This window comes from Pipistrellus kuhlii, unplaced genomic scaffold, assembly GCF_014108245.1.
Source record: "Pipistrellus kuhlii isolate mPipKuh1 unplaced genomic scaffold, mPipKuh1.p scaffold_m20_p_15, whole genome shotgun sequence".
Lineage (NCBI taxonomy): Eukaryota > Metazoa > Chordata > Mammalia > Chiroptera > Vespertilionidae > Pipistrellus > Pipistrellus kuhlii.
Window position 1 is genome coordinate 42222346 of NW_023425460.1, and position 69731 is coordinate 42292076.

A 69731-nucleotide genomic window follows, 5' to 3' on the forward strand; every position below is an offset into this window, starting at 1 on the left:
CAAAATAAAACCACACGCCTGCCTCACCTGTCTCCCCACCAGCCAGAAGAGACAGCAGCTCCCCCCTCAAGAGCCATGAAAAGAAAGATGAGACCTTTTGCAGAGGCAGTGAGGGTGGGATGCCGGGCAGGAGGAACAATGACAAATGTCCGCAGCCAGCCTCCATATGTCCACCGCCTTGTCTTCCTCTGTGGTAACAAGTCCTGACCTTTGCCCATCACCCCCGTAGGTTGTATTCTGTCCTATTGATTTGGAGGTGTCTTTACCCTGCAAGCTGGCTTCCCCAGGCCCCTCTGCCATTAGGACAGCCCAGTTTGAGGGGTGTAGCAAGACCACTCTTCCTGTCTGCTTCTGCCCAACCAAGTACAGGCTCCCCACGCAGGCGTGGCTTCCATCGGGGTCGCTGCCAGCCACACAGTACGTCTGTGCGGCGTAAAATGAGGGGCCTCTTTGCCAAGAAATGTTATTTCTCTCTGTTGGAAAAGTGTTCCAATGCCCTGATTTTTATTAGAATGGACACGTTACTGCAACCCAGAGAAATGGAATAAATATACAAATCCCATGATGTCCAAGATGTGATTGGCACTTCTCTGGAGGGGGCGCCCTAACATGCTGCACAGCCCGGCCAACTGGATGGGGAGACCCTGGGCCTCGATTTTGGGCCCGTCTGCGCCCTCTGGCTGAAGCCCGGGTTGGGTAACGAGGCTCCTGTCCTGGCCCCTCTACCCGCATCTTGCTGCTTGACCTTGGACTTGTCATCTAGCTGCTTTGTCCTCCCCCGAAATCAGGCTTAAAGGAGACGTTGCTGGTGGGCACCTCTGAGGAGGAGGAGGTGTCTCCGGAGCTGTCAAAATTATGTGGAACCAGCCGAAACCGGTTTGGCTCAGCAGTAGAGCGTCGGTCTGAGGACTGAAAGGTCCCAGGTTCGATTCTGGTCAAGGGCATGTACATTGGTTGCGGGCACATTCCCGGTAGGGGGTGTGCAAGAGGCAGCTGGTCAATGTTTCTCTCTCATAGATATTTCTAGCTCCCTATCCCTCTCCCTTCTTCTCTGTAAAATATCAATAAAATATATTAAAAAAAAAAAAAAAAGTATGTGGAACCAGCGTGCCGCTGACACGGTCCAGTGGCACTCGCGACATTTCCTTTACAGGCCGGTGGTCCTGTGCGTCTCCCACAGCCACCGGGAGAGCCAGGCCCGGCCGTGGCTGCCCTGGGAGGTGGTGCCCCAAGGGGACACCCAGGATTTCTTGGCATCGGTGGTGGTGAACTTGCTCCACACAGTCTCAGGGAGGCTTTTGTGCCCAACCAGGTCTGTACACCAGGCAGTCAGCGGACACTAGGAAGCTGTCTCCCTCCTCCTCCCCCCGTGGTCCATGTTGGCCTGATCTGCGGGGTTTCTGCCATGGCCTTGGTGTTGGGTCTGATGTAACGTGGCCTCAGTGGTAAGAGCCGTGGCAGTCCCTCTAGCACCAGCGCCCCTGACAAGAGTGAGGAGGTAGAGTCTGGGGACCCCAGGGCTCCAGGGTTGGCGGAGATCGTGCTGTGGGGCCCTGAGCATCTTGGCATTTCTGAGAGTCTCGTGGGATGGCGCAGTGGCTCCCAACCAGGTCTCCGGGGCTGCCCGACATGTCGAGTTCTTGTGGTGATCTGGAGTCACATCCGTTGGACGTGGTGACGCCGATTCTCTCAATTCTCACGAGGTCAGTAGCTGCCCGCATGGCAGGCCTGCGGCTAGAACTGGCCTTTTAAAAACAGGAAAGCAAATGAGAACAGAGGAAACGCATTTGCTTGGTAGACAGGTGACCTTGCAATGTCCAACCACAGGGAGGGGCGAAGCGATTGGAAGGTCTCAGAGGGAGGAAAGCCCTTTGGATAAAAGCCTTCGCACAGCACCTCTGAGCCACACCGTGTGCTGGGGTGAAGGGGTGGCGAAGTGGGGAGGGCGTTGCACCAGGGAGAAGGCCCCTGCCCCCAGGGAGCTGAGGTGCTTCCTGTGGGGACAGACGGAAGCCTGGAGACAAAGGTAACCTCCTCGGGCGACTCATACATGGTAGCTGACCATTTAGACATCAAGAATAGGGGGCTGGCTGAAACCAGTTTGGCTCAGTGGATAGAGCATCGGCCTGCAGACTGAAAGATCCTGGGTTTGATTTCGGTCAAGGGCATGTATCATATCTTGGTTGTGGGCACATCCCCAGTGGGGGGGGGGTGCAAGAGGCAGCTGATCAATATTTCTCTCACATCAATGTTTCTAACTCTCTATCCCTCTCTCTTCCTCTCTGTAAAAAATTAATAAAATATATTAAAAAAAAAAAAAAAAAAAAAAAAAAGAATAGGGCCCAGTGGATGGAGTGTTGGCTTGAAGACTGAAAGGCCCCGGGTTCGATTTTGGTCAAGGACACATGCCCAGGTTGAGGGCTCAGTCCCCAGTAGGGGACATACAGAAGGCAGCCGATCAATGATTCTCTCTCGTCATCGATGTTCCTCTCTCCCTCTTCCTCTCCCTTCCTCTCTGAAATAAATAAAAGTATATTTTAAAGAATAATAGGGGATTGGTTTAATACATTTTAATACATCCACAGTTTGGACCATTTTGTAGCCAATAGACGCAGGGTTTTTGAAGACTATCAAATGTCACGGTTCATTCAGTAAACATTAGGGGAGCAGCCACTCTGGGCCAGGCTCTGTCCTGGGCTCTGGAAACAGCAGGGAGCAGCAGAGGTGAACTGTCCTGGGACTCCCATCCTGTTTGGGAGACAGTTAAGAAGTGGGAAAATAAGCCAATAGGAAAAGGTCAGATGGAGACAACAAACGGGGCATGTTGGAGGTGCCTGGGAGAGGGGAGGGGCTGCTGTGGCCAGCAGGGTCATGGAGGGCCCCTCGGAGGAGGTGACCCAGAACAAAGACCTAACCAAGAGGTGATCAGTAGGTGAAGATGAGGAAGCTTTTTGGAAATGTAGGACCAGCCAACCTCTCCTCAGTGCTACAAACGGGGAAACTGAGGCGATGTGGCATGTTTGGATGTCGGTGGCAGAGCTAGACTAGAACCCAGGACCTGGTCCCCTGGCCAGTGCTTTCCCCCTGCGTTTTGCACTCGGCCCAGTGTCCTTTCTGAGAGTTTTTGTGGACCTAGGCCAGTGGTCGGCAAACTCATGAGTCAACAGAGCCAAATATTAATAGTACAACGATCAAAATTTCTTTGGAGAGCCACATTTTTTAAACTTAAACTTCTTCTAATGCCACTTCTTCAAATTAGACTCGCCCAGGCCGTGGTATTTTGTGGAAGAGCCACACTCGAGGGGCCAAAGAGCCGCATGTGGCTCGAGAGCTGCAGTTTGCCGACCACAGACCTAGGCCATAAAGAAGATGCATCTCTCCAGAAGCAGGCCTCCTGGATGTCTGGAAGTCCTACTATGTGCACAGTACCAGGCCCAGAGCCCCCGAGTGTAACAGACTGAGCTGCGGGCTAGCCACACCCACGCAGAAAAATGAAAGCAGCAACAGGAGAGAGAGGGTCTGGATGGAGACACAGGGCCCTGAGATGTCGCATGGAGGGATGAAGGGATCCCAGGGGAGCTGTCACTGCCCTCTTTCTTTTTTTTCTTTTTTTAATATATATTTTATTGAGTTTTTACAGAGAGGAGAGAGGGATAGAGAGCTAGAAACATCGATGAGAGAGAAACATCCATCAGCTGCCTCTTGCACACCCGCTACCAGGGTTGTGCCTGCAACCAAGGTACATGCCCTTGACTGGAATCGAACCTGGGACCTTTCAGTTCGTAGGCTGACTCTCTATCCACTGAGCCAAACCGGTTTCGGCTGCCCTCTTTCATTGACGGGGCTCCTCTGCCCTGGCTCCTGGCATGGGAACCCCGGACGGGGACAGGGAGGAGATCTCCTGTCTCGCACCCAGACTGGGGGTGGCCCAGACCTTCAAAGCAGCCCGGCCCACAGATATGATATGAGACCAGCCTCACCCCTGCTCATTTCTGTTCCTTGTTGCTCCCCTCCCTCCCCCACCCGCTGCCTTTGATCTCAGTCCCACTGAGCTTGGCCTGGTTTGAGGTCTCCTGCTGTGACGCCCCAGGCTGGGTCTCTGGCTCACAGGGACTCTCTCTCACTCTGTATCACAGCCTGGATCTGGCCTCCTGCCTGCTGGGCTTCGGGCTGGGGCAGCGGGATCCCTCAGGGGAGGGAACAAAGGCAGAAGGTAACTTTGGGCCAGATCGTGGGGGAGGGTTTTGCATGCCGAGGGCGGTGAGGCAGATGCACATGGATGGGTGCTGAGCGCCGGCTCGTCCCTGGGTGCCTGGGATCGGAGTGGCATGCGAGACCTGGGAGGGGTGGCTGTGGGTGGCGGTCAGGGATCCAGGCTCTGACCTTGCACTCTAAGCCGTGTTCCCCTGGGTGACCATGGCCATGTTCCTTAGCCACTGAGTGCCTTGGTTTGCTCCTCTGTAAAATAGAGTTAAGAGATTAGCCCCCCGGCAGGGGATGAGGACTCGAGGGAATGCACGTGGAAGCGCCTGACACTGCACACTCTCTGACCGAGGCTGGCAGCGATGCCAAAGGTTCAGCTGACACTGCGAGGAACCAGCCAGCCCTCTGGATGCACAGCCACCACCACCCTGGGAGCCTCTTTCCTGCCTTCTGCGTGGAGCCGTCTGCAAGGATGCTTGCCTGCACCCTGGTTCCCCTTTCTCCTCCGGCTCCTGGCCCATCCAGGTTGGGTCTGAGGGACTGCCATGGAGTCTTCCTTTTTCCTGTGCCCAGCCTCTGTCTGCCTCGCATCTCTAGCTCAGGGCTATCCAGTGGATCTTCCAAGTGCTCCACGGCTCCCCACAATGGCAGAGGAAATAGCAACCTCCTCGGCTCTTCGTGTAAGACCTTTGGTGATCTGACCTTTTCTTCCGTTTTTCAGCTGTGGGTGGATCCAGGACGTTTAAGCCTGAGTTTGAATCTGGGCTCCACAGCATGTGAGCTGGGAAACCTTGGGACATGCCGATAGCCTCCATGCACCTTGGTTTTGTTACCTATAACATGGGAATACTTTTATTTATTTCCTTATCGGCTTCGCAAGGGCGTTTGGAGATTGGAGGAGCAGCATGTGTATACTGTTTGTTCCTAGAGATGGACTCGGTGTGTTCGGACCGCACGGCGGTTTGCTTTCTCGGGGCCTTTGTTCTCGTCACTCCCTCCCCTGGAACACCGTGTCGCCCTCATTGTCTCAATGGGCACATCATTCCGAGCCCAGGGCCAGTGCCACACCCTCTGTGAACCACCTCATTGCCCGGCCTGCCAGGGTCCCTCCCTCACGCTTCCTCTAGCATGCTACTCACACCGCTCTCAAACACCTGTCACTTAGCACTTGTCCTGTGCCTGTCCCATCCCCTTAACTGTGAGCTCCCGGAGGGCTGGACTGTACCGGGATCAGCTCTGTCATAGCACCTCTAACCCCCCACACAGTAGGTGCTTGATGAGTTCTCATTAAGAGGATAGGAGACTTGGCCGAAACCGGTTTGGCTCAGTGGATAGAGCATCAACCTGCTGACTGAAAGGTCCCAGGTTTGATTCTGGTCAAGGGCATGTACCTGGGTTGCGGGCACATCCCCAGTGGGGGGTGTGCAGGAGGCAGCTGATCGATGATTCTCTCTCATCGATGTTTCTATCCCTCTCTCTTCCTCTCTATAAAAAAAAAACCCCACAATAAAATATTGTATATTTTTTAAAAAAGAGGATAGGAAATTTGGATGGATGGATAGGTGGATGGATGTGGATGGATGGATGGATGGAGCTGGGTAGATGGATGGATGGATGGGTGGATGGATGAATGGATGTGGGTGGATGGATGGGTGGATGGATGGATGGGTGGATGGGTGGGTGGATGGGTGGATGGATGATGGGTATTATAGATGGATGGATATGGGTGGTTGGATGTGAGTAGATGGATGGATGGATGGATGGATGTGGGTGGATGGATGGATGTGGGTGGATGGATGGGTGGATGGATGGATGTGGATGGATGGATGGATGGATGCATGGATGGATGTGGGTGGATGGATGGGTGGATGGATGTGGGTGGAGTGATGGTGCACTGAAGCCAAGAGGTGGGCCTGATTCCCACCAGGGGGATCTTTGCCAATGGCTGGGTGACTTGCCTTTTCCCACACTTGACCCAAGTTTTCACAAACACGATGAACCCAGAGTGCCTAGATAGGAAGGGGGAGTCTTCCAAGAGCTTTCCTGGGAGGGGGTGGGGAGGGGCGGGGCTACCTGGGAGCTGGGGAAGTGACTCCTGGGACCTGAGTGTGCCCCGCCCACAGGAGCACCTGATTTATTATCCTGACGGAAACACTCACGCAGTGGAACAAAGGGCCCCGGGGACATTTGTGACCCAGCTGCTCCCTCTGCATCGCCAGCCAAGGCTCTGCACTCCATTCTCAGGCCCCCCCCTCCCCAAACCCGCCCCCCACTGCTCTGTTCTGGGGCCACACATTCCTCAGACGCGGCTGAATCCTAAGTATTTTAATGCCTGATATCCATCTCCGCATGGAGTTTTGTTTTATCGCGAGGCCACGGGGGAGGGTTTTTTTTTTTGGATATCTCTTTGAAACAGATGTCAGCAAAAGCTCCCAGCGCAGATCAAGGGCAGGTTAAGGCCTTTGAGATGGGCCTGGATGTCCCTTTAACATCGTCCCGTCTAATACCCAAACATACCTCGAGCGGGGCCCTGTTTTTACAAGAGGCTCCGGACCATATGTCGGGGAACTAATTAAGCATACAAATCAAGCCCGGGGATCAGGTGGAGCTCTGTTTCAACATCTTAACCTTTTATGATTATCTTAATTTAGGGAAAATTCAAAACACATTCAGACGTCGTAGGAAAGGAACTGCCTAGGAATTCACCGGCCGGGTCCCTCGCTTGATGTCGGGATCCCTGCTCTGGAAGGCCAGCCCGGATTCGGGGGGAGTCCTCTGTGCTCACAGCTTCCCAGGAAATGGGGGCGTTCATTGGCCTGGGACTTGCAGGAGGGGCCACACCTGACTCCCCCTCTCCCCCCTACCACCCACCAGCAGCTTCTCCAGGCCCGAGACCCGCCAGGCCCCTCGCCGCAGCCAGATGTCTCCTGCTCGCCAGAGGCCGGGAGAGCAAAGAGTGGACTCTGAACCTGGGAGTCTTATCTTCCCCGTTTAATGGAGTCAATGAAGTATGAAATGAGTTGGTGTGAAATACCCTGACAGCCTGGGTTGTTTCTGGGGGACGCCTTGGGGGGAGTTCAGGGCATGGGCTGGGAGGGAGGCTGCACAGACCTGGCCCCATGCTGGTGGCAGGTGGTGGAGAGAAGGAGAGCTGGCAGGCTGCCCTCCTCCTCGGTTCCTGGTGGATTCTGGTGGCGGAGGGTGGGTGTGTGGTCACTGGGGCTCTGTCTTCTCACCGACCTCGGGGGACAGAGGTGCTTGATCTATAAAGAATGTTTAAAGGACGTGTCCTGCCCGGCCCAACTGTGTGGCTCAGTTGATTGAGTGTTGGCCCATGAGAGTCCCAGGTTGGAGTCCCAGTCAGGGCACTGAGGGGCGTGCAGGAGGCAGCTGATCAATGGTTCTCTCTCATCATTGATGTTTCTCTCACTCTCACTCTCTCTTCCTCTCTGAAATAAAAAAAAAACATAAATATACATATTAAGTATGTGTACTTACCAAATCTGATTGACATATAACAAGGTCTTACGGTCTTTTAGCAGTTCATCTAATACATCTTTATTGAATACTTAGACGCATCTGGGCACCGGGGTCTCAGTGAGTGAGTGAGTCTTTACCGGGATATGAAACTGCCGCTAACACAGGGGCCCAGTTAGTGTACCTCAAAAACACTTTTTCTTAATGATCTTAGAAATGTTAACCTGTTAGAATAGGGTTCCCAGATAAAATACAGGATGCCTCATTAAGTTTTAAAGTCCAGATAAACAATAAATACGTGTGTACCCTGAGTATGATCCAAAGAATGCAGGAAACATACTTACACTAAATATTTGTTGTCTATCTGAAATTCAACTGTAGCAGGGCAGCCTGTATTTTTACTTGACCAGTCTTTCAGCCCTACTTTAGCCAAGAGACGGGAGGGTCCTGTCTCAGTCTTGGGCATTAAATACTAATTTTGGAGGAAGGCAACCCGGCACCATCTCTTACCAGGCCTCTCTGCCAATGTTCTTTCCCTGGAATCTCACCACAGCCCCATACGTAGGTTCTGCTACCACCCGCACTTTGCTAGGAGTCCATGGAGGCTCAGAGAGGTTAAGTGACTTGCCCCAGGTCGCCCAGCCCGGGCTCTTTTCATGGCAGCCCAATGCCACGCTGATGGTGATCTCTGCAGAGCTCGTCTATCTCTAGCTTGCCCTGACTTCCCTCACTGTCTTCCCCTTCTTCCCCACGAATGTTCGAGGAGAGATTCCCTCCAGTCAGACCCGTGTCACCGCCGTAATGAAAACCACCACTCAGGCCCACGAAGGACGGGGCCTGCCGAACCCTAATGAGAATGGTTCCGATTATGCAAAAAGCAACCTCATGGTTATTCTAATGTTACAAGTAAATATAAAACATTTAGAAATACTTGGCTTGGACTGTTTTTTTCAAGTACAGATGTCTGACTCCCTGCCAGTTTATTATTAAAAATGCTACGGTGGTTTGGGTACAAAGATTGCTGTAAAAATAAAAGCCGATGCACTCCGAGCTCTCTCTCATTTTGACTTTGCAGGAAAAGTCGGCAACCAGGAGGCTGGAGCAGATGGTGGCTGATGGCGGCTCTCAAGCGGGTACCCTAGGATTCAGAGCTCAGTCACTACCCTGCACCCCAAACCTGCAGGTGCTTCCCACTGCACCTCAAATCCCACATCAGCCCCCCTTTCTCTTGCTTACTGGCTTCTTCAAGCGTCCACAGGGGTGCCCTTGCTGCCTTGCCCCCAGCCCCCCAGTAGGCCTCCCCATCTGGTTGGCTCCATCTCAGCCTCATCTGCCAGGCCCTCTCTGACCAGCTTCCCTGATGTGACTGTCCACCCCCTGCCGCTGGCCACTCTCTTTCACGTCACTTGGCTTCCTTCCTTTCTAAGTCTCTGAAATGATCTTGTTAACCTTCTTTCCCAGCCAAAGGTAAACCGCACAAGGAGAGGGATCCTGTGTGCTTTGTTTCCATACGTTGCACACACAGTGAAGTTAAACACAGACAAAGTAGCTGCTCAATAAACGTTTGGTGAGAAACAAACGGACTCACCAAAGCTCCTGAAGGCTTACATTGCTGGGTCCATGGGCCAGAAGGAAAGCGGCAGCTTCTTCTGCACATTTTAATCAGCTCACGGGAGACCCTGGAACATGGGGCGTCCTCTGTGAGCAATGGTTTGGCGGCCAGCAGGAACTGCCAGGGCCGTGCAACTGCCAACCTGAGCCGTGGGAACCGCTGTCACTTGCGATAGCGCTTGCCCATGCGTGGAGGAGGAGGGTCACGGAGTTAAAAGACGGAGGGGGCCCAGACGCGCCCACACAAGTATGGTCACCCCAATAATCCTGCTGGTACAAGCGAATGTGTTGATGTGGCCAGAACAACTTCGGGGGCGTGGGGCAGGGAGCACTCCTGGAGGCTTAGTCCTTTGATCGGCCTTCAAGGCTTTTCACACACGGGTTCCATCTTCCGAGATGTCCTCTCAGCCTCCTTTTAGGCAGCCTGCATCCAAGGGTCCTGGAGTATGTCTCACACCTGCCCCTCGACTCTCTCTGTGCCTTCACCTACCGAGAATGCCCTTTCCCAGTCTGTGCAGATCCAAAGCCTACTCATTATTCAGGGCCGGGTTCAAAGATCATCATCTTTTTAAAAAATTATATATACATATTTTCATTGATGTCAGAGAGGAAGGGAGAGGGAAATAGAAAGATCCATGATGAGAATCATTGATTGGCTGCCTCCTGCACGCCCCCTATTGGGGATTGAGCCTGCAACCCGGGCAAGTGCCCTTGACTGGAATCGAATCTGGGACCTTTCAGTTCGCAGGCTGACGCTCTATCCACTGAGCCAAACTGGCTAGGGCACTCATCGTCTTCTTCACCTTTGATCACATCTAACTCTCCCTGGCAGTGACACCTCCCTCCCTGACCTCCCTGGGTGTTTTTTCTTTCCCTTTATATCAAGCCCAACTTCACACTCCTAAGGGCAGGAGCTGGGTCTTACTTTCTGCCCGCTATGGGCTGGCCCAGTTATTTTTGTGATAAATGAGTTAACGGCATGTCTTGGGCACACACAGCCTCCAGAGGTTAGCTGGGGGCCGTACCGGGGCCGTGCCAGGACGCTAGGAGTGATCAGAGACCATGACCATATTGTCCCTGTTCCCAGGAGGGACAGGGATAGGGATGTGACTGATGGAGTGTCTACAGGACCCCACGTGTCCAGCCAAAAGGTCCAGAAAACAGGCTCCACTTTCTCTTTTCCATTCAGATGTTTTCCTTTCGGGTGGCCAAAGCCTGAGACAGCTGAATCTCTGGGCGCTCGACGGGCCTCCCCATTCCCAACTTTCCTGGCTGCTTCCTTCCAAAACTGTCCAGATGAAAAGTCCCTGAAGAGACTCCAGTGCTTAACGCCGAACACATGAGCCCGAGAGCAGAGATCTGGGTGGAAGCAAACAGCCAGCTGTTGCCAGGTAGATGTTGTCTGTTACACACATGCACACCCAGCTAGCTCGGGCGGGCTGGGAGCAGAGCCTGCTTTCACACGGGTCCGCCTTCACCTCTCAAAGACGGTGACAGGTTTCGGAGAATCTCCCTCCTACCAAGCCAGCGATCCTCCCTTTCTGCAGGATCCAGGAGAACTGGAAGTGTCTGGGAGCAATGTGGCTTTCAAAGGGAGCCCAGTGCACGCGTTTGATCTACACGGGGTGCTGTGCACGCATGTGCAATCCTCCTGAATCACCGGGCTGCACCGAAACACGCCCCTCACGTACGGAGCTGGGATTTACGACGTTGCTTTGGGACACACACACACACACACACACACACTCACACGTGCGCGGCTTTTGAGTTTTCTGCACACACAACACATGGAGAGGTGAAGCTGGGAGTCCTGTGATCTCCCTGAGGCTCACACCCAAGTGTGGCCTTGGCAGCGTCGGAGGCCATTGTCATATTTTCAACAAGCGATCACTGTTCTCGGGCGGACTATAAAAACGTTTCCCTGAGCTCATGGTGAATTGCAACAGGAGGAAACACTCCATCACGGGGAAGTGACACTAATGTATTCTATTAGATTTTCTTATCATGTTAAAGAGCGTATTAAAAGGAAATGTTTGGAGAAGGGATGCCATAACGTGGTATGATGGATTGGGAATTCCTAATTTGGAAAAAATGCGCTAGGACGACATGATTGATGGGAGTGACCTACTTTATTTTATAGGAAAGTATGAGTTGCCTCGGGCGCATTGGTACACATATTTGGAAAAAGTTGTTTTTTTTCCACATTAAGTTTTTATTAACATTTTCAAAAGAGCAGAAACACCATAGAAGGATATAAGCTGCGACTTGTCAATGCAGATGTGTTTGCAGTCATTTGCTGCTTAGAAAAATGTCCTCCCTGCTTGGAAGGGCTCCTGACAGGGAGAAATATAACACCCTTTTCACTGATAAAAAAATGACAAGGCAGAGCCTGTTTTTTGTTTGTTTGTTTTTTAAAAAAATATATATTTTATTGATTTTTTACAGAGAGGAAGGGAGAGGGATAGAGAGCTAGAAACATCGATGAGAGAGAAACATTGACCAGCTGCCTCCTGCCCACCCCCTACTGGGGATGTGCCCCACAACCGGTGTACATGCCCTTGACTGGAATCGAACCTGGGACCCTTCAGTCTGCAGACCAATGCTCTATCTACTGAGCCAAACCGGTTTCGGCTGTTTGTTTGTTTTTAAAGCACAAGTAGATCTTTTGCAACTTGGAAGTATCCCTCTCTAAGAATGGTTCTCATTTCATAGAGGCCCCCTCTGCCACCGTTAGGCCACAGAGAGCACACGATGGAGGCCGAGTTGACCATTTTATTTCTTCGTTAAACACTACGGCCCAAAAGCTGAAGATCTGGAAGTCGGGAACTCTTGGGGTGCATCCCAGGAAGTGGAAGAAATCGTGGAACCTCTGGCAGAGGGCTGAGCAAATATCCTGTTACCATGAAAATGATGTGGCCAGTGCGTTGAAAAACTGAAGAAATGCCCATGATGATGTTAACTGGAGAAAGTAGAATGTGAAGAAGAGATATGTATTAAAAAGGGGAGGTGGAAGAATATATGGGGACACGTTTTCTGGAGGGAAATGTGTGTCAGTTGTCCCCCAAAGCCTTAGATTTCTGCATGCCTTGGGACCTCAAAATTCCACTTCTAGAAATTTCTCCTAAAGAAATAACCACGATATTTGCAAAGATTTAGGCAATAAGATGTTCATTATAGATTTATAATATTGAAGAGTGGACTCAACCTAAATGACTGAAATTAGGGATTGCTTGAATAATTTCATACATTTAATACAGCTGTCAGAACGATAACATAAACTCATAATGTGGAAATGATTTGTGGTTTATTAAGTAGGAAAAGTGGGTTGGAAAACATGCATATTATGATGCTATTTGAACAGCCATAAATACATATAGTGTACTTCACTAGATATTGTTATATACAATGATACTCTTCTTTATTTATAAGTATGCATACTATATATTCCCCCCCCCCAAAAAAATGTAAATAATGACTACTTCTAAAGAGTAGATTTCACAAATACCGTTTGTTTCCTTTTATGTGTCTTCATTTTCTACAACAGACACCCTTTACTTCGGTAATAAGTAAAGCAGTTTTTAAATGGAAAATGCAAGAGACTCAACTGATTACCCAGTAGAAACAATAAGAGAGTTCACAAGGATTCCCAGATGCAAACTAAATAGTTTTCTCTTCTAACAGTAATAACAAGTTGAAAATATAAAATGAAAAATTATTGCATTTGCTATAGCAAAAAACAAAACAAAGCATAAATCACTCACAGAACCAAAAATACAATGACTCATTCATGCAAGAAATATCTAAAACTTGTGTAGAAGCAAATATTACAGCCTATTAAAGAGAATCGAAATGAAGGAAATTCTTGCATTTTTGCTTGGGATACTTACATAGTGGGAAGATTTCAGTTCTCCCCCGAATTCGTTTATAAGGTTCATGCAATTCCAATTCATCTTCTGATGAGCAGAACTGGCAAGTGGAAGGGCCTCAATAAGCTTCCAACTTGGCCTTAGACTTTCCCACCACTCCGAACGCTCAGTCCTGGGCCTCTTGACCCTAGTGAGGTGAGGTCCGGCCCAGCCAGCACCAGGCAGTGCTGGGGACACACCTCGCTGGGGACAGTGATGGCCACGGGGCCAGCCTGGGAGCTCCTCAGGGGAGGGCCGGGCCATAAACACACACACACACACACACACACACACACACACACATACACAATGGCAAGTTGATTCTAAATATTATCTGAGAAAATAGGTACATCAGAATTGGCAATTTTTATAAAACAAAACAAATAAATAAAATGAGAGGGCACTTGCCCTACTGGCTTTTAAAAGATATTACAAGGTCAGAGCAATGAATCATTATGATAATGCTGCAGGAAGACCGAATAACTTAATGAATAAAATAGAAGGTAAGATAGGATAAAATAGAATAGTGGGGAATAGAATGCATACACGGGATCTAGTATGTGTTAAAGGCTATACTCTCGTTCATGGAGAAAAGCTACCTTGTTCCATAAACAGTGTTGGAATAATTCGTTATCCATTTGGAGTGGGGGGCTGGAAGTGGATTTCCACCTCATGCCACATTCACAGAAAAAATGTCAAGTTTATGAAAGATGCACACATTTAAAAAATTATAAAAGTTGCCCAAGAACCTGAAGAATAATTTCGTAATCGGGGGAAAGAACAAGACCTTTCTTAACAAGAGGTAAACACCTGAGTCCATAAAGGAGAAGCTTATCAATTTTACCTGCATAAGGATTTAACCTGTTGAGACGGGAAACAACCCCCCTCCACAGATGACAAACTCAGGGGAAATGTAACTTGTATGACAAGCAATCCACCAAGGGCTTTCCTCCATAAAGTGTGGTTTTAAAATAAAAAAAAGGCTCATCATTCCAGTAGAAAAATTGGCGAGACACGAGCAAGATTTACACAGAAAAACTACAACTACCCACTAAACACACACACACACACACACACACACACGAGCTGCTCAACCTCAGTAACCATCAGTTTAAAATCAGGGGAAAAAATACTTTCACTCATCGCCACTGACATTTTTTAAAAGGAATGATAGTATCCACGTAGTGAGGGTGTGAAGACGTATATTTGATTCAGCTGTTCCAGTTCAGGGGAGTTCCTCGGTGGAAATAGTCACGAGATGCCCCACTGGCTGCTGGGATACTGGGATATGGAAGGAGGAGGGAGATGTGAACCCGGATGGAGGGGAAGTCTGGGCGGCAATGTACCCCTTAGGATACATTAGAAGCAGAGGGGAGGGGACTACTTGTGTATCGAAAAGAATGTCACAGTGGGCTGTCAATGGTGGTCCGGTGGGGGGCCATCCTCTCCGACTTTTCCCTCTTCTGTCACATTTACATCTTTGATGATCACGTGTGATTTGAATAATAAAAAACAACACGCGTCTGATGGATGTGCCTGGAGGAGGCAAGGAAGGGTGACAGCACAGGAGCCCCAGAGGCTCTGGGTCTCCTGTTGCCAAGTCTCCCGCTGCCCTCAAAGAATCCCTCCCCCAAAGGAGCCCTGAGCGTGCCACGTGCTGCCACCTGCCAGGTTGTGACCCCATCCCCCGCACTCTTGGCTGGGAGGGGCCCACATCGGTTTAATGGGTTTCAGGGTGGGGCCTGAACCCACAGCAGTGGCAGGGCTGCCCCAACCCCATCTCCAGGGGCTGCTAGCCAGTACCTGTGCCAGCTTGCCTGCCTGCCTGGGGCTGGGGAGGGCGTCTTGGGAGGGACTCCACGCACCCACCCTCAGTCCACGGAAGCCAGCTTCCCTTGCTGGAGATTGGCCGTGGCCAAGGGCACTGTGGAGTGTTTGGTCTTGTCGGGATGACTTCCGACCCCTGGCTCCTGCTCTGGTGTCTGGCAGGCCTGGCCTCCTCCCGCAGCTTCTGCTCCTTGGCAGCTAAGACTGGTTGGGCTGATTCTCTGGGGGCCCCGGGGAAGGGCACAGAGCTGAGCATCCTCAGAGGGTATCATCCTGCCCAAGAAAGCCTTCTAAGCTCTGGAGCCATACAAGGCATACGTTTGCCTGGTTCCCACGGCGCTCCCACAGTCTAGCTGAGTGCCTGGCACATAGCAGTTGCTCAATAAAAGTTTGCCAGGTCAGTGGATGGGCTGTGAGAACCCAGCGGCCACCTCCTGTCCTTCTAGAGCTCACGCTGACCTGAGGCTGTTCCTGTCACCACTCCTGACACTCTTGTCCTACTGTAACATGATGTCTCTAGGCCCTGAAGTGACCCAGCCCCTGGAGGGACCACCGTGTTCTTATTTCCAGAACAAGGTGCTGGGAGAACGGAGGCCAGCTTTCTCTAAGAGATGGAGAGCCACTGGCTGCAGAGACGGGCAGGGGGGTCTCCACACTTCTGTTCCCGGGCCACCTTTCTAGCAGTTTCGCCAGCCTCAGCATCCCCAAGAACCGGACTCCGCCACGGCTCCTAAGGCCAGGGACCTGGCTGTTCTGCTTCTCTGTCCCAGCACGTGGCGTGGTGCACGCGAACAGATGTGGTTTTCTCCTGCAGCAGCTCGCTGCAATAAAAATCAGAGGCTTAGAGTTGATGGTGATGTGATAGGCCGTCACGTTCCTCGCCGGACACCCAGAGGCTGAGAAGACTTGCCCAGGTCCACCGAGAGACAACGGGAGACCTTCGGCCAGGATGCAGGAGCTGGTCTGCAGAGGTCAGCCAACACGGGGGCCAGCTCACGTGACTCGGCTTGGAAACCGGAGGGACCCTGGTGGGCGCCACACCTCACACACCAGAACCCCCACCCCCCGCACGGGCTCGGCCAGGGCCCAGTTACGGCTGGGAGAGGCACGGTGCGCTCGTAATGTAGTCATACCTATCGCAGAGATCCCGAAGCGACTTAACTGCGAGATAATTACATGGGCCTCAGGACTGGGAGATCAAGGATTCCTATCCAACATCCCGGGATGCTCTTAAAAATGGGTTTCACCATAAACTGCAGGTGGGGTGGGGAGAGGCAAGGTTTCCGAGCCAGGACACCGTGTTTCAATTCCACCTTTTATGTCTTGGCAGCATCGCTTCCGTGTGTAGCCATCTCCCCGTAGACATTAAAACAACATTAAAGGAGAGGAGAAGAGTAACGACGGGCATCCATCCATATGCAGAGCGCTCTAACTCGATGGCACCCGCGGGCGTGTGTCGCCTTGTTTCGAGACACGAAGCACGGCGTGAGGGCACTCTCACGGTCAGCGATTAGCATCGTGGCCAGTAAACGTGCGAGGCCCACACCATCCTCTGAGCTCTTCTGTCCTCCCCCAGCGTAGTGTATCCTTCCGGGACCCCTCTCTGGTTTAGAGCTAAGTATTCACTGTAACTACAGATGAGTGTGTGAATAAACACACCAGCAGGCAGTGTTTTTCTTAAACACGAACAGGATCATGTGATGTATTGTTCCAGAATTTGTTTCCCACCCCCCTCCTTTTAAAGACCTTTCCACGATACTAAACATGGAGCCACCTCCATTTTTTAAATAGCTGTACAGTTTTCTGTGTAGCATCGGAATGATTTTACATCAGTCTCCCATTGAGGGGCACTTAGATCATTTCCAATTTTTCAATATTACAAATAGTGGACACACACACACACACACACACGGCTGCAAGCTCCCTGCCTCTCTTAACAGGCTAATGAGTCTTTTAAAAAAATATATTTTTTTTATTGATTTCAGAGAGGAAGGGAGAAGGAGAGAAACAGAAGCATCAATGATAACAGGAAATCGTTGGCTGCCCCGTGCATGCCTCACACTGGGAATTAAGCCCGGAACCCTGGCTTGTGCCCTGACTGGGAATCGAACCATGACCTCCTGGCTCATAGGGCGATACTCAACCACTGAGCCACACCAGCCGGGCCCGATGAATCTTTTTATTTATGTCAGCAGACGTCCTACTGGGGAATGTTCTCTTCACCACTCCGTGCCCGAACAGTGCCTGCTCAGCATAAGTGCATAGTAAATATTGGTTGAATGACTACTTGACCGGCAAGGGAGAACATAGCTGAAAAGTATTCTGACGATGAATGCTTGTCTGAAGCCTGCATTTTACAGAGGGGTCTCTATACCCTAATCACATCCGATCCCTCAGCACAATCCTGTGAGGTTATTGGATCCCGCATCGTTATTACCCCCGACTCACTAATGAAAACAGCATCAGGAGGGAAAACCAGGAGAGTTTATGTGGGGGCATGTTAAATAATAGTTGTCTAGTTTCCCAACTAGTCCTCCAAGGCAAGGACCGTAATTCACTAAGTCTTTAACCCTGCTAATTGCAGGTCAATTGCAAATTTCCTTACGCATGGTAAGTGCACAAAACGGGCTGAGTGAATGAATACGTGGCTCTAGGAGGTCCGATACTTCTGGGGGCACAGGGCCTCCTCACCCCCTTTGCTTTCAAAACAGCAACCACGGGGCCCCTAGTCAATCCACCATCTGAGAATGGCCTTTTCTTTCCGCCCCAGGGTTGGGCTTACGCTTCCTCCTCTCTCACTGCTGGGTCAAACCACCTGACATTCCTTCTCCGACGTTGATGCACCTTCTACATTTTCTTTCCTGTTCTCGTTGGAATTGCGAGTCTTGTCCACCTCTACTCCCTTCAAATAAGATGAAACGTCAAAAACAACCAACTAGCCCCAAGCAAGACGGAGAAGTCAAACTCATGCCCTGATTGCAGTGAAAAGGGAAGACGAACGATTCCAAGTGGAATCAGGTCTAGGGTCCTTCCCCTTGCACAGGCCCCATGGGCCCTCAGGGTCTCTCTCTAGGTCTTAACCTAATTCCTTTATCCTGTCAACTCTCAGGGCTTCCAAAACGTGTTTGTTTTCCATTGCCAACAAGCATTCACTCTATTTTTTTTCTGTTTTATTATAACAACCTGGATCACAACACCTATCGGATTTTATTGCACTTATTTATTTACAAGATAGTCTTTTAAACAGTGAGTTGCTTGAGGGAAAATATCACGAGGTATTTTTCATTTTTAAATCCCAAATGCCAATATAATGCCTGGCAGCAGAAAGCTGGTATATTGTCTTTTTTTTTTGGAGGGGGGAGCTTTCGTTTCCTCCCATTTTTCCATGGCACACAACCACAATAATTCAATACACTTATGTTCCTACCAAGCTTAAAATTCTGTGTTTTTATGAGTAGGCGTGTAATAGATTTTTGGGGGAGGACAAATCTGGAACCTTGACCATTATTTATAACATTGTTCCTAGCAAGTACAACATGCTGAGTCCTAGACAGTGATTCAGGAAGAAACTTGGGGATATCATCTTTACGAAAGTTACGACCTTTGCTCATCCTTCCTGACTTAAGCTCAGATTCTTGTTAGGCTCCCAGTGACCCTCACCCCTGTCAGAAAATGCAAGTCATTGAAAAAAGGAGTCTGGAAGATGATGAGCCCCAGCAGCATCTTAAGATCGCACTGCCTTCTCAAGGACCAGCCCTCTTGGACGTAACTGCAGGCCTGCAAAGGGTGTTTTGTGCTGGGGAAGCTGGTGTCCTGGGGGTGGGGCTGGGTGGAGGGAAGCCTGGTATCCCTTTCTGTAAAATTCTAGGTATTGTGTGTGTAGCTTTTCTTTTTTTCCCTTCTTCTTAGGTCTTTTGCTATAGTATTTGTCCAAGATTCTTTCTTTTTTCTTGATTGAGATATAAAAATGTACAGGAAAACACATAGGTCTAAAGTCTGAGGAGTTTTGGCAGCTGTATACATCTGTGTTACCATCACCCCAGTCAAGATACCCGCCCCCTCCCCCCAAAATTCCCTGACTCACCCAGAGCCCTCTTTCCAGTCAATCCTCGCCCAGGGCAACCACTGTGCTGAATTTCAGTGACAAACTTCATAGAAACAGAATCACCCATAGCCTGTTTCACCCTTCCTTTACTAGGACAATGATAACAAAAAAGGTTTAAACAGAATCTATTTTTTTCCCCCCAAGATGTGGGAATTTAAGTGACCATTACTTCTTTTCTTATCTGGTCTAATATAAAAAAATAGATACACATAATTTTATAATTATGAGACAAAAACAAAAGTTTGTGTGTGTGTGTGTGTGTGTGTGTGTTTATGGAGTGAGGGGATGTGGCTCTTGTGGAGAGTGAATAAGTGAGGTACAGAATGAGTGTGAGATGGAGCCCCGGCAAGGCTCTTGGTCCCATCAGCTCAAGGTCAAAGACTCCTCAAGGCATTTCCTGTCTGGATTCTTGGTTATTCTTTTGGATATGGAACCCTTTGACCAAAGGATTCTTCCAACCTCAAGCGCTTCCCCTTGGATCTTAGCAAAGAAGAAACATCACCTAAAGCCAGGGTTAAAAATTCTATTAGAATCATGAAAAAATGCAAATGATTAAACTTTAAACTTTTGATCCCACATCTGAGTTTCAGTGAGGTGCATAAGGCAAATGGTGATAGAGCAGAATATACAATTGCAGATAAAATCTACATATACTCTATGGTCTCTGACTATACAGATAAGGGGCAACTTCTTGTTCTGTTTCCTTTATGGCTCTGCCACACAGCTGGGTGCCTGTCTCCATGGAGAAAGAATGGGCAGAAGAGAGGCATAAAGCGAAAGTTTTGAGTCCCGAAATAATATTTGCAGAAACACTTTACACAAAGAGAAAACAACCTAGCAATTTCACAACAGAAGGCAAGGCCTAACTCCGCTGGTTAAATGGTCCCATATGTGGTGTCTGCAGAGCCCGAAGGCTCAGAATGGGCCGGCCCGGGGCTGGTGCCAGAGCTCTGGGTGAGCTGGCTGGGCAGTGAGCACATTGTTTAACCTCACCGAGCCCGTTTCTGCCTCTCCGATCTGGAGCATTCACGGCAATATCCATCTCAGGGGGCTGATCAGAGAGGTGACGAAAGGGAAGTGTGAGCAAGGCCTTTGTAAATCCTACACACTCCCTGATGCCAACTGTGTATGATCCCTTCTGGGCGGAAATGGACGCTCAGACAGAATGAGGGACCCAGGCTCTAGTCCTGTGGTTTTTGACTTTTAGGGGAACTTAGCAAAGTTTTATCTCTTGCTTCAACCTATGGCCTCCAACTTCCTCAATGGGGCAAAGGGAGTATTTTGAAGGAAATAAGAGATAGGGGCATGGGGAGGGGGTGTGGGAGTCAGACAGACCTGGATTGGAATCCAGATTCCCACTCTTACTAGCTGTGTGTGTGACCTTGGCTGAACCCCGGAACTTGTCAGAGCCTCACTTTTTTTTTTTAATCTGGAAAGTGGGAATGAACCTGCCTTAATGGATTGCTGGGAGGACAGATGAGGTAGGTCCTCAGACAGGCTCGAAGCACAGGACCCGGGACAGATGCCATCCACGATAGAAAAGGTCTGTCACTCATGCAAGATGCCCCGGGGACCAAGGAGCGCCTTGTTCCTGGGAACCCTAAGCAGCTGCCCCTTCAAACGGGGATCACGGGAGCTCCGAGCAGGGGCAGAAACGTGGAAACTCCGACGCCAACACGATTCGAATAAAGTTTTCAGCCACTGGGCACAGGCATGATGGATCACCTGGATGGAAAAAGCATTGCAGCCGGGCCAGAGGTGCCAAGCCGATCTGGGGGAGGTGCATGCCCACATGGCTGGCACCAGGATCGGCTTCTGAAGGGCTTGGCATCCTATGTGTGCTCAGATGCCTCCCTGGCAGCCAGGCCAGGAGGCTGCCTCCCCTGGGGAAGGGAAGGAGAAGGGAAGGGTCGGTGTTTTATTTTAACAGGCGAGGGAGGTTTCCCACGTCCCCATCCCTAGTTGGTCTTAGCACAGACTCTGGGAGTCCCATCACTGGTCAGGGAAGGCAGGGAGGGCACAGCCTGCATCTGCCTCCAAGCCCACAAAAACCTTTAGCCAAGGCTGAGGATCCCACTAGGTCAGGGGCGGGCGGCTTGGTCTCTGGTTGAATCTGGGGTTTTGCTGGAAGTGGGGAGCCCAAACCTCTTGCTGATGTTTTAACCAAATGTCACTGTTTTGTTCTGCCATTGTTCCCCCGCAGGTAGGGGGGGTGGGGAGAGGGGACTTCAAGAAATAAACAGCCCCCAGCCCTGACTTGGATTTCTTTTTTTTTCCTTCCCTTTCCCCTTTCCCCTCCATAGGCTGCATCTCTATGCGGCTCCTGCCTTTTAAAGCAGCGAGAACGTAGGGGCATCCGAAATGCCAACTTCATCTCCCGGCCCTCCTGGCCCTGCCCTCGCCGGAGCGCCCGCTGCCTGCGCCCTTCAGCTCGGAGTCCCCATGGGGAGCGGACTGGGGTTGGGACCATCTGATCTGCAGGCGCTCCCAGCCCCAAGCACCTCTCCCCACCCCTCCACCCCATCCCCGCTCCCCGGGCGAGGGGTCAGGAGGGCGGGCAGCTGGAGCGGGGACTCGCCGCGCCCGGAGCCCGGAGCCCGGAGCCCGGAGCCCGGAGCCCGGAGCCCGGAGCCCGGAGCCCGGAGCCCGGAGCCCGGAGCGCGGAGCGCGGAGCCCGGAGCCCGCATTGCGCGGAGGCCGATCCGGCAGCAGCGCGGTGCCCGCAGCCCAGAAGCCGGGGTGACGGGCCGCGCTGTGCTCTCAGCCGCCGGGGTTGAGCATATGCCGCGCACCCAGATCCATTTCTAATTCATGGCCCGGGTGCAGGGACCGTCCGGGCTCCGCACAGCCTCCCCCAAACCAAAACCGCCTTAGCCGCGCCGGCCGGCGGGCGGGGAGGCGGCTCCCGGCCGGAGCGCGGCCCCCTGTCCCCGGGGAACGGGCGTTGGGAAACCAGGTGTCCGAGGGGACCTGCTGTCCCTCCCCGCCCAGGGGACGTCGCCCCGCCTTCCCCTGGTGCCCAAATGGGACTCCTCCTGGGTATGTGTTATAAAGACGTCGCGGAGGGTAAAGTGGTTTCGATTAGGAGTTTATAACGTTGCGTTCAAACGATCGAGTATGGACTTGCAGGGAGATTAAGGCGCCCCAGATATTTTTACACACACACACACACATAAAAAATGAAATATATGGAAAGATAGGTCCAGAACCATAGACAACACACAACCCGTTAAATACGTAATATCATACTAATGGAACATAGGAACTGGCTGTTCAATCCATGTTAAATACCACGTAGGAGGGAACCATACAATACAGAGTAGGTTAAATAACAGACAATACACACGGGCTATGTGTATGTCGTGTGTGATAGGTCACATGCACAGTCAGCAGAATGCCGTCCTTTGAAATAAGTAGTCAAGGTGGTGTAGGTGGGTATCCCTGAGCCTCAGCTCAGCACGGGGCACCTGGGAAGGAGGGGGGGGGGCGCACAAGGGTTCCCCCAAGTCCCTGTGCCTCCCAGGTCCCCACACGTGTCGGGGTGGATGGAAAGACCCCTAAAGACCGAGTTCCCAGATGATCTTTCTCCCAGAGGTCACGCTGCAGGGGGGTCAGGCCCCAGGGCCCCCGCCCCCGCGCTCCCCGCACCCCTAGCCCCGAGCTGCAGGTGGGTCGTGGGAGCCGAAAGCTGAAGGGTCTGTTGGTCTGTCTCGGATGCACACAGCGCCTCTTCCAGCGCAGGCTGCGGAGGCCGTTTGGAAAGGGAAAGGAACCTTTCTCTGCCAGAAGCCTGGAGTGCTGCGGTTAGGAGCCCGCGGAGGGGCCGCGGGGGGACCCAGAGCAGAAGCAGAAGGCGCGGCGAGCCATCTCCGTGCACCGCGCACCAGTCCTGCAGCCCGGACCCGGCTGCGTGCGTTCGCTCCCCTCCCGGCGCCGCCCGGGAAGCGGAAAACCGCGCTGGCGGGGAAGTTCCCCTAACGAATGGCCTCGCTGGAGAGGGGAAATGCAACGGAAAACAGCGTGCGTGTGAATTCCTTCTTCCCCCGAGTCACCCAGGAGCGGAGCCGCACATCCATGGCCTGGAAAAGGGGGTGCGTGTGGAACGGGGGATCTTTTCCATGGGGGTGCTCAGGGCCCCTCCTCGAGGCGGCCTGCAGACCCCGGACCCGCTGCGGAGACGCCGGGCGCACGCGGCGGGAGCGGGGAGCAGGGAGCGGGCCGCGGGCCGCAGGCGCTGCGCGAGCCCCGTTATTTGCAGTCCCTTTAGCTCTCCGCTCCCGGCCTCTCCCCTCCGGAGTGTTAGCCAGGCCCCGCCGTCTGCAGGCTCTCACCTCAGAGTCAATATTATCTCAGACGGGCACAATAGGCTGGAATGAAAAGCTAATATTGAACCAATGAGGTCCCTGCCCGCGCCGCCCGCCGCCGCCGCGGTGCCACCCTTTGCGGCGCAGCCCCGGGCGGGCGAGCGGCCCGCGGCCGGCTAAGCGCAGGGCGGCTGGGGTCCGGCCTCTCCGGGTGCCTGCCAGGATTGGGGGATTTGGAGGGATGCACACCGGACCCAGCGGGGAGGTCTCAGAGGCTCACCCTGGCCTCGATCGCTTACTCGCAGGCTCCTGGAGGTCCCTTCGGGCCTCCCTGGGCCTCTCCCCCCGCCGCCAGAGGCTGGCCGCGCAGCCCTGGGCTCCCGGGGCCAGAGGGGGAGCCACACACGGTGCATCCAGGAGATCAGCCGCAAATAAGGGAGCGGGGCCGGTGTCCAAACCCCGGGAGGCAGGGGCCCCGAATGTGAATGTGGCAGGGGAGAGAGGGCAGCTGTGGGCCGGGACTTTCACTGCTCGCCCTGGGGGCTGCCTGGCCACGGAGGCTGGCAGCTGCCTTATGGGAGGGGGTGGTTCCCCGACCACCAGCCGCTGCCCGGGCTTCTGTCTCCCTAGCTCATTGAAGGCAGGTCAGGGCTAGGGACACAGGTTGATGGCCAAGTAGCTCTCCTGCAGGTGCTGGCTTCCAGGGAGTTCAGGCCCTGCTCCTGCTTTTCTGTCCCGCAGGGGACGGGGGTGGGGATGGGGGTTGGGGGGACAGGCACCCTTCCTGGGCACAGGGGGGTTTCAGGGCTGCTCTGAGTCGCCCACAAGAACAATGCCAGGGTGTGGATGCAGGGAGTCTTGGTCTCGGCCTTGGAGCGCTGGGCCATCCCCCCTCCTTCACGGCCTCCAAGTGGCCACTGCGGGTCCTTTTGTCCCCACCAGGGCGTGAGGCCCCAGGAGGTGTCTGCGGAGAGGCCAGCCTGGGAAAAGCGCCTGGAGGGCAGTGGTGGGCAAGTGGGCTCAAGCAAGCATGGAGTTATCCCGGAGGCCTGGCCTGCCAGAGCCTCCCCACTGAGACGGTTTGGGTGCCCGTCTGCCTGCCAGGGCTCTTTGCCCTCTTTTCGTACTGGCTTGAATGCAGGAGTTGGCAACTGGGGGAGGGGGCGGCAGAGGGGAGAAGGAACTGTCCTAGGATTCCCCCTGGAGTAACTACTACTGCATGGACGGCCAAGAGGTGAGAGCGTTTTGTGTAACCTGAGCCTCAGTTTCCTCATCCGCAGAATGGGTATCCTAACCCCTCCCACACCAGATTGTGCAGTTCCCTGCGATCCTGTGAATGGGCAACCCCGCTTTTAAACGCTACAACTGGGCACAGGCGAGTGGGATTGTTCTTTTAAGTCTTCCCCACACCCTCCCGACTTCAGGGAGATCCTTGGAGGCCCAGAGAAAAGGCGTGCATCCCCTTGCTAAGAAAATGGGAGGCTCTGAAAGAAGTGACAATTTCCCCAAAGAGGGGCTGATGGGAGTCACCCCTGGTGTCCAAGGTGGACTGCTGTTCGTAACCCCAAGAAGCTCCTCCTTAAAGGTCTGGACCCCAAGCTACCAAACCGGAACTGCTTCAGATGAGGAGACTTAGGAGGCGGCCGGGGGAGTCCGAAGGTGCGTCCCTTGCCTCCCTACTCCACCCGCGGCCCTGGGCCGGCTGGAAGCCACCTGTCTCCGGGAGCAACAGCCAGGGCCCGTGTGGCCCAATGGAACCGCCGCTTCTGGGGCCCAGGAGGGGAACTGGACAACAGACAACGGGGTGAGGGCCGGCGCAGGGGGTTGGAGCTGTCTCCACCCTTGTCCTGGCAGTTGCCAGAGCGAGAGCCCTCACATTCGCGAATGCCTGCCTGTCTGTCTGTCCGTGTCTGTCTGTCCCTCTCTGTCCTTCCTTGCGCCGAGACTTTCACGTAAAGGCAGGTGAGGCGGAAAGAGATCCTTGGACCCGGGCAGGTGTGAGGGTTGATGAGTTTCAACGTGATGAAGGAGGGATGACGGTCAGCTCCTGTGTGCGGGCCCCATGCATCAGGGCGGGGTCCCTCGTTCTGCAAAGGGATAGACCTCCGGAGACCCAGCGGCTCAGAGGCGCCTGCTGCCTGCAGCCTGGGCCTCAGAGGCGGGGCTCAGGGCCCAAGATGAACGCCGCACAATCACGCGATGGACGTCGCATGGGTTTTCCAGCGAACCCGGAGCCTATGCCACGGCCTCGCCTCGCCGGAGAAGCCAGGTTACTCCGGACCGACCGGGTCCACACACCCCAGGAGGAGGGGAAGGGAGAGGGCGCCCTGGGCCAGGCGGGGGCTGGGGCGGCCTCCCCGTTGGGCGATGGAACTCCACCTCCGCAGTAACCGCCAGGACCCATCTCCGGGCGCCCTCGCCGGCCGCGAGGGGGCGCACAGCTGGGCGAGTCGCACCGCACAACCCAGCCCTGCGGACTCCACCCCAGGGCAGGCCTTAGGGGCCCATTCTCTGAGCGATCTCAGTTGGGCGGTGCGACCTGGGACCTCAGGCTGCTGCGGCCCCCTGTGTGCGGGGTAGCCGGCCATCGCGCTGGCACCGGGCATCTGGACCGCTTCGTCCTTTTTGGAGCAGAATCTGCCCCCGGTTATTGCGCCCCTCGGAAGGAAGCCCGCCTGCGAGTGGGGCTGGGATTCCTGCGTGGATGGATAGGGACAGCTGGAGCTGCTGCAGGGGGCAGGGGCGCATTGCCAGGTCGTCCCCTCCACTCTGTGGCCGGGGAGCCTCCTTAGCCTTCCTCTCCCTGCCCGGACTGCCCTCCTGCCAAGAGCGGAACCGTGGGGCGCAGCCCCAGCACCCCGCGCACGGCCCTGGGCCTCGCCACTAGGCGCCGCCACTAGGCGCCGCTGCGCGCCCGCGGATGCGGTCCCAGGCCGCCGCGCCCGCCTAGCGATCCATCTGCCTCTGGGGAGGAGGCCAGACAGGGATGTGACACGACCATTTCAAACATTTTAAGGCTTTCGTTTTTTCTTTCTCCCCCCCCCCACCCCTCCGCTGCCCTGCGCGTTCGGAGAGGCTCAGGGACTGGGCATCGGAGGGGGAGGAAGGAATTCTTAGCCGGCCCCAGGCCTCCCCATGCCAGGACACCTTTCACAAGTTTAGGGCCGGGAATGGGCTCACCCTTCCCTGAGGGCCTCGCTCCCCCTGCCTGGCTCTCAGTGCGGCTCAGCCAGAGGGTCTCAGCAGCTGGGAGCTGCACAGGGCAGGGTGCGCTGGGTGGGCTGGACCGCACCAGGCCACAGCCTAACAGTAGTCTTCCATGAACAGTGACCATGCCAGGCATTCGCTCACGCACTCCTCTCAACGACTGTTAAGATATTGACGTTTCCTTTTCACGGATGAGAAAACCACCGAGGCTCAAGAACGCAAAGGTCACACATGCAGAGACCCCAGCTAGCACCTGTGCACACACGCATGCACCCCGGACCCCCAGGCCCAGCACTGCTATTTGCTCCTCCAAAGACAGGCAGCCTGGTGGTTTGGGGCGACCCCCAGAAATCTTTGCCGTTCAGTGCCCCCCCACTAACCAGGAATCCAGGCCCCTCTCACCTTCACACCTTCCTAGGGAAGTCCTGGGCTTTTAGGGAGCATGGAGATAGATGCTCATGGCAGGAGCTTGAGGCCAGCCGTAGTTATGTTTGTGCAGCCTGATTCTTGTTCAGCCTTGAAGTCCAGCCACCGGCCCTGGAGGGGGGCAGGTGGCAGTAACAACAGCCACATCAGGGAAGGACAGGATGTGACTTTTACTGCCGCTCACGGTGTGCTCGGCACCGCTGCCCACTCTGCGTGGCTGGTCTCCCTGGCAGCCCCAGGGGCCAAGATGCTCTTCTGGGCTCCCCTTTCACAGCAGAGGGAGCAGAGGCACAGAAAGCTTAGGTGACTCGCCCAAGTTCACCCCGACCGACTTTTTTTTTGGGGGGGGGAAGGGAGCAGGATAATAAGGTATAACTTCTATTGGGTAAACATCACCCTTTGTCACGGTACAGTTAGTTCTACGAGTTTTGAAACATGACTACTACAGACATGCAATTACCGCGAGAAAGCAGAGGGATCTATCACTCTCCCAACAGGCCCCGCTGGCCGTATTTTGACAGAGGACAGCGTGGACATCCCGAGGGGTTGCCACGTTGCCCACGATCACGGGGTCGGTAAGAGCCAGATCCAAGATTAGAACCTTCACTATACGTCTGCTGGACTGGCTGCCTGCAGCGCGTGGATTCCTGAGTCTACAGAATGCTTGGGCCACGGGGAAAGGGAGCCCCTTGTTCCGTCAGAAAGCCCCCTTTCCCGCTACACGCTGCCTGTGCAAGCCCTCACCTTCCTAGGGCGGCTAAGGAACAAAGAGGGGCTGGATGCCGCGAGGCCTCAGCCACCAGCAACGTGCGCTGTGCGCAGCTGCCAGGCCAGGGACTGGAGGCCAGAGGCCAGACTGTCCCCGGGCCCTGGCTGCCTTCCACCTGCCAGTAGGTAAGGAGTTACTCTCCTACTTTCCTAGTTAATTCTCCCCCACTCCCCCTCCCCCACACCTGCTGCCTCGCCTCCGAGGAGCCTAGGAGCAGCGGGGCTGCACAGACCTTCCCAAGCATCTCCAGGCTGGGCGCATGAATTAGCATAGATTAGCCAGCTTCCAGGGCTGCCCAGTGCCTCCCCCCATCCCCCACTGCCTAGAAACCCACTTTCCCCTTTTGGGGGTCCAGGTGAGGCGTGGGGCCAGTGGGGAGGGAGGCAGAGGAACTGGCAAGTCCTGATCCTGCCAGGAGGGCGGGCACCAGAGCCCACAGCTGCCACACCCATGCCCACCGCCCAACAATTAGAGTCCCTGGGGCAAAGCTGACCCTCTGGGCAGGATTTGTGAGGCCCCCTGGCAAAGCCGACCCTCTCGGCAGGATTTGTGAGGCCCGGTCAGCGGTCAGCGGGCCGTCAGCAGTGGATGTTAGCGGAGACCTGGCTGTGAGCTGCCTGGGCCCTCTGCCCCTGGAGGGAAAGGCTGAGGGGTCTGGGCTCCCAAGAGACTCCAGACACACTCTGGCCAAAGAGGGGTAAGGGTTTAAAGGGGTGCCCACTCCCCCTTAGAGCTCACCCCGAGCGTTTTCAAAGAGGGAAACACCCTTAGGAATACACACCTTGAGACACCGAAGGATGCCCTCAAGGTCATCTGCTCTCATATCCCCACCAAGGTCACTATCACTAACTGCACAAGGAGTGGTCACTGCCAGCCTTGCAGCCTGGGGGTGGCTTTTAGTGCGCCCCCCCCCCGTTTTCAACGTGGAAGCTAAGGGTCAGTTTGGAGGGCCTCAGGGTGAGCCTGACCCGCCAGCCTTCCCGAAGAGCCGTCCACGGAGAAGGAGAAGTGGGCTCTCTCCCTTCCACCCCAGGATCTTACAGCCGGCCCAGGCTGGGCGTTTCTGTCTGGCACTGGAAATGGAGGCCTGACCTCTCCCTCCATTCCAGGCTGGCTGGCTGGCCCAGCTGAAACACCTCCACCTCCCAGGCAGCTTAGGGGTCTGCGCAGGCTTCGCTTGTTGGGGTCTCTGTCCCTACAGCCTCCTGGAAGGAGGGGGGTTCTGAGCTAGAGAAAATATTTGTGGGGGGGGGCGGTGGTACAGGCCCCAGAGAGGAACGTCTTTCCATACACTGCATCCCAAGAGGTTGGATGGAACCTCCAACATCCCTGGGTATGGGAGAAGGAAGGGGCTCAGAGGGCGGCCTAGGAAGGCTGTGAGTACCCAATCAAGACGAAAACCCAGCCGGGACCCCTGCCCACAGCTGGTGTCAGAGGTGTGCAGCCTGAGGCGGGGGCAGGTTTTTTTGTGTGAGGACAAAGCTAAAAGCCACACCTGTCTGGTGTGTGAACGTGTGTGTGTGTGTGTGTGTGCGTGTGTGTGTGTGTGTGTGTGTGAATCTCCCAGGGAAGGGAGGAGGAGGGGAGGGGGCAGCACACAGGGTCTCTGTGGGCCCCTCACTAAGGTCAGGCGCCTAGACAATCCCAGAAAGTGCCCTCCTAACGCCTCTCTCGCCTGGAGAGTTTTCTGGAAGGGCTTTTTGGATTCCCTCACCCCAACAAACCATGCCTGTAATAAAGTGGAGAAACACACAGCCGGTAAAACCAGAGAAGGACAAGGGAGACCCAGGGTGGGGAGGGAGGCAGGTGAGGGAGAGGAGAGACAAGGCCTAAGAACTGGGCCCCTCCATGGATCAATCTGGTGTCGGTCTGCCTGCATCACATGACTTTGCTCTTCTCCCCCATTCCCCCCCTCACCCCCCTTCTCAATCGACTTTTTCAGGGTCTCACGGCAACCTAGTCACCAAACACAGGCATCTCTTCATTCTTAACAGAAATGACACGGGCTCCCAAGTCATGATTTAAAGGATGCCAGATTTCTTTTTGTCATTAATTGTAAAAGTGCAAAATACCTGCTGGTACTTCATTTTTTTTTTCTTGAAGAATGTAATTGGCAAAAAAGAAAAAAGAAAAAAAAGAGGCGGCTGATGAATAGATAATAGATCTTTAACCACCAATAAACAGAGAGCAGCGCCAGCAGCCTGGGGGATGTGATCATAATTATGCCTCTGCGAGAGCCAATGGGGATGAGGGAACGCGGCCCTAAAATCATCCCAAAACCTAAGGCGAGCTCGAAAATGCGGACACGGCCTGGAACCGGAGGTGCGATCTGCAGTCCCCGGTTGTGAGCAGCCCTAGGTCTGCACAGCACCCCGCCCCTGGGACAACAGATGGCAAAATAATAATAATAATAATAACAACAACGGCAACAATCATGGTAATTGTAACACTCACAAAACAACAGCGACAACGGAAAGATGAGAGCAGCACCTCACAGCTTCTCCCCTGTCCTTGGAACCTCGCCCCCATCCCACAGAAGGAACTGGTTTTGGGGAATGGGGTGTCCCAGGAATCGTGAGCCTTGGGGGCGAATAGGAAGCTCACTGCCCCAGCAGAGCCGTCCACTCCGTCTTAACTTGCAAACAGGAAAGCAAGCCGGATCGCAAACGCAGCGACCCTGAGACCTCGGGGCTGCGCGAGCATCCTTCCCCCCCCCCCCCCACCATGTTCCCTCCTCACCTAGGAGACTGCCCGCAATTTGGCCATGGGTGCGGGTAGAAAGGACCCAACGGTTCTAGTGGTAACCCTCACCCAGAACCAACCCCCGCCCGCCCGCTTACCCTCGAGGTGCTCCGGGGCGAGCCCAGCTCCCCTGACCCGGGGCCGCGGGGGCGCAGGGGCAGCAGCGGAGCGCGGGGCGCCAGAAATCCGAGCGCCTGTGCGTCCATCCGTTCATCCGTCCATCCGTCCGTCCGTCCTACCAGCTCGGGGGGATCTGGGAGGCCGCTGCGGAGGAGGCTGCGCCGGCCGGGGACTCTGCAGGGACCCGGGTGCCCGGAGGGAGTGGTGGTGCTGGAGGAGGAGGAGGAGGCGGTGGCTGAGCGGGAGGAGGTGGGGAAAGAGGAGGAGGAAGAAGAGGAGGAGGAGGAGGAGAAGGAAGAGAAGGAGGAGGAGGAGGAGGAAGAGCGGCCGAAAGAAGAGGAGGAGGCGCAGCCGGAGCGGGAGCCCGGGAGCGAGTGAGCCGGGCGCGCGGGGAGAGGGCGCGGCGAGGCCGGGCGGCCGGGCGGGCGCGGGAGGCGAGGCGGCGGCGGCGGCGGCGACTCCGTTCCGCTCTGGGCCGGGATCCAGGCGTCCGGGTTCCCGGGCGCTCGCCTCCCTCTGACGCACTTTAAAGAGTCTCCCCCCCTTCCACCTCGGGGCGAGTAATAGCGACCAATCATCAAGCCATTTACCAGGCTTCGGAGGAAGCTGTTTATGTGATCCCCGCACTAATTAGGCTCATGAACTAACAAATCGTTTGCACAACTTGTGAAGAAGCGAACACTTGCATGGATTGTCCTTGGACTTAGGGCGCCCTGCCCGCGCCTTTTGCAGAGGAGAGAGAAAACTTTTTTTTTTTTTGGCCTCCCCCAAGAAACTCCCCCCTCCTTCCTCCCCGTTTCGAACTCCGATCCCCCCCCCAACCCCACCCCACGCCATCTCGCAAAAAAAAAAAAAAAAAAAATTACCCCAATCCACGCCTGCAAATTCTTCTGGAAGGATTTTTTCCTCCCGTCTCTCCAGGTTGGGCGCGTTTTGGTGCAAGATTCTCGGGATCCTCGGCGGCGTTGCCTCTCCCTCCCCCTCCCCCCTCCTTTCCTTTTCCTTTCTTTCTTCCTTTCCTCCCCCCCACCCCCCACCCCCAAACAAACAAGTCCCCCGTTCTCGCCGGTCCTCGGGCGGCGGAGGGAGCGGCGCGCCACGGTCTCCGCGAGCCGGGCCGGGAGCCCCGGGCGCCCGCCCCGCGGCGCAGCATGTTCCAGCCGGCGCCCAAGCGCTGCTTCACCATCGAGTCGCTGGTGGCCAAGGACAGCCCCCTGCCCGCCTCGCGCTCCGAGGACCCCATCCGCCCCGCGGCGCTCAGCTACGCCAGCTCCAGCCCCATCAACCCGTTCCTCAACGGCTTCCACCCGGCCGCCGCCGCCGCCGCCGCCGCCGCCTCCGGCCGGGGCGTCTACTCCAACCCGGACTTGGTGTTCGCCGAGGCGGTGTCCCACCCGCCCAACCCCGCCGCCGTGCCCGTGCACCCCGTGCCGCCGCCGCACGCGCTGGCCGCGCACCCGCTGCCCTCCTCGCACTCGCCACACCCCCTCTTCGCCTCGCAGCAGCGGGACCCGTCCACCTTCTACCCGTGGCTCATCCACCGCTACCGGTACCTGGGCCACCGCTTCCAAGGTACGTGCCACGCCGCGCGCGGGGGGCTGCCGAGCGCTCCGCACCCCGCACGGCCGGGGCCCGGGCGATCGGGGCTGGCGGGTGGGCGCGGGGCAAGGCCTGCGTGGAGGTGCCTCCGGAGACGGGGCCTCCGGCGCGGGGCCGGGCGCCGCGGGGTGGGTCTCCAGTTTCGCTAGCGGTTGGCGAGTCCTCGCGGGTCCAGTGCCGGCCGCCACGGAGCCCCGGACCCCGCGGGGTCCCCAGGCTCCACGTCTCCTCGGCGATGATGCCCGCGCAGCCTTGGCTCCGAGGGGCGAGGACTGGGCGCCTCCGACCGCGTTCTGCCCCGTTCGTCCCTGCAGCCTCCACCCCTGACTTCTCCGGCTCCGACTTTCTGGGGGCGGCGAGGGGACCCGCGCGTCCGCCAGGGGCAGAAATCCAGGGATTTGTTGTTGTTTTTCCCCCCCGCGCGACCAGGGCAAAAATCAAGGGATTTGTACGTGTGGTTTTTCTTTTCTTTTTCTTTTTTTCCTGCTTTTGGGAGGCCCCGCAGGGGCGGGAACCCGCGCCGATTGAAACCGGCCGAGGCTCGGCCCTTTCCATCCGGGCGCCGAGCCGCCGCGTCGGGAAGGCAGGTTCGGTCTGGGTTTTGTTTGTTGATTTATTTACTTATTTTTTTTTCTTTTTAAGAGAAAGGAGCCGAGTCTCGCAAGGGCTGGAGAAAATTCTGTTTGGGTGTCTACCTTCCCTGCTATTTGTTTTGTTTGTGTTTTTTTTCTGGGTGGGGGTGGAAAAAACAAAGTTAAAACTCCGGGAAAAGAGGCGAGTGATTAGTTTAGGAGAGACCTACCCCCCGCGGCAGCGGATCGATACCCGGCGGCCGGTCCCCGTTTTAACCCTTTGCGCTCCCGCCTGAGTGGAGACTGGGGTACACGCCACCCCGCCCCTCATTTCAGAAACAGAACAAAAACAGCCGATCGCCTTCCTCCCCGGACTAGATCTGCCTCCATTCCAGCCTGAGCTGCGGGTTCTTCCTCGTTTGGGCTTTTCAGCGGCTCTATTTCCCACCCCGATGAGAAAACCCCAAACTCTGGCTTTGCTCGCAAAGTTGCGGGCTCCCTTTCCGCGTCCTCTGCCAGCCGCGCTCCGGGTCCTCGCCCCAGGCCCGGAGTAGCTGGGACCTTCCGGGGTCGTGGACGGTCCTATCGGCCCCCCTCGTCTCCCTAAGTCCCGGCTTTCGATCCCTTCGCCCGGGCCTCCCAGTTCTCCGGAGCCGGGCAGCGGGGGAGCCGGGTCCCGGGAGGCCGGAGCGGCAGGAGCGGAGCGCACCGCCGGCTGCAAAGACTCGCCGGGCCTCTGCGCTTCTCGGGAGGGGAAACACTTAACCGTAGAATTTAAAAACAAGTCCCCGAGAAAAACTCTGAATATGCGTCTGCTGCCTCGCCAACCTGGGTCAGAGTTCCCTGCGGTGAGAAAGAGGAGAAAGCCGCCGTTTTTTGGGATCCTGGGCGCCCATCCCCGGGCCTGTCCCAGGTGCCCCCTCCTCTGCCCAGGGCGCCCGGCTCAGAGGTGGCGAGGCCGGCGGAGGTCAGGAGCCTGGGACCCGCCAGCAGGGGCAGCTGCGGGGTGGGTGCCGCCCAGGTAGAGCCCGGCGGGGTCTGGGCGGTGCAGCCGGGCCAGGACCCCCTCCGGAGGGTGCCCGCACCCCAGCCGCCCAGCCGTCAGGGCTGCGCACCGGCCCAGCGCGGTGTCCCGCCACCAGCCCGTCTCCTGAGAAGCGCGCGGCCCGGGCCAGCCCCCCGGCCCCCCCGCACCCCCTAATGGGACTTGTGCTGTGTCCCCCGCAGGGAACGACACAAGCCCCGAGAGCTTCCTTTTGCACAACGCGCTGGCCCGAAAGCCGAAGCGGATCCGAACCGCCTTCTCCCCGTCCCAGCTTCTGCGGCTCGAACACGCCTTCGAGAAGAACCACTACGTGGTGGGCGCCGAGAGGAAGCAGCTGGCGCACAGCCTCAGCCTCACGGAAACTCAGGTGAGCAGCCCGGGCGCCGACCCCCGACCCATCCCGGACCCCGGAGCCGGCACACCAGCTCCGATCCCAGACCCGGCATTCGCCGTTGGGCCCGGGAGTTGGCTCCACGCCCCCCGCTCAGGGTGTGGAAGTTTCCAGGTGCCAGGCTCCCAGGGTCTCCAGAAGGGACCACAGGATCTACCTGCCCCAGGCTCTACCTGCCCCAGGCTCTACCTGCCCCAGGCTCTGGGGAGTGGGTGGGGCGGCCTGGATCGCCCCTTCTGCCCGCTGGGCTCAGCTCCTGGGGAACACAGAAGCACTTCTTTTGGGGGAAACTTTTGGCCAGAGTCTGGGGACCCGGCTGGGGTCCAGGAAGAGGGGGAGAGCACGTGGGGGTGTAGGCATGTTGGGTGTCCAAGCTGGAGAAGCCCGGGAACGGGTTAAAGGCAAGTTCTGCGCAAACACAGACCCAGCTGCTCCCCGAGAAGGGATGGGGAGCCGGGAGGCGGAGGCCGCGCACCGAGGGTGCGTCCCCTGAACCAGAGACTCAGAGCGGGGAGGCTGCGGAGCTGGGACCCACAGACCCTCCGGCGCCGCGGGGTCCCCGCTGGGGCCTGGCGGGGGGCTCAGGGCTACAGTAGGCGCTGCTGGACGCGGAGCCGCAGGGCGGGGTCAGAGTTCTCGGCACACAGTAACGTTGTTTTTTTTGTTTTGTTTTTTCCGTGCGGATTAAGTGGTAACAGTTTTTCTGGGCGGTGCACAGAGGTCGCGAGGCTTTTGTTTTAAAACGTTTCTCCCCGCTCCCGCCCCGGACAAAACCCGGGAGGGCCTGGCGGGCCGGTGCGGGTGCGGGGCCGGCGGGGCCGATGCACCCCGGGGCGCCGGGCGGCGGGGGCTTTGTCCGCTGGCTGCCCGCGCCGCCCGCGGCCTTTGTGTGCGTGTCAGGCCCCGCGCGCCTGGGGCGAGCGCCGGGGAGCAGGGAAGCGGCCTCCCCTCAATTAGCAAACTCAAAGCAAATTAGAGTCAGCCTCGTCCCAGCTCCGCTTGTTCGTGGGGGCGCTCTGGGGGGGGGGGTTGGGGGGCCATCGGGGAGGACGCGCTGGGACCTGGGCTGGACTCTCCGAGGAGGGACCGGAGCCGGCCTCCGCGGGCCCGTGGCGGTGCGATGGGGAAAGGGAGGTGCGGCCGCCTCCATTTTCCTTACCTGCCCCGCAGCACCAGGTGGAGAGGGAGCCTGCCTTCCTGGCTGCTCCGGTCTCTGGAGGAGACCCACTGCCCAGGTTCCCCAGGGGGCGATGGGGATGGCAGCCCCAGTACTGCTTTCCTCATTGCTCCCCGACCTCCAGCAGCTCCGAGGCAGGGCTGCCAGAGGAGCCCTGGGGGTGAGCGATGTGAATCTGGCTCTGCCCAGTCTTGGGGCCGCTCAGGAGGGGGCACAAGAAGGCCCCGCTCTCTCTGGCTCCTCTCCTCCTCCTCGTTTCTCTCTCCCCCTCTATCCCGAGGTCTTTCAGAAGCTTTCACTTTTGAGCCTCTTCCCCTAGCTGCAGGAGAATCGCTGGGTTGGTTCCCAGGTCCCTCCTGGCTCCCTCCAGCAGCCACTAGCACCCACTCCTGCTCACCTGCAAGAATCCCGGGCAAGGAGCAGGAGGCCCAGACAGACCTGCCTGCCTGCCCAGGCCCGGGGCCTTGCACAGGAAGCGCTATATTTAGGCAGCGAGCTCCCGGAAACCCACAGAGGAGAGCAAGCACATTGGGCCCTGCAGGGAGCCTGGGCAGCCGCAGCGGAGTCTCTCCTGCCGGGCTAGGTAGAGGGGGTTTGGGACAGGTCGCTTTTGGCTTTTCTCAGGGCTTTTATAGGGGTTTGCATGTGTGCTCAGCGGACTGAGGGTGTCCCCTTCAGTGAGAAGGACTGTGCCCTGGGGTCCCCAGCCCGGGAAAGTGACTCCGGAGACACAGGGCCGGGAGCCAGGCTTCCTGCCCACTCCCGCCGCTCCGCTCCCCTAAGGGCTTTGGGCTCCGGCCCGCAGGACGCCGCTTGGGGGGCCTGGCCTTGCGCGCCTCCTCGGGGGGCTGCCTGGCAAAGCCGAAGAGGAGGAACTAACTCGTTCCCTCTGCCTCTGGCCCGCAGGTAAAAGTATGGTTTCAGAACCGGAGGACGAAGTTCAAAAGGCAGAAGCTGGAGGAGGAAGGCTCAGACTCGCAGCAAAAGAAAAAAGGGACGCATCACATTAACCGGTGGAGGATCGCCACCAAGCAGGCCAGCCCGGAGGAAATAGACGTGACCTCAGACGATTAAAAACAAAACAAAACACACACCGAACCCCGGAGAAACGGACACAGCGGAGCAAAACTGAGACAGGGAGGACGAAGAGGAAAAAAAAACAACAACCACCCTACGAAACAAAAACCAACCGTGCGCACACACATTCGCCTCCAGGAAGGGGAGAGGGAGTCGGAGGGAGAGCGCGGAGCGCGGCGCAGACTTTGGGCGGCGAGGGCTCACCGTCCCGATCAGAGGCCGTGCCGGGATGGCAGAGGATGGAGGCTCCTTGATCAACATGCAACCCTTGTCTAAAGAGGCAACTGAGAGAGAGAGAATGAGAGAGAGAGAGAGAGAGAGAGAGAAAGAGAAAGAGAGAGAGAGAGAGAAAGAGAGAGAGAGAGAAAGAGAGAGAGAGAGAGAAAGAGAGAGAGCGAAAGATCTAAATGTGGCGGCGCGGCGGGCGCTCTGACAAAGGGGAGCTGTCAGTCAAACGCCAAACCAGCGGGACAAGATGATTGGCAGGTATTCCGTTTATCGCAGTCCGACTTTATTTTTTCTTTGTAAAAAAAAAAGATGATGATGATGATAAAAGGAAAAAACAAACAAAACCCAACCAGGCACAGGACTTTTTATTTTGCACTTCACAGTGTTTCTCCCCCCCCCCATCAAAACTTTAAAAATAATTAGTAATAATAACGGTGGTCGAAATTTCATAGCCAGCCCCATCCCACACGTGTCCAAAAACTTGAATTGCATGTAGCAGTTGTCTGGCGGATGGTGTCTAAAAACAGAAAGTGAATTGTGATTTTCTTTTTTCCTTTTTAAAGACAGGTTCTGTGTGCTTTTGATTTTGAGTTTTCTTTTTTTTTCTTTTTTTGAGAAATGTGCAAGTCTGTAAACAACTTTTTGATACTTTCTGATGTCAAAGTGATCGTGAAAGCTAAATGAGTAGGCTCAGCGATAGTGGTCCTCTTACTGAGAAATGGGGAGCCGGATGGGGGGGCTGGGAGGTAGCTGGGGAGGGTGTCCACAAGAGGAGTCAGGAATTGTGTTGGGGGGAAAAGACACACCTAAATTAATTCTATTTCTTGGACATTCCCTTTCCTAACATCCCAAGGCTTAAAATACGAAGCAAACTCCTTTTAGTGGTTGGAGATAATTGGCTGAGTTCAACCATTGACTGCAAAGGCCATTCCAAACTTGAAGTCGATCGATTGATCGATCAATTGATCATTGATCAATGGCAAAAACCGGAGGACTGTAGTTAGCGGGGATGATGCTAAGTGTGGCCAAAGACATGGCGCAGGTTTTCAAGCACTGAGTTTCTGTTCCAAGATCATAGACTTACTAAAGAGAGTGACAAATGCTTCCTTAATGTCTTCTATACCAGAATGTAAATATTTTTGTGTTTTGTGTTAATTTGTTAGAATTCTAACACACTATATACTTCCAAGAAGTATGTCAATGTCAATATTTTGTCAATAAAGATTTATCAATATGCCCTCAGAGTAGTTGTCTTGGGGAAACCAAACTCAGTTATTTTTTTCCTTCTGTAAAAACTATGTCCGGTAATTTGAGTGTGGTTCTTCCCCAAAGAGGCGCAAGAAACCCGGCCTCGCCACCTTCAAAAGGGCCAGACCGATGGCTTCTGGGGCATTTTAAAGAGAGATGAGGGTGGAAAGGGGAGACGATTAGGATAAGTCCCTCAGAAAAGGGACGGGAGAAAAAGTTTCTCCAACCAGAGATTCGACCACTGCAAGGCCTAGCGAGGGAGTGTAGTTTGGATGGCAGGTTAAGCATGCCTCCTTCTGTCCACCTCCGGTCCGCTTTTAAAAAAATCCAAGCACACAGTTGTGTATTGAAGAATATTTTGTCAGGATTGGGGAAAACACCTGGCAGAATCAGAATCCTGCGACTTATAAACTGTTTTTGACTTGAAACCCCAAAGTACAAATCTCTCTCCATCTCTCTGTCCCTCTCTCCTGTCTGTCCTCCTTTCTTTCCTCTCGCACTGTCCCCTGTCTGAGGAAGGTGCTAGGCAGGGCCCAGAGTCCGGAGGAGCCTCCACCTCTGAATTTTAACGTTAAAAGTTGTAACCAGTCTCGGAGGAAACTTCGCTCCCCCAGTGCCCCGTCCTCCCTCCCTTCTGGGGTACGGGGTTGTTTTTGCATGCTTCATTTGCTTCTTATCCTGATAGGCTGCATTAATCAGTTTTATTTCCATTGATAGAGAAACCTCGTCTGCTCTGTTCGAGCTACAAAGCGCCCTGCGAGCTTTTGTGAAAGTGCAAATCAGTTTAAGCAATTATCATACCGGGAATATGAAGGGGAAAGAGGAGGCCTGGCCCAGTGGTCCCCTTTAATCTCTTAATCCACAGATCCAGGGGGGCTGCCTGGACATAATTTAGGACAATCTCCCCACCCTTTACACTGCGATAAGGCCAAGTTACAATGCAGGGCAAAAATACGAGCTTTGTTAACATCCTGCCTTGGAAAGTTAAGATTAGACATTCTGTGCACGTGTGGGGAGTTGGGGCACTGTGGAAATTTTTCTTCCCCCCCCCCCCCCCCCCGTCCTCTCTTTTAAAACGGAATGCATTCTTGATCTTTCTCCCTCTTTTTACTTTATTTCTGCCTGCTCTCCTCCCCCCCCCCCCCCCATGTCCCTTCCTCTCCAGAACCCTGGCTGTTCCGGGTGCTCATTTTCACGCAGACTCCTGGGAAGGGATATAAGTTGTGGGGAGACTTGGGGTGCAGGAGGTTTGGAGGGGAGAGAGGTGGCAAGAGGGGCCGCCCCAGGAGACCCAGGCTTGTCTCTGGAAGTGAAGGGACAGGTGCTGCTCTGGGAATTTCGGCCCCATGGCCAGCTAGACCTTCGTGACGCCGGCTGCCCAGAGTTCTCTCGGTCACCGCTCCGTCACCCCATGCTTGTGTCTGGACAAGTTACCTTTCCTTTCTACTCACTCGCCGAAACCCAAACTTCCTGGAACCCGGAGCACAGACCTGCAATGCAGACCCGCCTTTCCAAGAAGAACATTTCCCAATTTCATCCAAGGTTGATTCCTGCAAGAACCATATACTTTTTTTTTTAAGTACAAGAAAAAAAAGGGGGGGTGTGACAAAGATTTTTTTTTTGGTCAACGTCCTATGTAGTGTAGCGGCAATAAAACCATCAGAGAATACCATTAGCTTTGAAAAAAAAAAAACCCACCTAAAAGCTTTATTACAAACCGAGCTTTGAAAATAGGGGGGATTAGGAGGCTGGAAGGGTCCCACAATGGTAGGAAGAAAAGGTTTCATGCTAATGAGGTTAATGCCCTTTGTATCTCGGGCCTCCACATCTTCATTACGCGCTATCTCCGGCTGCACGGAGCGGCTCAGAGGCCCGCCATCCACTCCAATGCCCCCCTCCCCGGGCCCGGAGAAGGATTTGATAGCAGCTCTGTTCAAACTAGATAATTATATCTTTTCAAGTCGGAATTAAGATAAAGAAAGTGAAGCAGAGGCGGCTCGCCTTGATCCACTGCAAACAAATTTGGCGCACTCTCCCGCGTCCTTCCCCCACCTCCAGAAGGCAGGACAGCCAGCTTATGAGCCGCTCGTTTGCTTTATTAATTCATCTATTTAAAGTGGCAGGATTAGGACGTCTAATGTGGACGCGGGCTGCCGTGGCGCTGGAGAATATAAATATTTGCGAGATGCCATCCCACGATGATGGCTATCAGGGCACGGGGTGCGGGGCAGGGTGCGGGCGCACGTGCCCCGTGGCTGCGTCCCCTTCTCCGCCGTGTGCATGGGCTGGGCCGCAGCCCTCCGGACCAGCACCAGGGGTGCGTGGGAGCTGTGTGTCCCCCAGGCCTGGGTCCTGGTGTTTTATGGGTGCCAGCCCTGGATGCCCGGTAGGGCTCTGTGGGCATCGAGGGCCAGCTTCTGTGTTCCTCCCTGACCATGGCAAACCGCACGCCTGTGGCCTTGTGTCCTGCCTGTTTGCCAACATCGGAATGCAGTTTACATGTATGATCCATGTCGGCTCCCTTGTTGGTGACCTGTGGGCCATCCCTGAGCGCACCTTCCTTTCCGCCCTCCGCCCTGTGCTCTGTGGATTTGGGGAGAGGAGAGGCAGGTCAGTTTGCACTTCCCAGAGAGAGTGGAAAGGGGTGTATTTTGCCTGTTGGGCCTCAACTATCTTCTCCTTCCTTCGAGGTACAGGTGGGCTCAGCGTGCCTTTTGAGTTGGGGAAGGGGCCCGGGGCCCGGCTGCGGGGAAGGTGGTTCAAGGCACCAGCAACTCTGGAGGTGGGGGAAACCTTGTCCCCCGCCCCTTGTACCCCCGCCAGGGGGGGGCATGACCCCTTTCCGCTCCTCCTCCGCAGAGTCCGGTGGCCTCAGCTCCCTCTGGCTCTGCTTCTGGCAGCGAGGCCAGCGGAGCTGCCGCGGGCGCATTGGCGGAGGCCGGAACCTGCCCGGCCACTTTTGCGCCAGGGGCGGATTGTGGCAGCGGAGAGCCCGGCCAAGCGGGCCGGGCAGACAGGGGGCTTGGGCCTGCGCGCCGCCTGGGAACCTCGGCTCCTCCCCGCCCCCCCCCCCTCCCCGCCCCCGCCTCGAGCAGCAGGAAACAAAGCCCCCGACGCCAGGGCCGCCGAGGGAGAGCCTCTGGCCGGCGGGAGGCCTGGCCGGGCCCTGATCTTCGGCGGGTCCTGTGGGCTGGGCTGCGGCACGGGTGCAGTGGCTGGTGGAAGTGAGAGTGTGGGTGTGACGTGAGGGTTTGCAGAGGTGGGGCGGGGGGGGGGTGAGTTAGAGCTGTGAAGCGGTTGTGTTTGTGTGGCGGTGTGATTGTGTGTCTCAGCCAGGACGTAGGGCAGCGTGTGGCTGCTGATCCTGCTGACTGCGGGAGAGGCTGCAGAGTCCAGGCTGCGTGTGTAGCTGTGAGTGCCCAGCTGCCCAGCTCTCCGTGGGCACCGAGGTTGCACGGAGCTGGGCAGGAGCGTGGAGCTGGGCATTGGCGGTGAGAGTGCCGAGGGCACAGTTGTGTATGGAACCTGCGCTAGTGTAGACTGCACGGTGGCGTCGGGCCACGGCTGTGACCCAGACGGTGGACTGACCTCAGCGTGTCTCTCTCAGTAACCATTCCTGTTTGCATGGGGGTTCCCGTGGGATGGTGCCTATGCCCGGAGCCCGGGCAGTATTTGCGTGATTCCCGGGACCCAGGCTTGCGTGGTGTGTGTGTGTGTGTGTGTGTGTGTGTGTGTGTGGAGGAGGCCTGAGTTGGGGTACAGTTCCCACCGCGCACCCCTGGCTCCGGAGTTTGGCAAACAAGGGCCGTTTTTTCGTAGCTGCGTTTTCCCAGGCCGGCCTGGATTACTCCGGCGGCGATCAGGGTGCGATTTACTTGCTGCCGGTTCAGAGCAGCCACGGCCCAGCGGCTGGAGGGGACGGCCGGCGGCGGGAGGGGAGCGGGGCTGCAGCGTTCCGTTGATGGGCTGGATGGAGGCCCAGCTGCGGGCCACAGCCTCGCCTTGTCCCAGGCTCCCCCCACCGCCCGGTTTACTTCCCCACGTCAGCCCCGGAGCTGGGGGAAGTGGGAGTTTTGAGAACTTGCTGACCCCAGGAGTGACCCGGCCAGGGGAGGCGGCTTCCCCAGGCGAGACCCCGTCCACCAGGAAACCCGAGGCTGGGCCACACTTGAAAGCGAAAGGTCCATTCATCAGCCGCGCCCCAGCCTCTAATTGGCCTTTTGTTCATTAGTGCCTGTTGCCCTAGGTGGAGCAGGGGTGGGGGGAGGGTGGTGAGGAGGGCCCGGGGCTGCCAGTGAGGGTCCTGGGAGCCAGGAGCTGGGGTCCAGGCAGGGCAAAGGCGCCTCGCACTCCTCCGAGGGGGCGCCAGAGCGCGCCAGAGATCGTGCCCACGTGCAAGGGCGCGGGCTGCAGCCCTGGAGCTCCGGAGGCCCGGCTGCCTGCCCGCCCCCCTCCCACCTGCAGGCCGGGCGCACCGCTGTCCTCGGGCACCCTGGGGGGGTCAGGCCTGTTTCCCCGCCTCCCCCACGCTCACGTTCCGCCCAGGCACTGGCCTGGGAGCGGGTTGGGCTGGTGTCCTGCCTTTCTCGGTGCCCTGAGCTCATTCGCCCTGGTCTCTCCATCAACCTCATCAACCCCAGAGACTCGGAGTTCCTCCTCCCTTTGCATTCCGGTGCTGCCCACTGGCAGCCCGGTTCGCTGGGAGGTGGGGTGGGGGGCGGGGGGTGGGAGGAGGAGGACTGAGCTGATCTTGGGAGAAGCTGGGAGTTGCCGGACTCATCAGGGGTCTGATGGGGGAGCGATCTCAGGTCCCTGACACTCTGAATTCGATCTCTCCCTTCCAGCCATGCCTCACCTTCCCGCTCCATCTCCCTTTCTACCCCGGACTGCCCCTCTGCACAGGCGGGAGGAGCCTGAGAAGAAGCTCAGGGGGAAGGTCTTTCTCCCAGAAGGAGCCTCCAGGCCCAGACAGCACCTGAGGGCCTGGGAGGTGCCTGGGATGGGGTCCCCCAGCCCCACACCCCGCCTCTCTCTCTAAGGGAAGACCAGCTTTGCCGGCCAGGGGCTGGCCGCCCCGCACCTCCAGGCTCTCGGCTCGGCTCAGCCCAACCCCAAGCGGCCCCGTCAGTCCCCAGCCCGATCCAGGCCCTAAATATAGCGCGGGTCTCCACAGCCCTCGGCCGGACCCTGACGTCAGGAAGAACTTGATCTCGCCTGCTTCACTCCTGCTTCTGAAATTGATCCTTGAAACGGGAGAACAGACTCTACACAATTCCCATGGCCTTGACATAAGGTACAGCGATAAATATACACCACTAATGAGCAATTACCATATAATCACCTTCCAATTAGCTCGCATAATGATGAATTAAACATTCTAGCTGGCGGGATTAGGTTTCTTTCTTTGTATATTATTTACGAAGGCTATAGCGTCTGCAAGGAACCAAATATCAAATGAGACGGGGGCGTCTTCACCGGAGGGTCATTACGCATTCAGGCCAGCGGCTGTGCTCTGGTCACTTGTCAAACGAGGCCTCCCGCAAGGTACTGACCGGTTCACTGGGGCGTTTGTCTCCCTCGTTTCTCCTCTCTCTTTGGTCTCCACGGCTTTTCCTTTCCCCGTTTACCACCCCGCCCGCCTGCCCGCCCGCCCTGGGAGAGGCTGGAGGGGGCAGGATCTCTGGCCCAGGGGACGCGGTGCGGGCATTGCACCCCTCCCAGTGCCCGTCCCTCGGTGTGGGGATGGGGGGTAGGGTGGGGGGATGCTCCGGCCAAGGGTTCTCTTCCTTTCGGGGCCGAGAAGGATCCCCTGGAGCCAGGAGCCATCCGAGCATTCGGAGAACAACCATGCTGGCTCGCTGGCTGGCCGGTGGAGTGCAGGGCTGGTGCCGCCCTCCCGTCCTGGAGGCCTCCTTTGGGCTCTGCGCTGTCTGTTCCGACTTTCACCCCCCACTTGCGCCCAGGTGACGGGAAAGTGTGTGTGCAGGAGGAGGGGAGATGCGGAAACAAACAATAAACCTCCACCCCGCCCACCGCCCGCCACCTCTCTGGTTCCGAAATGAATTTTGGCAAGAGATTAGCTCCTAATCTGATCTAACGCGGCTGACATTTGGGAAGAAGATGGAAATGGCAGCTCAATTTCATTCAGAAACCGGGTCACCTCCCAGGGCTTCCCTCTGCTCCCTAGAGACCGTGGAGGCCCCTCCCCCTCTCCCTTACGCCAGAGGATGTGGCAAGGAGCTGGGGTGGGGGTGGGTAAGAGGGGGGAGTGTCAGGGAGGCGCCAGAGCCTGTTCACCCCAATCCCAGGGCAGGGGTGCCCCGGGGCTGGGCCCTGCTCTGTGAGTGGGTGGGGGCAGGCGACTCCAGGGAAGGTGTGGCTGGAGCTTCTGTCTGCCCCTGCCCCCTTTCAGGGCATTGTAGGGGGCAGAGGTGGGTGGTCCTGGGCCCCGACCCAGGACTCTGAAGGCTCAAGAGCCTCCTTCCTGGGGAGGCCCAGACAAGATGGGAGTTTGAGGAGTCCGGGACAGGGAGGCCATTGAAGCTGGGTGTCCCAAGGCCTTCCCGCTGGCCTTCCCACTGTGCTGCCTGGGACGTGCCTGAGCCCTGCAGCCTCACTGAGACGGTTTGGCTTACTTGGAAATCTTGGGTGTGAGGCCTCTTCCCTGTTTGGCTCCCAGAGGCTGCCAGGTCTGACAGGTGGGAGCCAGGCCTTTGCTCCCGCTGCCCCAGACACCCACACAGCCACCGCAGATGCAAGAGGCAGGGCGCCGTCTTCTTGGCTACTTAGTGGGCGCCACAAAGCCTGGCCGCTCCCCTCGCTGGGACTGTGGGGACAGTAGCCTCCTGGTGCCAGGCAAGAGGGAACAGGTGGAGTCATTTTGGGGGGACCCTCCTGGTCCTGGGGGCCTGTTCTTAAGGCAGGATTCCTTGGGGTTCAGGGCCTAGACCCGGGACCAGCCAAGGGAACCTGTGCCAGGGGCCCCGCGAGGGAGCCTGGGAAGAAAGAGAGCTTTGGGCTGGTTTGGCCACGCACTTCCTGTGCGTGCTGGCGGTCACAGATGCAGGAGCCGTGCCTGAATGTGCTTGCAGAGATGGTGACTTCAAGCATGTGGATCACCTACAAGGGTGCGTAGGCATGCACACTGGCCCTCATGGGGTCTTCCTGGGGGCTGGCTGCCCTGTGCCTTGGAGGGTGACATGGGAGCTGGGTTTCAGCACAGCCCACACCCCAGGCCTCTCAGGCAGAGCACAGTCTGTATTCCCTCAGCGCACGCTGAGCTCTGGCGTGGACTGTGTGTGCTGGGTGTGATATTGTGGAAGGCGCCTTTGTTTTTAAGAATCAGTTTTATTAGAAGTCCCCACTTCCCTGGTGTGCACTAGCTGGGGCCTGTCCCCTGGCCCCTTCCCACCACGGAGGTTTGGGATGCAACAGCCACCCCTCTCTGCCACCACACGTATTCCAAGCATATTGCACAAGGCTGGTAAGCGCAGGGGAGTGAGGCTGAGTAACGAGAGTGCATGTGTGTGTGTGTGTGTGTGTGTGTGTATGTGTATGTGTGTGTGTACATTTGAATGCGTGACTGTGGACACTGGTTTGTGTTGGGTGAGAGCCTGCAAGTGCATGTGTGAGTGTGTACATGTGTGTGCATGTGTGAGTGTGAGTGTGTGTGTGTGTGTGTGTGTGTGTAGGGGGAGTGAGCATGGCAGGTGGCCATGCTGAGAATGTTGGTGGGGGCCGTGTAGAGGCTAGGGGCCCAGGTGGCTTCTCTGTCCTGGCTCCCCCAGATTCAGAGCACCCCCTTTTCCCACGAGACCTGCCTCCAGAGGGACTCATCCTGCCCCCTCCCTCCCGGCTGTCCTGTCCTGTCCCCACTATCAGTTATGGCAGTGATGTCATCCACGAAAGCCACGTCTCAGACTGCAGATCACTTCTAGGAAAGGCTGCTGCTGTGTGGAGTGAGTGGTGCCCCTCGATTCACATGTCACTTCTCCCCTGCCTGTGGGCTGGGGGCGGCACGGGGGGACTTATTCAGCCCGAGACCCGGACCCTGTGTGTGGTTGCTGCCGAGGCTGGTGGAACACAGCATGTAAACACTCCTCTTCGCTGCCCTCACCCCCTGCTCCCCGCAAATGGCGAGTGTTCCCAGCTGAAAAGGTTTTGTTACTGAGCATCTGCTCCAGCCCCCCGGAGGGTAGAGAAAGAGCAGTGCTCAGGCCAGGGTGCACGTGTGTGACGTGTGTGCGGAGACCGATGACGTGTGTCCTCAGTCACTCACCACCCGCCAGCCCTCCGACCAGGTTTTGTCTGGGCGAGTGCAGACTTGACTCCTGGCCCTGGGGGAGGGCACAGGGAGGGCCAGGGGCCTCTGGCTGTCTGCATCCAGCTGATGCTCATTTCTGAAGCAGCCTGCCCCCCTGCGCCTGCGCTAGATTGCTGGCCTTTGCGGGCCAACCGGTGGGTGGGAGAGTGGGGAGGGGGTGAGTGGCTATTGCTCCTGCTCCAACCACGTGGTCCTGCTCCGTGCCAGCGGGTTACAAGCACCATCGCAGTTTGTTCCCGCCCCCTGCTGCAGGCCGGGTCCTTGTCACTGCCCTCCTGCCCCCTGCCCTCCGCCTCTCTCCTAGGGTGACTGACAGGGTGACGGAGAGGGCCAGGCGCGGAGGAGCCCTGTTTCCTTGCCTTCCCAGGAGCTGATCTGCTCTCTCCTCCCCGGCAAAGGGATGAAGCCAGGGTCAGGGTCTGGGGAGGCTCAGAGTAAAGAGAGAGGAACCAGCCTAGCCCCGCCCCCTCCAGCCTGTGTCCTCTCTGCTGCCTGTCTGACTGAGGTTCGCCCCCAGATTTCCAGATCTGTCTCCAGGCATCCATTTCCTCCTTTCCTCCCTTACCTTCCTTCCTTCCTTCCTTCCTTCCTTCCTTCCTTCCTTCCTTCCTTCCTTCTCCCTCCCTCCCTCCCTCCCTCCCTTCCTCTCTCTTCCTCTTTCTTCCTCTTTGCAGCCATGTCAGACTAATACAAATTATTAACCGAGTCTTATTCCATCTGTCTCTCCCAGGCGTGCCCCGGGGCATCGCTAATTTGAAGCAAATTGCAGACATTGTCTCTCTTCCCCAGCAACGAGTTTGGGATGCGGCTCTCACAGGATTCCTTGAAAAGTTCAGCCGCAGAACCGTGGCTCCGTCGTAATTCTGCTCCCCGCGAGGCGATGGCAGGCCCATCTGCGAACGCACGTGTCTTCCTCCCACTTGTGGGTTTTGGGGTGATGGGAGCCCTTCCCCTTCCCTTGTGGGAACCACGGGTCTCAGTGCTGCCAGACCGGCTGTCCTGCAGGCCCTGGCAGGGCTCCCTGGGCTCCGGGAGGGGTTTTGCTCCCTTGCCTGAGGCCTGGGTACCTGTGGTCACGTGCCTGTGCCCCTTGGGTACCAGCACCTCCAGCCACTCCTTCCCCGGCTGTCTCAGGGGTACCCCTGGGAACCAGGCTCAGCAAGGAGAGCTGGGGCAGGACCTGGGCAGAGCCACTGCCCCCTTCCTCGGAGGACAGCGGAGGGAGGACCCCGCAGGAGGGTCAGCCCGGGACAGTCCCCCAGTTGCTCTCTGAACACATCCATATGGACCTTTCCGAGCTGCCAGAGAGGAGCCAGGTTGAGAGAGGATGGGGGGGGGGGGGGCGGGGGGCACCTTTCTTCCCTCTGGCCTGCCAGGGTCCGGGTTTGGAAAGCACAGCCGCAGGGCCACAGCCGCCCTGAGCAGAGCTGAGAAGGGCTCCCGGCTGCGCAGGCCCCGGCTGCATCGGTAAGTAGTGTCCCGGCAGGTAATTACACCCACGGCGGCTCAGTTGCACCCTCAGCGAATTAGGTGCGGATCCGGAGGTGTCAGTAGGCAGCAGCCAGTGCAATTCGGTAATTGCCAGCGCCTTTCCTCGCCGGTGCAGCCACTGCCGGCCAGAGAGCCGGCCAGAGGCCTGTTCTGCTCCACGACCCTCCCTGTTCTCAGTCCAGGCAAGGAGACCCCTCCAGCCACATTCGGTTTGAGTTCTAAATATTGGGGAGGAGCCTCTGGAGGTGTCAGCGTGCACCTCACCGTAATTAGCATTCCTCAGGAACAAAACCCACAACCAGCCTGCCTTTGTCTCCTTAATGATATGTCTTCTGCCATGAAACAATCCCGTGGTGCTGGTGATGTGCTGATTAATTATCCCAAACAGCTCCTTTTGAAAGTTGGGGAATGTTTCTCTTGACCTCCTTCTCCATTTCAGGGAGCCAGCCTCTCGAGTTTCCTCCAGAGCCGGCTACCAGTGCTGCAGGGTGGAGGGGAAATGGATAGCGGGCTGCGGTGGGGCCAGCCTGGCCCCGGGGCTCTCGGGGGCCCCAGGCCTGGGGCGAGCAGAGCTGGGTGACATTCTAGGCTGGTCCAGGGGGAGGGACACGTGCAGGTGAGGACGGAACCGTGCTGGCGCCTGAGGTTCCGGGCCCTCCAGTCAGGATGTTTTCCAGGGACCCGCTGAACAGTCACCCCCACAGTCACCCCCACGGGCCACCCCTCACTGTCTCCCACCCCCGTTTGTGTGTGGAGCCCTCCCAGGAGCCTCTGGGACGTGTGCCATGGGTGGGCAGCAGTGGGTACAAGGCTGGCCTGAGAGGGTCCACAGGGCTGCAGCCAGGGAGAGGGCCAGGGACGAGGCCAGGGGTGTGGATGGCATTGTGGGTGCCCAGAGCAGGAGGGAGACCTCCTCAGAGAGCCATAGATGTATAGTGTGTGTGTGTATGTGTGTGTGTGTGTAGGTATGCATGGGTGTGTATATGGATATGTATGTGTGTATATGAATGTGTGTATGGGTATGCATGGGTGTGTGTGTGTGTGTGTGTGTGTGTGTGTGAGAGAGAGAGAGAGAGAGAGAGTATAGGTATGCATGGGTGTGTGTATATGAATGTGTGTATGGATATGCATGGGTGTGTGTGAATGAGTATATGGGTATGCATGGGTGCGCGTGTGTGTGTGTGTGTGTGTGTGTGTGTATGGGTGTGTGTATGTGTATATGGGTGTGTGTATGTGTATATGGGTATGTGCATGTGTATATGGGTGTGTGGATAGGTATGCATGGGTGTGTGTGTATATGGGTGTGTATGTGTGTATATATATGGGTGTGTGTATGTGTATATGGGTATGTGCATGTGTATATGGGTGTGTGGATAGGTATGCATGGGTGTGTGTGTATATGGGTTTGTATGTGTGTATATGGGTGTGTGTATGTGTATATGGGTATGTGCATGTGTATATGGGTGTGTGGATAGGTATGCATGGGTGTGTGTGTGTGTGTATGGGTGTGTGTATGTGTGTTGGGAAAAGGGAGCAAGGGTGGGGAGTTTTCCTGTTGGGCTTTCCTTTTAAGTTTTTGGTCTCAGTCTTTGCTCACAAGGGCCTAAAATGCCTCCCTCTGTCCCCTTACACCCTTTTTGCCCTTTTAGGGCCACTTCCACTTCCAGGAAGATCACCCAGATTTCCCAGCCAGTGACTCGGGGGCCTCTTTCCATACAGAACCTGCCATCATTTGCTTCGCCTGTTGCCCAAGTGCTACATTTCTCTAAGCAGGTAATCCAGGCTCTCCAACGGGCTCCGAGGAAGCACTTGGCAGGGACCTATCCTGGTCACCCCTTGGCGCCCAGTTCTGGCCAGAGCTGCTCTCTTCCCTGCCTTCCCTCTCCTGCTTTCACAGCATGACATTGTGTCTCTCCTTCCCTGTCACTTTTGCCCATCTCTGCGTGTGTCTGTCTTTCCTGCCTCCTGACAAAAAATATTTGAATTGGCCCCCAGGGAACATAATTAAATTTAATTAATGATACTTGTGAGGTATAAACAAATTGTAATCTCCCTCTATATATATAATAGGCTAGGTGACTAAATTTTCCTTTTCGGAATCATCCATTGAATCAATGGAATCATCACTCAAATAGGTGTGAAAATCTCCATCAAGTATATCCAAAATTTCTTCACTTAGTTTATGAATGTGCTCATTTTTTTGGACAGAGGAATTCATGATCAACAAAAACGACAGATCGAAATACACCCGTGCAATTAGTGCCAGCAAGAGCTTTTTATGTACCATGCATGTGTGAGTCAATGTTTATTTTTAAATTGCCAGTACATGTCATATATATATCGGCCGGTTGGTTGGTCAGATGGTTGGAATAGTGATATTAAAATATTTCTTCTAATTAATTTCCTTCCAATGTGCACGAATCTGTGCACCGGGCCACTAGTGTAAAAATAAGACAGTAAAAAATCAATACCAGGGAAACCATAAATTCAGAGGCAAGCTGGCCGGGAGGAGGTTTAGAATGTGGATATGAGGTTGATTTAGAATGTGAATGTGCTGTAAGATCCTATTAAATCTTCTGTTAGCAGTGTCGGTGCTAGGTGCAGGGCTCAGAACTTCACACACACCATTTCACTTCACCCTCTCAAGAGGGAGCCAGTGGTGGGGCCTCCCATACTCCCATTTTATAGATAAGGACACTGGGCTCAGAGAGTTCAGAGTCTTGCCCAAGGTCACACAGCTAGTACATGACCGAGCTGGGGTTTGAGCTGAGGTGTTATCTGGCTTCAGACAAGCCACCTGCAGCCTGTACCAAGGAGTGACAGGCTCGGCCTAGACAGGAGGGGGAGCTCTCTGGGGCAGAGCATCCAGAGAAGGTTTTGGGGGAGCAGGATGCTGGGAAGGGTGGAGAGGGAAGTAACCTGGACTGACCCAGCAACGTCAGGGCGCAAGGCCAGGCAGGCAGAAGATCTCCGTTCTCAGAAGGAGGGAGCGGCGAGAGCAAGCAGACCCGGGCAGAGGGTCCTCAGAGGTGAGATCCCACCCTGCAGAGTGGCCCAGGCAGCCCCGACTGCAGGAAGCAGAGCCCCTTAGCCACCGCCCCCCCTCCCTCTGGCTGGGAGGCCTCTTTCAGGAGAGGAAAAGCAGCCTTGTCTTGGGGCACACCTGGCGGCCCCAGCGGCCGGGCGTTGGGTTTCAGGAGCACTCGATAACATGCCCAGGGCAGCCCCCCGGGGAGGGGGCTGTGTACCCCTCTCCGCCCGGATCCAGTCCCCTTTGCTGGCTGCCCACCAAAAAGCTACTTACTTTCCTGAAAGCAAGCGAGTACACAGTACACCTGTGCGGTGTCGGGGCGCCGGGGTGGACAATCGGCAGCTGAATGAAGTCACTGCACTGAGCCCAGGATGGTGGGAGGCAGGGGTGGGGCATGGGGAGGGGGTGCATCCAGGAAGAAAGAAGAGAAAGTGTCTTGTCTCCAGGGGCGAGCTGAAAGGCAGAGTTTATAAGGCGGAAACAGGATCGCTTCACCCCCTGTCTTGGAAAATCTCTCGGTGAGCAGGCGGGTTTGGAAATGGTAGCTGAAATGAATGACGTGGGCCGGAGGGGAAACGGCTGGAAGAGAGAGATGCCCTCCGCTGGGAGAGAGAGGGTGCAGACCCTGGTGATCACGTGGTGGTCAGTCTCACGGACCCTCACTCACTCCAGCCTCTGAGGAACCCAGTTCATTTAGTGAGAGGACGTGCCTGTCTGCTTAAAGTGGCCACTCACTCAGCCGCCCCGTGACTTGGGTGGGTCTCTCGGCCCCTGCTGCTTCATCTTTAAGTGAAGGCACTCAGCAGACTTACGACAGGGAGTTGCCACGGAAATGAAACGAGCCGGCGTGCAGCGAGGGCCCAGAGAGTGCTAGCTGCTGTAACAGGTAGGCTGGCCGCTCGGGAGCAAAAGGCTGCCATTGCACTGTCAGGAGCTCAGCTCTCTCTGGCCTGTGCCCTGCGGCCAGAGAGAGTCCATTGAGGGGGTGGGATGAGCCTGGGGCTATGGAGCCAGGAGACCCTGGTACCGGGCCCAGCTCCTCCTCTGATGGCTGTGTGACTGGTAAGACCCTTTCCCTCTCTGGGCTTCAGTTTTCTCATCTGGGTGTGTGTGTGGATGTGTGTGTGTGGGGGGGGGTGTGTGAAGGGGGAAGGAGTTGGACCAAAGGATCTTCTCAGCCTGATCGGTCTGGGAAGTTCCCCGAACACCCCCTGCAGAGAGGCCCTCAGAGGTCGGCCTGGCAGGAGGGATCCCATAGGAAGGATTTCGATGGGAAAAGCAATTGGAAAATCTTTCCTCTTAGCATAACCAGACCACCGATGAGTCTCCGCCCACCCCGCACGCTTTGTTTCAGGTTGGGTGGGGATGGCTCATTGTCATGCCCCAAACAGGGGGAACCAGTGTGTGTGTGCACACACACACAGCATGCTCCCAGTGAGCAAGGGGACATGCGCGCGCGCGCGCGCGCGCGCACACACACACACACACACACACACACACACAGCTGCTCCCATGATCTGTGTGGGAACCACACCCCTGCCCCCACCCCGGTGTGGTGGGGTTGGTGGTTTCGGAGCACCTGGGCCCTGGACGCCCCTAGGTTACCCACAGTGACGCTAGGTGGCCAGAGAGAGCAAAGAAGATGCAGGATGCCAGGCACATTAGCACAAGAGCCCCATGGCTGGAGTTCTGTTGACAGAAGCGGAATATTGGGCCTTTAGGACTTCCTGCCAGACCATACAGGATGCAAGGCATATTCAGCAAATACAGGATGTGTCTTATGTATACAGGATGCTGGCAACCCTCTCCTGCGGGCCCCCACGCCTGCAGTGAGCTGGGCTGGGACCACGGAAAACTTCCTGGCTTGGAAGCGAGCAGTCCCTCCGGAGTGCGCTCAGGTCAGGGGTGTGGGGGAAGGGAGAAAGGAAAGGACGAGGTCCAGGCGGGGCTTCGGGCTTTGCTGGGGGAGAGCTGACCCCCTTCCTCCCTCGCTGACTGGTGCCCAGCCAGCGTCAGTGCTTCTCGTTCCCTCAGAGCTGCTGACGGGCCGGGTGGGGATCGAAGCAGGCCACACACAGCCACGGGGGAGCAAGGCGAGATGCTGGCAAGTGCCAGCCATGTGGCTTGGTCTTCCTTCCAGTGTGTGATGCCTTCCCAGAGAAGGGTGGGGCTGTCAGGGAGGGCTTCCTGCAGGAGGCGTGGCTCAGGCTTTGGTCCTGGCTGGGCTCCTGGTCCAGCGGGGCCCGTGCAGCGCCCTGTGCTCGAAGGCGGGCCTCCTGGGAGGGTGTTCTCCGTGAGGGACCCGGCCATGCGCTCAGGACAGAGGCTCCTGGGCAGAAGGAGAAGGGGCCGGCCACGGCCGGAGTTCGGAGGAGCCGGGGAACCCTCGGATCTCCATCTGCTCTGGGCCTGCTCAGCCCAGCAGAGGGAGACAGGTGGGACCCGGGGTTTGCCATCCTGTGGCCTGGCTGGGCGGCTGCCATGCGGAGAAGCGGAGAGCCCGCCCCTTTCTGCCCACAGGGACTCTAGTGGGCTCAGTCCTGCCAGCCTGCCCACAGGGTTCTCTAGTGCCCCCGTGGGCTCAGTCCTGCTCACAGGGGCGGAGAAGACCCTCTCCTGTTGCGGGAATGCCATCTGGGCTTTATTCTTGTGTGTGTCAGTGACAAATGTTCCCGAAAAACAAAAACGAAACAGAAAGAGGCAAGACAACCCTGCCTTCTCCCTGAGAGAACATTCCACCCCGGGGGTCCCTGCGGCCTGGTGATGGGACTAACATGCCGGCTCATTTGGTGGGTGGCGAGCAGCTCATGGAGGTGCATGTGCATCGCGAGGTCACAAAGGGGCTTGACTTCGGCATCAGTGAGAATCTGTCGGGCAGGGCTGACCCCAACCTCGAGGCTCCCCCTCTGCGCAGTGGAGGCCCAGCCGGGCCCCGAGTCCCCTTCTCCAGGGAGGGGGTCCTTTCAGGGTCCCGGAGGTCAGCCATGGGCCACCCTCCCCCCTCCACCACCCAGGTCAGGACCCTGGATGGTCCGAGTGGGAAGCGATCTCAGTCAGCTCTACTCCAGCCTGTGGGGAAACCGAGGCCCGGGAGTGGAGGGGTGTGCTCAGAGTCACCCAGCATGCCCGGAAAAGAGTGGTCACAGCGTGGGCTCAGAGGGCAGAAGGATGAGCCTTCGCAGATACTCCTCCCAGCAACTCCCTGAGGTGGGCTGGGTGTGTGCTCACCACCGCTTTGCAGATGGTAACCCAGGGCTCTGGGAGGTCTGCAGACTCGTTCAAGGCCACGGTGACTGACCAACGGTGGCAGAGCGGAATGGAAGTCTCCGTAGACTACACATATATATCTGTTTCGGGCAGATTGGACATCATGAACTTTCCTGTGTGCATAATAAATCGAAGCTGGGTTAGATGCCACATGCCTGGGTTTATCCTTTTAAACAAAATATATACATTTTTATTGATTTTTTTAGAGAGAGAAAGGAAGGGAGGGGGAGAGAGAGCAAAACATGGATGAGAGAGAAACATCAGTTGGCAGCCTTCTGCACGCCCCCTATTGGGGGATCGAGTTGGCAACCTGGGATGTGCCTTGATGGGGAATTGAACCGACTGCCTCTTGGTGCCTGGGTTGACACTCAATCCCTGAGCCCCACTGACCAGGCTGGAGTTAGCTTTTTATCTTAGACATATAAACCTTAAAAATTCTGTCAACTAACGTCCAACATTTAAAAAACCATTCCCCCTTTGGTTTTTAGAAGTAGGGGAGAACCAGGAGATTGGAGGGGAGCGGGGACATGACCCATTCCAGGAGACTCAGCCCCTCCCTGGCCTGTTCATCCTCTCCCCGGCCTTCCCCAAGCCCATCACCTTACAGCCAGGTGACCTCGGAGAGGTAGCCAGAGTAATATTCCAGCCCGAGGCGCTTCAGGCCAGACGACAGAGGTATTTATTGCAGGAGACCCCTGGCAAGGATGGTCTCTGCTCCTCCGAGAGACAGCGACAAAGGCAGACTCTCTCCCGGAGCAGTGGACTTCCAGGCTGGCCTGTGAGCACCCCACCAGGCAGAGATGGGGAGATGGGATCTCCTGCCCCGGAAGTTGTGATCGGTTCCTACCCGGTGGGCCCAGGAGATTTATACCCGGCTGCCCTCTCAGCTCCCGGATGGCACAGCTGCAGCGTTTGTCTAGGCTTCCAGGGAAGATGGATCTTCCGTGGGCGGGGCACGCCCACCCTCCTGCACCCACGTCCACTCTCTGTGAAGGGCCCTCTTGCTTTTCCTCCGAGGCCCTGTTAAAACGTGAGTCAAATGTTTTCAAAGCTGGCCTGCTGGGAGATTTGTTAAAAATACAGCTTTCCAGCTGAAACCGGTTTGGCTCAGTGGATAGAGCATCAGCCTGGGAATCGAAAGGTCCCAGGTTTGATTCCGGTCAAGGGCATGTACCTTGGTTTCGGGCACATTCCCAGTGGGGGGTGTGCAAGAGGCAGCTGATCAATATTACTTTCTCATAGATGTTTCTAACTCTCTATCTCTCTTTTTTCCTCTCTGTAAAAACTCAATAAAATATATATATTTTTAAAAATACAGCTTTCCAGACCCCCTCCTGGTCTAATTCAGTAGATGGGTGGGAGGGCAATGCTAGGAAGCTCAAGTTTGTTTGTAATTTTTTTTTTTTTTTTTTTTTTTTTTACAGAGAGGAAGGGAGAATTAGAAACATTGATGAGAGAGAAACATTGATCAGTTGCCTCCTGCACACTCCCTACTGGGGATGTGCCCGCAGCCAAGGTACATGCCCTTGACTGGAATCGAACCGGCGACCCTTCAGTCAGCAGGCCAACGCTCTATCTACTGAGCCAAACCAGTTAGGGCTAGGAAGCGCAAGTTTTAGCAGGACCACAGGTCTTCTTAAGATTGGATCAATCGGGCAGGTGTGGCTCAGTGGTTCTCTAACTAAAGCAGATGTGGGAACCAGCTGGAGGGCTTGTTAAGTGCGTCTCCTACGCATGCCCACGTGCTGTGATGCTGCTGGCCGGGGGATGGTACTTGGATCCACTGGTGTGGATAGACCATGGAGCCAGGCTGACTCTCTCATCTGTGACGGGGGTTGGCCTAATGTCTATCTCTTACAGGTTGTTATGAGGATTGACTGAGTTAATGTTTGAGAAGCATTGGCGGCAGGGTCTGGCACATGGGCAATCAGTATGTTGTGCTTGTTAAATAGATAAAATGAAGCACCCGCCGAGGACGTGGGTACCCTTTCATTCATGCCCTCAGTGAACACTTACCACACCTACCCTGTGCTGGAACCACAGCTAGGAGACCGGGCAGTGGTGCAGGAGGCAGACACGGTGCAGGAGGCAGGCCCAAGCCCTGCCCATCCTGCAGGGAAGAGTGACATGGCCCATGCCTTCTTCAGTCATGTCATTCTGGGGAGCTCATTTGTCTCCCCAGACCTTAAAGACACAGTGAGATGATCGCCATCAGGACCCTGTCCTGCTGGCCCAGCACCCTGGACTTGGCCTGCACAGACCCATCCTGAGTGTTAACCACACATCCATTCGTGTAATGGTTTAGCTGCTGCCCCTGGTGGGTGAGAATCCGTGGCTGGTCCCGACTGGGTCCCCAGCTGGTTCAGCCGCCTGGCACACTGTAGTTGTTCATTGAATGTGCCGAATGGATGGGTGATAATGGATGATGGACAGACAGACATAGATGGAGCCGGGGCCTCTCCCCAGCCTCACCCAGGTGGCCACAGCAGTTTCCAGACACACTTTCCTACCTCTGCTCCTGGCCCCTTCAACCTTTCTCCCCAGTGGCAGCCTCAGGGATGGCTCCCAAACCCAGGCCCCTTCTGCTCACGCTCCTGCTTCCCTCTCTGCGACTCTCTCTTTTAGTAATTTCTTCTGTAGACCATGTGTAGACCAAACTTCATGACTTACGAATTAATCCGTGTCTCCATTTACAAATCACCAAAGGCACGTGGAGGCCGATCAGAATCGTTGATTAGCAGGAGCTAAGAAGCACTAAGGACATTTTGGCTTAACCGTTACTGCACTATGCAGATTTACTTTGGTACATATGTGATTCATGGTAAGCTTCTAGCATTGCTGAAAACAACTCACAGATACCCCATTCCCATAACTGCCTGCTCAGAGTCTCAGGAGTCAGGGGTGGCTGATGGGGAAACCACGTGACTAGGGGGGAAATGCAGACTTCTTTGCTTCGCGCACGAGGCCTGATCCTCCCTTGTGGTTTAATGCTCTGTGGTTGCATCTTGACATTCTTTTTAATATATTTTATTGATTTTTTACAGAGATGAAGAGAGAGGGATAGAGAGTTAGAACATCGATAAGAGAGAATCATTGATCAGCTGCCTCCTGCACACTCCCACTGGGGATGTGCCCACAACCAAGGTACATGCCCTTGACCGGAATCGAACCTGGGACCCTTCAGTCCGCAGGCTGACGCTCTATTCACTGAACCAAACCGGTTTTGGCCATCTTGACCTTCTTTGAATAAGGTGCCCTGCGTGGTGTCTGATATACTCGTGTGTCTCCCACAGTGCCCAGCGCTGTACACATGCAGCCCAAACCCTGTTGCACAGGCCTGCACTGCGCATGCTCGAAGCTGGGGAGTGGGCAGGGGGAGGGGGAGGGGAGGGGGAAGGTGTGTATGGGTTACCGAGGAAGAGACCTGGTGTCTAGGGTTCTGCCCAAAGGCAAGAAGAAACCCACAATTCCCTGGGATCTCAGTCAGAGAGTTATTCTTCTCAACCAGAGGACACGGAGACATTTCCCACTCATTCCTGCCCCAGAGACCAACCCCAGACACAAATACGGAGAACCAGACATCTGGCCATAAAATCCTGAAAACAGAGAGAAACCATCCCCCTGGGTAATGAGTAATTAACAGCAGGTATTTCACTAAAAGGATCGGAGGGACACAAAGCTTCCCCAGCAAAGCAATTGAGGGAGAACTGGCACTCTCGGTGATTCCGAACGAGTGCGCAGGCAGTGACAATTAACGTTCCGCAGGTCCCATGAGCCCCTTGGACCAGGTGACCAACCATCTGTCCAGGCGGGAGCTGACCAGGGAAACAGAAACCCAGTCGTTTGTTTGTAACAGAGGGAGTGGAATGCAGGGCGCCTGTCACACAGGTGACATGGAGGAGCCCAGGAGACAGAGGTCTTTGAAGTCACTCAGAGATTAGTCAGGGCAGAAAGCCACTCCCACCGGAAGCTGGAGGCACCAAGGGAAGGGGTAGTGTTATGGGAGCCCCTAGTGATCTGGGATCAGGAAGGCCTGGCCAGTGAAAGCTGGAGCCCCTGCTGGAGGAGACACCCCCAGGCAGAGAAGCAGGAGGAGAAATGCCCTGGCTTCTCCCCGCCCACTCCAGTCTCTCACCAGTGCCTCCCACTGGCTAAGTCTGGGAATTGCAGCCTGTTAGGTCATCTGTAAAGTGTTCAAATCTTTTGTTTGTGTTTTCCCCACCCTCACTGGGTTGTCTGTCTTCTGAGTTGTACAAGTTCTTTAATTCAGACGCATGTTTTTAGTGATCCGTATGTATTGTGAATCTGGTAGTTTGTTGCTTGCCTGTTCTTTTCTTCAGAGTGTCTTTTGAAGAGCAGATGTGTTTAAACTTGACGAAATTCTATTTTTTTCTTTAGAAAATTTATCATTTTAGCTTTTCTGTCCAGGCCTATGATCCATTTTAAGCTTATTTTTGTGTGCATAGTGTGACCTCTAGGTCAAGATTTATTTATTTTTCCCCCCAAATGGATATCTACTCATTTCAGCAGTGTTTGTTGGAAAGATTGTTCTTTCCCCCATGATATTAGCTTGACATCTTTGTGAAAGTCAACTGACCGTTATGTGTAGGTCTAACTTTGGACTCCATATGTCTCTTCTTACTCTCATACCACACTGTTTTAATTATTGTCATTTTCTGTAGTGTTCTAGTAAGTCTTGAAATCAAGTAATGCAATTTCTCCAGCTTTATTCTCCATGTTTAAAATTCTTTTGATGATTCTAAGTCCTTTGAAATTCCATATACATTTTAATCATCAGCATGTGAATTTCTACAAATATTCCTGTTTTATTGGGATTGCATTAAACCTATATATTAATTTGGGATGAGTTAACATTGTAACAATTGTGAGTCTTTCAGCCTGTGAACATGGTTCATTCCTCAATTTATTTTATTTGTTGGAAGTTATTAATTTATTTCAGCAATGCTTTATAGGTTTCAGTATAGAGGACTTACACATATTAAAACTTTTATTCTTAAGAATACTCTGATTCTTTTTGATGCTATTGCAAATTAAATTGTTTTTATTTTTTAATTCTATATTGTTTAAAGTATTACATATGTCTTCTTTCCCCCCATTGACCTCTCCCCAGCTACCCCCATCCTCCAACACATGCCTTCTAAATTATTTTTAAATGTAATGTTCTGTTTCCTGCTCTTATAATTTATTTTTGTGTATTAACTTTGTATCTTGTGATTTTGAGAAATGATTTATTAGTTTTCATAATTGTTTCATTGATTTACTAAGATTTTCTACCTAAGCAACACTGTTATCTGCAAATAGATACCACTTACTTCTTTTCTTATGCCTTTACTTCTTTTCATTGCACTGCTTGATACTCAAACCAAGACTCAAGGGGTCCCCATGGAGGTTTTGGGGACCTTTTTCTATATTGGTCCCTCTTTTCTAGTATTGTACTCCCCTAATTTTAACTATTTTCACTTCTCTCAACTCCAATCTTTTTCTTCTTATCTCGACAAGTTCATCAGTTCCACTTGGGCTCCTTTTCTCTGTGTCCCAGTATAAAAGTGCCCTGCCCCCTGGGAAATATGGAAGGACTTATCATTTGTATTTTCTTTATTTCAGGGATCAGAGTCCTACATTCCCTTCTTTTAAATGTCATAAAATAATTGTTTCAATCCACCTTTTAATTGTTTATGAAGGGAGGACTAGTCTTTCCAATGTAGCCATTGGTGGAAATGCCCTCTTTATTAAAACATCTGTATAATGTCCCATTGTGCATCATGCCATAATTTCCTTAACCAGTTCTCTGTTGGTAGGCACCTATGTAGCTTTCAATCTTTCCATTTTGAAAACAGTGTTGTAGTATGTCATCATTCCTAATGAATTTCACATATGTCTGAGTCTATCTGTAGAATAAATTCCTAGAAGTGTCAATCACTGACATGTCATTTTTAATATATGCATTTATTTTTTTACCTTTGAAATTTGGTAGACATCTTCCCATGCTCGCACAGAACTTTCTATTTACATTTTCACCAACAACATAAGAGCATGCCTCTTTCCTACTCTTCTGGCGACCTTTTGATCTTTATATATTTGGTGGATCATCTTCCTCAGGGTAGCTGTCTTTTCATATATTTAGAAGTCACTAGCCGAAACCGGTTTGGCTCAGTGGTAGAGCATCGGTCTGCGGACTGAAAGGTCCCAGGTTCGATTCCGGTCAAGGGCATGTACATTGGTTGCGGGTACATCCCTGGTGGGGGGTGTGCAAGAGGCAGCTGATCGATGATTCTCTATCATCGATGTTTCTAGCTCTCTATCCCTCTCTCCTCCTCTCTGTGAGAAATCAATAAAATATATTAAAAAAAAATAAAAAATAAAAAAAATAAAATAAAAGTCACTAGCGGATCCTTTTCTGTGAAATGTTTATTCACAACTGTTGCTCTACTTTTTATAATAAAAAAACCAATCACACAAAGGCCCAGCGGGGTGACTCAGTGGTTGAGTGACCTATGAATCAGGGGCTCACAGTTCGATTCTGGGACAGGGCATATGCCATGGTTGTGTTCTCCATCCCCTGGGTGGGGTGTGCAGGAGGCAGCTGATCAATGATTCTCTCTCATCATTGATGTTTCTCTCTTTCCTCTCTGAAATAATACATATTTAAAAATGATACAAAGAAGTAAGTATAAATAAATGAGAGAGTTGGAGTGCTTCTTTTAGGTCTCAACAGATTCTAAAATTTTAAAGGAAAACCATCCAGTGTCACTCAAATAAAAAAAACAAAAACAAATAAACTCTAAAAGATACAAATGGATCTTGACATTCAGAGCAGAGAGTTAAACCAAGGAAGTTGAAGCATAGCGAAGATACGTGTAAGGTTTGGTGTTTGGGTTCATCCAGATGCAGCCCCCTAATGAGAGAGCAAGGGAGCCTGGCTTATTAACATGTGTGAAGCAGACCCCGTGGTCGGAAAGGAAGTGCAGCAGGAGCTGGTGTCTGAGAGGAAACACCGCTCCAGTTTCTATCTGTGAGGACAGCAATGCTGTTGCTGGGAAGAGGAGTGAGGGGGGGCGGCGAGGGGGGAGATCTCCCTGCTCTGGGCTGGTGTGAGTAGAAGTGGAAACCTCTGCCGAGAAGAGCGATCACATGGCTAAAGGGACTTGAAACCAGGTCATGGGAGAGGGATGGAGAGAACTGGGGATGTCTGACAGGCAGATAAGAAGGCTCAGGGCCCATGAATCAAGTCCTCAGGTTAAGGAAGACGAGGCCTATGGAAGAGAAAGCCGACAGGTTCTGCCTGTTTCAAAGGAGGAGATCAAAGATCCCCTGGTGAAGGAAGTAGGGAGATACATTTCAGCTCACCATAAGTAAGGACTTTCCAATCGCACGTTCCAAAGATGATAAATGCTTCCCCATACAGTGGTGAGTTCTCCGTCATCGCAGGTATTCAAGTATAGGCTCCGGCTCCTCCACTGGGAAAGGAGTCAAGTATCTTGTGGCTGGGTGGATTCGACGGCCTGCAACATCTCTTGCAAGTCTGGTATTCTCTGATCTTCTTACACCCTTTGTGCTGATGAAGAGAATCAGGCTCTCGGACCACGATGGGGAACGCCCAGCCCACACGAAATCATTCGGTCTGGCCCTGCCAAGGCATTAGGGGTGAGTTAATGAAACGTGTGACCAAATAGAGCAGGCTGATTTTTAGCTGATAATTTTGCATGGCCCTCGAATGATGTTATAAATATCCAAATGGTCCTTGGGTCCCCACCCCTGCTCTAACGCAATGATGTGCTGGGGCTTCCAGGACTGAAAAGTGGTCAAGTCGGGTCCAGAACGCAGGTTTTGAAAGTCAGCGTGGAGTTCCCTCACATCCACCCCCATCTCCGCAGCCTTGGACAAGGCTAAGCAAGACATCCTTGCAAAGGTCAGCATGGACGTGCCTGGAACGGAAGTTCGGGAGAACTGGGTTCTCATTCTGGCCCCACCATTCTCAGTGTGCGAGTCATCTCGTTTTTCTCATTCTTCGTCCCTTTCCTACCGAACATCGAGGATCTCCAGCTGGGCCATCTCTAGGAGGAGCTTCTCCTTCCTCAAGGCTGAGATTTACCATCTGCTCCCAGGACTGTCTCCTCTTCCTTGGGGTTCTCCCTGTGTGTGCTCTCGGTGGACAAGGACCATGCCTGGTGGTGGCTTGCCTGCCTGAAGCTCCTGGGCAGTCTCTGCCACCCAGCAGGTGCACCCTTAAAAACGTCTTGTTTTCTAGCATCCCCTTGACCTCAGTTCCTCGGGCTTGGGGAAGCTCCGTGAGCAAATGAGGGGGATCTCCTTTACACATGTTCGGAGGAGGTAATAAATCAATAAAGGTGTTCATCAAGATAAAAGGAAGATCAGAGCATCTGCTCTGCCCAGGTGGTTGAAATCAGCATGTTTCCTGAGGAAGTTTTTGCCCAGTCACCTCAAAAGTGTTCTGTTTCAACTGTTAGAAGGGGTTTAATGATAAAAATATGCCCTGGACACGAGTCTCTGTCAGATATGGAGCTCCGCCAATAGCCCTGCTCTCAGCCCTGACTGTGAGACGCTGGCTTTGGATACCAGACAGGATGAGAAGTGTCGCAAGGGGCAACATTGTACACTTCTGCTCTGACGTAGGTGGCTCCGTGACCTCAGGGCTCTCTTTTCTGGGGGAAGATGGATCTTATCCCTATGTCATCTTTCTAGCTTTGTCATCCTCCCCTGAGTGCCGTCTACTATGGACCTGAGCATAGGGAAACGTCAGGGAAAGTGCTGGGCACCTGGAGGGACCAGGCTGGCTGACCTGAGGGTTACCTCCAGCTTCCAAGTGATAACAGGGTGAAGGTAAGGAGGGGTGGTGTGGGATGTGCAGTAGATGGAAAAATGGAATGCATTTCTTCACTCCTACCTGGGATTATTCTACATGGCTGCCCTCGGACTGTGGGCTTAGTTGGGGGACTTGCTTTGGCCAACGGGATGCTTGCAGATGGGAGGCAAGAGAGAATTGAATTGTGAATGTGCAGTTGGGTTCCCTCTCTCTCTTTTCTCTCGCTCTCGCTCTCACTCTTGCTCTCTATCTGCTTCTGCTATTGCTCTGAGAAGTGTGTGTCCTGGTTAGCTACTGCCCTTTCAGGCTAAAACCCAGAAGGTGACACGGGAGAGAGCAGCTGAGTCAGAGACCTGTGAGCAAGAAACATGCATCTTTGCTGTAAGTCACTGATGTCTTGAGGTTGTTTGTCATGCAGAACTATGTGCTAATAGCTGACTAATACCGAGGTGAAAGCTGGTATGTGCATGGGAGGGCTCATGTTGGTAGAAAGTTCTAGTTCCTTTCTCAGTATTCCAGCTAGGCCTGACAGTCTCAGTTAGCTGCTGTGTGATCTCCCTGACTCCCCCATGGTCGGTCTTTTTTCTTTTAAAAAAAATATATTTTATTGATTTTTTTTTTACAGAGGGGAAGAGAGAGGGATAGATAGAAACATCGATAAGAGAGAAACATTGATCAGCTGCCTCCTGCACACCCCCTTCTGGGGATGTGCCCGCAACCAAGGTACATGCCCTTGACCGGAATCGAACCTGGGACCTTTCAGTCCGCAGGCTGACACTCAATTCACTGAGCCACACCGGTTTCAGCCCATGGTCTGTCTTCAATGCTCTCCTTCCCCAGAGGAAGTTATGGAATGTGGGCTCCGTCAAGTCTGCTCTGAATTAGCGAGTGTGATCATTGTTGCAGCAATGCCCCCAATATATCTCGCTCCTTCTATGTCAATGCGCCTGTGTGGTCCCTTCTCAGAATGACTCTGGGCGTGGCTCTGTGACTTGGCCAAAAGACATTAGCAATTGTGATGCCAGCAGAATCTTCAGACATGCATATGCATTGAGCTTGCAACCTCTTTTTTTTTTTTTTTTTTTTTTTTTAATAATTTTATTGATGTCAGAGAGGAAGGGAGAGGAAGAGAGAAATAGAAACAGCAATGATGAGAGAGAATCATTGATCGGCTGCCTCCTGCATGGGCCCTACTGGGGATGGAGCCTGCAACCTCGTCATGTGCCCTTGACCAGAATCAAACCCAGGTCCCTTCAGTCCGCCGGCCAATGCTCTATCCACTGAGCCAAACCAGCTGGGGTGGACAGGGAACACTTGCTCCTTAACCAGAACAGCAAGACGATGAGTATAACCCTGGATAGGGTAGGGGGTCTTGCTAAAAAGAGACCTGGGCTACTGGAAGGAGGCTATCTATCCTTTTGTCCAAGTCAACACAAGGCGGGAGAAGAGTGTACCATGGAGATCACCCCTAGCTCCGCCTGGGAAGGCATCCACAACATGGTGGACAAGTGTGGGAATGGGGATGCGGCCTCCACCCTCACCCCGAGTCCTAGAAGGTCCAGGTCTTCAGAATGGAGCAGACCTGGTTGTGATTCCCGGTGCAGCCACTCCCAAGGTGCGTGGCCCCGAGTAAGCAACAACCTCCCCATGCCTCAGTTTCTTCATCTATACAATGGGGGCACTAATACCGACCTTGCAGGGTTTCATGCAACTTAAACAAGGGGTGACCTGAATCCCTGGCATGGGCAGACAGTCAGTGCATGGTCCCATTTTTCATCTCTCCCTGCTTGTAAAGACACGATCCAGCCCAATGCTTCTCTCTTTCCCTCTCTTCTTCCTCCCTTGTCTGCGTGGGAGCCGTGCACAGATAGCTTACATCCTCTGCAATTATGAAGCTGGGAAATTGGGCGGGAAAGCTCTGCAGACCTGTTATTTCTCTGTAGATTGTGGTGTGTGTGTGTGTGTGTGTGTGTGTGTGACAAGAGATTGGGTGGAGGAGAGTTTAACTTCCCCAGTTCTAACCGCAAACATACCGCAGGTACGATGACCTTCATCTCCTCTCTGTATCCAGAGTGGTTTATTTTAAGGCCTGCTATAAAAGCGAGACTCCGCTTAATTGTCTTGCTATGAAATATGTAAAGTAGTACACTACTGGGGCTCATTAGCTGGAGCGGAGTTGCTGTTTAGTAATCCGTAAGGTGATACTTGTTAATGAACGCTGCAAATGATCCTCCTAACTACCTAAAGAGTAATAATAGATATGTCAGCTGGAACAAACAAGCCCCCAGTCCCCGGGGGGCGTGGGGATGCTGGATCATAATTAGATGGAGGGGCAGAGCAGGCACTTGTGCTTTTGTGGACCTGCTTCCTCCCCTTCCACTCCCCCCCACCCCCACCAGGTGTGCAGAGCCGGAACCCCTTCGGTCTGCATCCTTGTTGGGGTGAAGGGCCCTGTGCTGGCTCGTAGGGACATAGTCCGCGGGTGTTATTGAGCCAAGGTTCCATCCCCCCATTGTGGGGCGCAGGGACCCTCACGAGGCAGCCTCTCCAGCAGAGAGGTGCTTCAGTGGCTCTCTGTCCCTGGAGGCGAAAGGGGAGCTCATTATCATCCTCCACTCCGTGGCTGAGTCTGAAGCACTCAGAGAGGAGGCGTGAGGGGAGGGGCCGTAGGCCTGGGCGCTGTGTGCTGAGGTCCTTGGAAAACAGCATGACAGTTCCTCACGGGTAAAACAGGATGATGGGAGGATCCAGCGGTTCCACTTCTGGGTATGTATCCTGGCGAACTGAAAACAGGGCCTCAGGCAGACGTTCATACGCCCATGTTCCTAGTAGCTCTATTCCCAGTAGCCAAAAGGCCCCAAAGCAACCAAATGTCCATGGACGCATGAATGGGTAAGCCACATGTGTGTGTGTGTGTGGGGGGGGTAGCCATACTGAAAAGGATGCAGCCTTAGAAAAAACGGAAATTCTGATACTGGTACATGTTACATCATGGACGAACCTTGCAGACATCATGCTAAGTGAAATAAGGATCTGCGAACTCATTCTTGTGATATAAGTAAGTAAATGAATAAGTGAAGAAGAAGGAAGCGTTTCATCACAGCGATTATTTTAAAAATATATTTTATTGATTTTTTTTTACAGAGAGGAAGGGAGAAGGATAGAGAGTTAAAAATATCGATGAGAGAGAAACATCCTTCGGCTGCCTCCTGCACACCTCCTACTGGGGATGTGCCCGAAACCAAGGTACATGCCCTTGACCAGAAACAAACCTGGGATCCTTGAGTCTCCAGGCTGACGCTCTATCCACTGAGCCAAACCAGCTAGGGCTCATCACAGCGATTTTCAAAGAATAGGTTAGAAAAAGGATGGAGTTGAAAATGAACATTTAATGTCTACAATAATTATAATTGTTTCAGGCAATGATCGTCAACCAATGCTAAAATTATTGGTCAAACTTAGGATGGGAAACAGAATACTTACTGTGGGATTCCTTAATACAACCCGTGTGATTCAGGGCCCACTCAGGGTCCGGTTTCTGGAGGAGGCCACACACTAAAATGAAGAGAGAGACTGGAAAAGAGTTAATTTTGAAAAATGGGGAGGCCAGGTGAAAGTCAACCTCTAGTGGGAAGACTACCACTAGGCTCTGGCCTTACTATCCCTTTTATTGAGGCTGCTATGGGATACACCCATTACCCTTAAGCAGCTTTGGGAAACACCCATAGCCCTTAGGCAGGCAATAAGCGGATTATCATATCAGTAAGGATGTACATGATTATAAGATGGGGAAGTTGCCTCAGTTACCATTGTCTCAATAAGATAGGGTGTGGTTGGCTCTGACCTTTCAGAGCTTCAAGGTTGACCAGCCTCTTTCTATTAGTGAGACAATGATTGGTTTCCGGCAACTTACATGGTTTCAAAGTCTCTGCCCACAAGATACTCACTGTACACAGAGGGAAAAATGGGAACTCTGCGCTAGCAGTAGCAAAACCTGGCAGGCATCACATGAACTGAGGAGCCAGGTCAGCATGACAGGGACAGAGCATCAACATCATGGGTCCCCCGATAGGATTCTCCGGGAAGGCCTGGCACCCTAACTGCTAACAGTGTATTCCTACTCAAAGTGCATGATGTGAACCCGATCATGAGGAAACGTTAAGACACTCAAATTGAGAGACATCCCGCAAAATAACCACTTTTACTCTTCAAAAACGGCCAAGCCCAGGAAAGATGAAAACTGAAGACTGTTCCAGATCCAAGGAGCCTAAAGAGACATGACAAGTAAATGGGGCATGCCATCCTGGATAGGGCTCTGGACCAGGAGCAGTACAGCAGGGTGGCAGCTGGTGAAATCGGAGTCAAGCCCACAGAGTGGATAATGCTATTTGTCAATGTCAGTTTCCTGATTTTGATCATTGTGCTGTGGCTCTATAGGAGAATGTCCTTTTTTGAAAATTATTAGTAAAGGAAATATACACTGAAGAATTTGGAGATAAAAGGACACGATGGCTCCACCTTACTCTCAAAAGTTTCAAAGGAAAAAAAATTAAATTTACACATAAGTTGGTATATATGAGAGAGAAAATGAGAGAATAATAAAGCAAGTTAGGGGAATGTTAACATTTGGGGAACACTGGGTAAAGGGAATTCATTATATTACTTTGGCAACTTTTGGTAGGTCGGAAAGTATTCCAGAAAAAGCTCGATTCTTAATTTTCTGAGGAATTACCAGACTGCTTTCCACAGAGGGTTCCAGCAGAAAGCACAATTCTCCCAAAGGACTCAAATGAGGAGACTTTAGCGAAGGGGTATTTCCAGAGATGTGGCCAGGCTAAGGACACAAAACTAAAGTGGCAGCCCTAGCTGGCCTGACTTGGTGGTTGGAGTGCCAGCCCTCAGGCTGAAAGGTCCCAGGTTTGATTCCCCGTCAAGGGCACACACCTTGGTTGCAGGCACAATCACCAGCCCCAGTCAGGGCACATGCAGGAAGCAGCCAATCCGTGTGTCTCTGTCACATCAGTATTCCTCTCTCTGCCTCTCCCCATCCCTTCCATGCTCTTTAAGAAAAATCAGTGGAGAAAATAGAGTCAGGAGAGGAGTAACAAAAAACACACCCAAACAAACCATGGCTGTTGAGGCCCCCAGCCACTCCTGATGGGGCAGGCTGTCCCACCCACAGGGCTGAAGGGACAAAGCTTGAGGGCTGGAGCCTTGAGGGAGGGTCCTGGCAGGGCCCTGGCCTGGGAGATGCAGCCTGGGGTGCAGGCGTTGAGCCGAAGCTGGGTTTGTGTGAAGTGAGGAGAGGGTGGGTGGAAACACCTCTCTCTTATCCAGCCTGTGTTCTCAGACTGTCTACCTATGGCCTAACCTGGTGAGCAAAAAGCCCGGGAGATCCCCATGCAAGGTCAGCCTGCTGGGCCCAGAGCAGAGCAGAGCAGGGATGGCAGGGAAGGGACAGGGGCGGGGGTGTAGGAAACTCCGTGAGGACCAGCTGTGCACACACAGAGCCATTAGCCCAAGGGGCAGCTTTGTGAGCAGGGGAGATGCAGCCCTGTCAGCACGGAGCCTGGCACACAGGAGGGCATTTCTGTGCACGCCGAAAAGCGCTCTTCCTCCCGGGGTGCAGTCCATGTCAAGTGTGCAGTTGGTGATTGAAGGTTGGGCTGAAGCCTGAAAGCCAGCATCCCAAGCATTCCCCATGGGCAAATTTTCCACATTCCACATGTGCACAAAGGACATGAAGTGTCCTGAAATAGCACACTTTATTGATGGTGTTGATCTGCTTATTCCCATATCATTCCTTTTCATCCCATCCCATCCATCCCACCCCATCCCATCCCATCCCATCCAATCCCACCCCATCCCACCCCATCCCACCCCATCCCACCCCATCCTTTCCATCCCATCCCACCCCATCCCACCCCACCCCATCCCATCCTTTCCATCCCATCCCATCCCACCCCATCCCATCCCATCTCATCCATCCCATCCCATCCCATCCATCCTATCCCATCCAATCCCACCCCATCCCACCCCATCCCACCCCATCCCATCCCATCCTTTCCATCCCATCCCATCCCACCCCATCCCATCCCATCTCATCTCATCCATCCCATCCCATTCCATCCATCCTATCCCATCCAATCCCACCCCATCCCACCCCATCCCACCCCATCCCATCCCATCCTTTCCATCCCATCCTATCCCACCCCATCCCATCCCATCTCATCCATCCCATCCCATCCCATCCCATCCATCCTATCCCATCCAATCCCACCCCATCCCACCCCATCCCACCCCATCCCATCCCATCCATCCCACCCCATCCCATCCATCCCACCCCATCCCACCCCATCCCATCCCATCCCATCCCATCCCATCCCATCCCATCTCATCCATCCCATCCCATCCCATCCATCCCACCCCATCCCATCCATCCCACCCCATCCCATCCCATCCATCCCATCCCATCCCATCCAATCCCATCCCACCCTATCCCATCCATCCCACCCCATCCCATCCCATCCCACCCCATCCATCCCATCCCATCCATCCCATCCCATCCCACCCCATCCCATCGCATCCCATCATATCCCATCGCATCCCATCCCACCTATCCCATCCCACTTATCCCATCAGGGGATGGGATGGGTGAGATGAGATGGGATGGGATGGATCGGATGGGATGGAGATTGGTGACCGAGGGGAGAGTCGTTTTCCCCGTGGCCACCACTGGCA

At 54.6% G+C, this 69731-nt stretch overlaps 1 protein-coding gene and 2 long non-coding RNA genes across 5 annotated transcripts; 1 reads left to right on the plus strand and 2 right to left on the minus strand.

Annotated features, from left to right (window-relative positions):
- Positions 1–11848: 11848 nt before the first annotated feature.
- LOC123652399 lies at positions 11849–31668 on the minus strand. 2 transcript variants are annotated; one of them, XR_006741730.1, is made up of 3 exons: positions 31563–31668; positions 30675–30906; positions 11849–12250 (listed from the first exon to the last, which is right to left on the minus strand). It is a non-coding gene; the product is annotated as an uncharacterized LOC123652399 (long non-coding RNA). The 2 variants fall into 2 exon arrangements; XR_006741731.1 differs by lacking the exons at positions 11849–12250; positions 30675–30906 and adding exons at positions 19478–19860; positions 20854–21252 and having other exon boundaries at positions 31563–31658.
- LOC123652400 lies at positions 27409–30573 on the minus strand. Its single transcript, XR_006741732.1, has 2 exons — positions 28368–30573; positions 27409–28328 (listed from the first exon to the last, which is right to left on the minus strand). It is a non-coding gene; the product is annotated as an uncharacterized LOC123652400 (long non-coding RNA).
- A 49-nt stretch (positions 31669–31717) lies between the features above and the next one.
- EMX2 (empty spiracles homeobox 2) lies at positions 31718–38027 on the plus strand. Of its 2 annotated transcripts, XM_036439190.2 has the most exons (3): positions 31718–32268; positions 34095–34279; positions 36387–38027. In XM_036439190.2, exons 1-3 carry the CDS (start codon positions 31848–31850, stop codon positions 36552–36554), a joined length of 774 nt encoding a protein of 257 aa, XP_036295083.1. In that variant the 5' UTR covers positions 31718–31847; the 3' UTR covers positions 36555–38027. The 2 variants fall into 2 exon arrangements, with proteins under 2 accessions (XP_036295083.1, XP_036295084.1); XM_036439191.2 differs by lacking the exon at positions 34095–34279.
- Positions 38028–69731: the final 31704 nt, after the last annotated feature.

Excerpts from the sequence above, each read along its gene's own strand:
- EMX2 (XM_036439190.2), top strand. The coding sequence starts at position 31,848 with ATGTTCCAGCCGGCGCCCAAGCGCTGCTTCACCATCGAGTCGCTGGTG. Across the intron at positions 32,269-34,094 it reads CCTGGGCCACCGCTTCCAAG|GGAACGACACAAGCCCCGAG; the intron begins GTACGTGCCACG and ends TGTCCCCCGCAG. Across the intron at positions 34,280-36,386 it reads TCAGCCTCACGGAAACTCAG|GTAAAAGTATGGTTTCAGAA; the intron begins GTGAGCAGCCCG and ends TCTGGCCCGCAG.